The 72,089-nt window shown below is 36.9% G+C and overlaps 3 protein-coding genes across 3 annotated transcripts; 1 reads left to right on the top strand and 2 right to left on the bottom strand.

Annotated features, from left to right (window-relative positions):
- Nucleotides 1-15,056: 15,056 nt before the first annotated feature.
- Nucleotides 15,057-17,263, bottom strand: LOC115710790 (uncharacterized). Its single transcript, XM_061112829.1, has 4 exons — nt 16,882-17,263; nt 16,275-16,774; nt 15,928-16,145; nt 15,057-15,207 (listed from the first exon to the last, which is right to left on the bottom strand). The coding sequence occupies exons 1-4, from the start codon at nt 17,261-17,263 to the stop codon at nt 15,057-15,059; spliced, it is 1,251 nt and encodes a 416-aa protein (XP_060968812.1).
- Nucleotides 17,264-27,370: 10,107 nt separating this feature from the next.
- On the bottom strand, nt 27,371-28,589 carry LOC133036284 (uncharacterized). The gene is made up of 2 exons (XM_061112828.1): nt 27,960-28,589; nt 27,371-27,376 (listed from the first exon to the last, which is right to left on the bottom strand). The coding sequence occupies exons 1-2, from the start codon at nt 28,587-28,589 to the stop codon at nt 27,371-27,373; spliced, it is 636 nt and encodes a 211-aa protein (XP_060968811.1).
- A 27,948-nt stretch (nt 28,590-56,537) lies between these two features.
- Nucleotides 56,538-67,047, top strand: LOC115709347 (G patch domain-containing protein TGH). The gene is made up of 16 exons (XM_030637433.2): nt 56,538-56,895; nt 57,377-57,467; nt 57,554-57,648; nt 58,741-58,844; nt 60,108-60,169; nt 60,259-60,333; nt 61,457-61,608; nt 62,298-62,373; nt 62,452-62,538; nt 62,686-62,763; nt 63,060-63,207; nt 63,500-63,995; nt 64,178-64,462; nt 64,568-64,690; nt 65,208-65,426; nt 66,042-67,047. The coding sequence occupies exons 1-16, from the start codon at nt 56,761-56,763 to the stop codon at nt 66,723-66,725; spliced, it is 2,910 nt and encodes a 969-aa protein (XP_030493293.2). The 5' UTR covers nt 56,538-56,760; the 3' UTR covers nt 66,726-67,047.
- The last annotated feature ends 5,042 nt before the right edge of the window (nt 67,048-72,089 follow it).

Raw genomic sequence — 72,089 nt, 5'->3', positions numbered from 1 at the left:
TCACTTAACTTCTATACACCATTAGAAGCTATAGATTCCATATTTATGTTCAGCACTCCCACTCAATCATACTATCATGTTCCCAAAATATACGTATCACCCCGACCCAAAAGTAGGCTTAACTAATAAATCAAAGAACATGAATAGCACGCCTGAGTTGAGCCCAAGCATATCAGGATTTAGATTCTTTTCAATCTTAAGATCAACTACTGATATTGACTTGGAAAGATATGTATAACGGTAAGTTTGTAATATCTTAACTTAGTTGCAATATCGGTCCGGTCCAATGTATACTCCATACATTCGAAACTAGTATACTTTGCTAATGTCTGGAAAGAACATAACACTTACTCCAAGTGTAAGTACACATCATCGCCGATTATCACATTAGTGTAAATCCAATAACAACGATGAAACAGGGACCAAAACTTTTGATTCATATGATCACAATCACATTCCACCGTGTTGACGATACTGTAATTGTGAATAAACATATGATCTGGATTTAACTGATTTTGTGTGTATGAATGTAATAAACATATTAAACATATTAAACCATTAGCATGTAAAATTCATGCAAACATCAATCACTTCAAATTTCTTATATTGATAACTAATCGGATTGTAAAGAGTTTTATTTAGGGCATAAAACCTAACAAACTCCCTTGCACTAATATAAAACAAACTGCGCAAATAGGTCAATTCGATGTCTTGATCTTCGGATCAAGTGTAGTATATTTGAATCCACCCAAACTTACGGAAACTAGTTCATAAATACTCTTATGAAACATCCTTTACTATATGCTTTACTCATCAAGGGATACCGAAATCTTTCTTGTTTTAAAAGTACATCCGAATTAACGAGAGGACATATCTCTCATATTTTAAAATATGTAATTGAGACAATACAGTGTAGACTTTTCTTCGGTGATATAACTTTACGGTATTTTCGAATAGACCAAGTTATAGTTCTTCTCGGGTAGAGCTTGAATTATTATACAATAATTCCTCCACCCCCAAAGTAAGCACCATCTTAAGAATTTCGAAATTAGATGGTGTGATACAAAGACAATCGATACAGTTTCCTTAATATCCGACATATAGATCACTTTCATAAATCCTTCTTGAATATCTTCTAATGTTCCCTATTTGATTACATCTCGGATAGCTCCCACTCAATAGCGAGATGTCCGGTTAAATAATACTTTTAACCTACGATTGTTTAGAGAGTTACATAGTTGTGACTTTTGTATTAGTCTGAAACTTTAAGTTAAGACTAAGTCATCAACATAGCAGACTAGTATTTGAAGTGAAAAATACATGCCAGAGATAAAGTAATCAAAATTAAGATACCATCAAATTTTATGAGGATTAAGAATTCTATGTTCAAGTCATTTGAATGGACTGAACTAGAGTTCTTTATCTTATTCTCATAATTCTGATAAGCTATACCTATCCATGTGAATGGTTAGATTTGCTTTTCAGTAGTGTTCTTAAGTACCTATCACAATTATCAACCTAATGAAGATGGGTATAGAACTTTAAAATTCTCCCACTCAATTAAGGTAGTGTGAAACTTTAACAAAGAACTTTCAAAGGTATCAAACTCTTACTTACAACAGTAAAATTGAAATGGAACATACAATCAAGATCAAGAATTTATATTGACAATAGCTGACTCATTATATTACTTCTATGTTTAAACAAGATATGTGTTTCATAGGGAATTGTGGAATAGACTCCACCCCTAAGTATATAGAGATTATGATCCACCCCTAAAGGTTGTAAAGATCATGATTCTCTAAGTGTGATAGAGTTTATGTGGAGTTGAATACTATCCAGAGTTCATTAGATATAAAAGATCGTTGAACTGCATAGTTTTCTTAACTTTTCTCCACCCCTATCAGATCATAAGATCCTTTTATTAAACAAATTCTTAATAATTGTATGAGAATGAACAATTATTGATAAACATAGAAATAATTTCTAGTGTTTATATAATATAACTCTATGAAGAGTTGTAAATATTATAGAATTTGCATCAATAATAAAAACACTTACACATACAAACATATAAATATAATGTGGTAATAATTGATGAAGATAGAATTAAATGAAGCTCAATCTCATAAATTGCAATAGGGAATTTCGAAAAAAATAAAACTTTATTAATAATAAAAAAATATTGCAACAATATGAGAGAAACAGGGATAAATATCCCTAACTAAAATTTGAAATCCAAATTGTCTTTAAACTAAAACAATTAATTCAAAAAATAAATTGAAGAGCTTCATCTTCATCTGGACGATTTCACCCTTGGTCCAGCTTGCGATCCAACTCAATTGAGTTCAAGTAGCTTGGCCTATAAGAAGAAGAAAACAAATAAACAAAGTTAGTCCGAATTATAAATCCAATTGGATAATAATTCACTAAAACTCTTAAAGTTTATGAAAGGAAATACCTTGTTTCTTTGCAAGAAGTTTAGGACATTGGGGTTTCCAATGGCCTTTTTCATTGCAGTGGAAACACTTTCCTTTAAGTGTAGCATCACCAGAAGGAGCAGTCTTTTTCATGACTTTTGTTCGCTTCTTGGTGTTCTTCCACTTCTTCTTCGATTTGGGCTTTGAAGCAGAGGCGACATTTGCTTCAGGTTTCATCGTCCCATTACCATTACCAGGATTGTGAGGTTTACTCCCTTTCTTCTTGGGTCCTCCAATCAAATTTTCATAAGTTTGAAGGTCATTGACTAATTCATGAAAGTCAATTTCCTTCTTATTCATGACATAATTTGATGTGTATGGTAGAAATGCTGGAGTCAGGCTATTCAAGATAAGACTAACTTGAGTAGCACTGTCCATTTCAGCACCATGATCCTGGGCTTCTTGGAAATAACTGGACATGAGGAGAACATGATCACGCACGTTTTGATGAGGTTCCATCCGTGCGTTTATGTACTTCTTAGTCGCGTCAAAGCGTGACTGAAGTGATGCCTTACCGAATAGCTCATTTAACTTCGTCATTACTTCAGCAGCCTTCTCAGTTTTAGAAAACCGAGTTTTGAGGGTGTCAACCATGCTAGAAAGCATAAAGTATAGAGCTTTGTCATTTGCCTTCTGCCAACGCTCATACTTTTCTTTCACAGCTTTGGTTGCATTTTCCCCAGGCACTTCAGGTGACGGCTCAGTTAAAACAAACAAGGCACTTTCTCCTATGAGAGCAATATTAATGTTCTCATTCCATTTATTAAAGTTAGATCCATTCAGCTTGTTTTCAGTCAACAGTGATAACATGGGATTCATTTTGACAAACAGGATACTACAAAATAATAGAAATCAACAAATAGAAATTAATGATGGTTTAACACACAAAATCAATTCAGAAATTATAAGCACATAGCAAGTAGGAATGATATGAGAAAATACTTAAAAATTCAATCCTAAATAATTTCCAAGGTTTTCAACAAACTGATATCAGTGTCCCGTTTAGGCGAGAGTCAAAGCTACCATCCATTGAATAGAGTTGTCAGCTCATCTAAAATGTTAAACATTCTAGCAACCTTTTATTCGATCAAGATCAGAATCCAGCGTTGTCCCGTTTAGGCGAGAGTCAAGGCTATTCTATCTCATGAGCTTCTACCATTGTTTCGCAATTTGCAAGTCAAATATGGTCGCCACCATTAGGGTGATCTATACCATATAAAACACTTACAAACCACTTATCATGCGAGATAAAACGGTGCGAAATTGCTAATGAACGTTCCTCCATTAGGGAGGATTACTCACTAAAACAAACGCGGTGTAAAACCCACAATGGAGATCGAATATCTTAATAATAATAAAGCTCATTGTTTAAAATGTATTTTCTTATTATTCTAATAAATAAATCTCATTAAATTCTATTTAAGAATTAAAATTAAAAAATAAGAATTTAATATAATATTTATAAAATTACACTAGATGGTGATTGAAATAAAATTAATTATTTCCATCTTAGTAATAATCTTAAATATAAATATTAAGGAAATTAATTTAAGTTGAATTAAATAAATAATTAGCAACTTAAAAATTTCCTTTGAGAATATATTTATTGGGTTCGAAAATTAAGTATAAAAAACTATACAATTTTCGAAAATAATAAAAATAGAAAAGCAATACTTCAAGCAAAAATATCACCTATCTAGATATTCTTTTGACTAGTTAATTCAATTTCTAATAATATATATATATATTTTAAATTCACTTATTTTAAATTAATCTATTAAATGAAAAAATCATTGACTTGAGTTGGTCCAAGAATTAATTAAAATAAATAATTAATTTACAACTCAATCTATTTTTCAAAAAAAATTCGAAAATATTGCATAATTAAAATGCAATTTCGAAATTGATTAATAAAATAAAGAAAAATATATATATTTTGAAAATTATTTAAATTTAAGTTGAAAAATTAAATTTCAACCTAAAAATAATTTTCGATTTAATTAAGTGTCATGAAAAATCAATAAATATTTAAGTATCATGATGAAAATCAACTTAGATATTTAGATTTTTCAAGTTAATTAAATATATTAAATTCAAGAAATAATAATTAAGTGTAGAGAAGCCTTAATTATTAATTTCTATTTAATACTAGGAAAAATATACTTAATAAAATTGTACCAAAATTAATTATTTAAATAATTAATTTCACAAAAGTATAATATTTTCCTATTTAAATATTAGAAATAATAAGTAGTCTAGAAATTACTATCTAGAAAATATCTTATTTGACTAAGTATCTTTTCAAAAATTTGAAAAATATCTAATTTAAGTTATATAGAAAAAATCTAAAACTTAAATAATTTCAAATCTAGATTTAATTAAATATCACAAATTAAGTTGTAACCACTTAATTTGAAGATATCTTTTGAAGTTAATATTTAAAAAAAATATCAACCAAAAAATATCTAAAATATTCCATTTTAAGTTAATATTTGAAAAGATATTAACTTAAAAAAAATATCTTAAGAATCTTTAATAACTAATGCCTAAGATTCCTCAACTTGATTTAAAATTTAAATCAAATATTCAAATTTAAGTTAGTTAAGAAAAATCAGTTGATACAACTAATTTATAACTTAAATAGGAATATTTAATTAAATAAGCTCCAGAAAGAATCTTAGTTAGTTAAAATTCTATATTTAATTAAATACAAGAAAAATACAAATAGTTTATCTAGAAATAATATCTAAACTAAAAGTGTTTTTCTTAAAATTAACTTTAAAATATTAAAATGAAAATAAATTTTCATATATTTTAAAAGTTAATTATGTTGCTAATTCAATTTTATTAGGTCAAACTATTATAATTAACCTAGTACAGTTATTCAAATCAGGCATATGGGCCTTCACAATTGGGGTAGTTCATGTGAGGGGGTGCTGGGTTCAGTATGTCGTACCCACTTCTATGGCACCCAACTCTCACACAAGGCCCAAAAGAGAGGAATTTAACCTTAAAATGAATAACTGTTATTAATTGAATAGGTCCAATAACTAAATGGACCTAAATAAAATCTATCATGGTGTGACATTTTATTTAGCAACAACCTATATGCATCTATATAATAAAATAAACATATAGGCTCACACAGGCACACTTTGGATGGATCCTATCATGTTGCTAGGTCATACACAGATGAAAGAAGATTGTAAAATTTACCTGTTACAAATTATTTACTTGACCAAGGGAGCCATCAGATCATTAGATCTGGCAAAAGGTAACCATGGCTATTTGCAATCAAGTAATAATAGGTTTTTAAAACTTACATACAAGCTAAAAACACATACTCCTGCAACAAGGTTAATTTGGATAGTTGGAAGTAGGATTTATTTAATTTTAAATAAATAATTTCGAAAAATAAATAATTAAATAAAATATTTTAATTAATTTCGAAAAAATAAAAAAAATTTAATTAATTTCGAAAAATAAAAAAAAATAAAAAATATTTAAAATTTCGAAATTATTTTTAAAAAAAAATTTAAAATTAAACCTACTATTTGAAAAATTAGGTTTCAACCAACCTAAATATCATTTCAAAATTTGCTAACTACTTTTTAAAATTAAATGTTATTTTAAAAATAAAAATTAAATAAAAATTAGAAAAGATAAATAAAATATCTTTTCAGATTTTTAAATTTAATTTAAATAAATAAAATAACAAAATTTAAAAGTTAGCAAAATATCTTATATCTATTTAAAATTACATGATTATAAATATCTTATTTTAAATTTAAATAAGGTCAAAATATCTAAAAAGATTTAAAAAATCTTAATAGATAAGATATTTTTAAAATATCTTAAAAGATAAGATATTTTTAAATATCTTAAAAGATATTATAAATATCTTTAAAAGATATTTTAAATATCAAAAAAAATATCTGACCTTAAATTTAAAAAAAATATAATCAAATTTAAAAATAAGATAGATTTTTAAGCAAAAAGATAAATACTAGTTCTATTCAAATTCAAATTACACTAATATCTTGAATTAAATTAAAAAAAAATTAAATTAATTCAAAATGATAATTAGAATTGAATTAGGAATAGTAATAGTATATATATAAAACCATACAAAAAATTGGAAGTTAATTCCATGAAAAGGTATGAAAAATTGAAGAAAATTGAAAAAATTCGAAACTGTACGGACAGCTGCGATCGTGAAACTATCAAAGATCCGATTTTGTCAAATCTTCCAAAAATCATAACTAATTCAAATAAAATCCAAATTGAGTTCTGTAAAAGGCTAACTTGCTTAATTTTTTCCATACTATCCAATAAAAATAATTCCAGAACCGAAATAACAATTATTTTTCACGAAAATTTCATAATCATCAATCAATCATCAAATAACACTCAATACAACATAATACCATCCAAAGAACATACAAACAATCGTTTTAAAGTCCAAATTACATGCAAGTAAATCAATTACCATGGCTCTGAGGCCAGTTGTTGGGAATTATTTTACCAGGATCTTAGATCTACTCACAAGTATGTTTATTAACATCCTAAATATGAACTTTCTAAAACGATAAAATAAACACATATAAAGTTAAGAAAACCTTACATTGATGCAGCGGAATAAATGTCTCCTTCCACTCAGATCTCTAACCCTTGATTCCTTTACGTAGCGAGTATAATCAAGATCTGAGCCCGAATCTCCTTCTTCTTCAAGCTTTGATCCTTCACAGTCTTCCAATCTATGATTGAGTTACTGCTTACTGTGTGTGGGCACTTACTCTTTCACTAGGGTCACGAAAAATATGAAGGAAAAGAGGGAGAGAGGTTTCGGCCAAGGTAGAGAGTGAGGGAAGGCTCAGTTTTTCTGAAGAGAGAAATTTCTGTCAGAAAGGCTTATGAAAACTTGTGTTGTGAATGAGCCATCACTTTCTATTTATAGGCAACTTACTAGGTTTAGGTTTAGAATTATTTGGCATTAAAATAATAAAATAATAATTTGAAAAATCATATTAAGTGGCCGGCCATAGGTGTTGTAATGGGCCCCACTTAATTTTGTAATTTTATCAAATTTTATCTCTATTTTCTCAAAAATGCCAATTTTCCAATTCTAACCTTTTAAATGCCAAAACTAATTATTTAATAACTAAAATACATTATTAAATAATATTGTCATTTAATTTAATTATTAATTAGACATATAAAGTCTATTAATAAATAAATAAACCCAGAAAACTCTTTTCCTTACAATTTCACCCCTGAATAGTGAAAATTCATAAAATCAGACATAGTCTAACTTTAGAATTATAATTGATCAATCACGAATCAATTAATGAGTCTTATAAGCAGAATGTTCTCAACTAGAATGGGGACCATGGATCTATATGCTGAGCTTCCAATAAGTGAACCAAATTTACCAAGTAAATTCCTACTTATTAATTCTTCGTTGAATCCACTCTTAGAACTTAGAATTGCACTCTCAGACTTATATAGAGCATATTGTATGTTTCACGATACCAATATACTATCTCATTTAACCATTGTTATAATCTTATTGTGATTTAAAGATCCTCTATATAGATGATTTACATCGAGATGGGATTTCTTTACCGTTCTCACCCCCCAATGTATTTTGCCCCTTAAAACACTTAGCTACCTGTAAATGGTGTTTAATGATCTAATAATTAGTCAGTTAAACAAGAGCTCATCCATTTACTTCTATTTGCTAAGCTCGAAGGGAATCATCACTTAACTTCTATACACCAGTAGAAGCTATAGATTCCATATTTATGTTCAGCACTCCCACTCAATCATACTATCATGTTCCCAAAATATACGTATCACCCTGACCCAAAAGTAGGCTTAACTAATAAATCAAAGAACATGAATAGCACTCCTGAGTTGAGCCCAAGCATATCAGGATTTAGATTCTTTTCAATCTTAAGATCAACTACTGATATTGACTTGGAAAGATATGTATAACGGTAAGTTTGTAATATCTTAACTTAGTTGCAATATCGGTCCAGTCCAATGTATACTCCATACATTCGAAACTAGTATACTTTGCTAATGTCCTGGAAAGAACATAACACTTACTCCAAGTGTAAGTACACATCATCGCTGATTATCACATTAGTGTAAATCCAATAACACTGATGAAACAGGGACCAAAACTTTTGATTCATATGATCACAATCACATTCCACTGTGTTGACGATACTGTAATTGTGAATAAACATATGATCTGGATTTAACTGATTTTGTGTGTATGAATGTAATAAACATATTAAACATATTAAACCATTAGCATGTAAAATTCATGCAAACATCAATCACTTCAAATTTCTTATATTGATAACTAATCAGATTGTAAAGAGTTTTATTTAGGGCATAAAACCTAACACTTACATGGGTCTGGCCGACCATGAGGAGCTTTGTAGGGTTTTCTGTGCATTTCTACACATGGACAACTTTATTTGGGCTGAGAATTGGGCCCTAAAAGCCTAATAGAATAGCTGAATAATATCTAAGTTTAGTGGTATTTTGGTCTTTTGTAATTAACTAATTAAATATACAAATATCTAGGGTTTCAAGTTGTAATCCAAGGTTTAGGCTTCCTATATAAAGGCCTTAACGCTAACCTAGAAAAGTTAAGTTCAGTTAAGCCTGAGACTAGCCTCCAATCTCTAAGCCTAAGTCTGATAACTCTTCTTTTCTTCACTTCCTCTCTCACACACCCATATAAGCATTATCATCACTTGAGATTTTCCAATCCCGATTCATACATTGTATCCTTAAGGGTGCTATATCAGATCCCACCTATAGCAATCTGAATAGTATTAACCCTCGATATTAATACAACTAAAAGGAGAGTAGGTCATTGCCTGCTATCACAGGGGCCGAAGCTCTATAATAAATCTATGTGTTTACTACTTTTTCATTCTATTTGTGTAACACGTGGCAAGCATCAGATCCATACGACCCCACTCTCGATTGATCACTTTTTGAGGTTAACAGTTTGGTGCTTGCATTGAGAGCATGGATATCGTATCTAATCAAACGCCATGGTTAGCATAAGAAGAACTCCAATCGCACCCTCAGCACATTCGAGTTTCCCTCAAGGCCCATAGAGTACAGATCTGAATGCTCAGGCTCCAACCACAATTGGAATCCCCATGAACACTACAAATGTGGTGAATCCTATCATCATGACAGGCGTCACAAGTCTGGCCACTACAGCTGGCCAAACTGATACGAGCATCCTGGTGGTTCCGACTAGCAGGCTCCTACCTCCAAGGGAAAATCCACCATTGGCACCTTCCATTGAAGGAAGGACTCGTGGGCAATAGCCCTCGGGAACAACCGGATCTCGTCTCCAATATTATGCTGGAGAAACAGGATCAGGAGTTGGCGAGCCCCATGTGGACTTAGGAGAGGATCTCGAGTAGTTGGCCAGACTTAAAGAAGCCATAGGCCAAGCAAGCCTAACTGAAGATTCACGCACTGCTAATTGTGATGTATTTTCTAAACAGAGACGCAAATTCCTAAGATCGATAGATGACAAAGAGTACATCCTTCGATCTCACCAAGCAGAATTGGATCGTCGCAACTGAGAGGCCAATGATCTAATAAGACGGTTCAACCAGAGAACTGACGGGAGAGGACAAGATCTCATCAAAGATCCACTTCATGGAAGACTCGTTAATAGATTAGGGAGGGTCTATCGACAAGCTGACTAACCCGATTCCTCAGGAGCTGGGACAAATCTTCCCTTGCCAGAGGGAGGACGGACCTTTCCTCAAAGGTCTAATGGCAAGAATAAACAGATCTCAGCAACCAGCGGCATGGGACGCCAGCCAAGGATCTCTAGCTTAGCAACACCCCCCATTGTACAACCTATGGTTGGCTAGCCACCAGCAAAAGCGCCCTTGACCGGCCAAAGGATAGCACTTCGTCCCCAAAGGGAGCGAGGTGCCCAGAGGTCAATCTTTAACCGACAAGGACCTAAAGCGGGCGGAAACACCCAAAATGGCAATTCGCAAAGTGAAATTGATCACTTCAGACATCTAGATCCACCAAGCTCCAACAATTGGTGTGATCTACTTCCTGTCCACACACTGTTGGAAATTATTTTACCAGGATCTAGATTTACTAACAAGTATGTTGGATTAACAACCTAATATGAATTCTAAAACAATGAAAATAAACACATATAAAGTTAGAAAACCTTACAGTGGGTGCAGCGAAATAATATGACTCATTCCGTTCAGATCTCTAGCCCTTGATTCCTTTCTGTAGCAGAGCATCACCAAGATCTGAACCTGGATCTTCTTTTCTCCTTCTTTGATGCAGAAATTCCATAGTCTTCCATACTATGATTGAGATACCACTTGATGTGTGTGGGCACTACTCATCTCACAAGGATTTCGAAATTTCTCTCTATTTTTCTCTCTCAATTTTGTGGCTTTTCATCCATACAAGAGAAGAGAGCAAGGTTTCTTTATATAGGGAAAAGGGAGAGCACAACTTTCCAAATAAAAAAGTTTCCTTAATTACTGTGTAATTGATTAACTGCCTTATCTAGTGTGATCCACCACTTTCCTATTATTGCTAGGCTTTGATTAGCAATTACATGGCAATTAAAAAATAAAAATGATAATTGGGAAACACAAAGGGAGTGCTCGGCCATAGAGGGAATATGGGCCTCACTTGGATTTTGCAGTTTCCTCAATTTTATTTCAATTTCTCCAAAAATGCCATTTTTCCAATTCTAATCATTTAAATGCCAAAACTAATTATTTAATAACTAAAATAGATTATTAAATAATATTGTCATTTAAAATAATTATTAATTAGACATACAAAGTCTCTTAATTAATAATTAAATCTAGAAACCCTTTTATTTACGATTTCATCCTTAAACTGTGAGAATTCATAAAGTAGACATAGTCTAACTTTTAGAATTATAATTGATTAATTAAAATCAATTAACTGAGTCTTACAAGCAGTATGGCCTCAACTAGTATGGGGACCATGGGTCTATATAACCGAGCTTCCAATAAGTCGAACCGAATTTACCAAGTAAATTCCCTAACTTATTAATTCCTCATTGAATCCACACTTAGAACTTGGAATTGCACTCTCAGTCATATAGAAACGCTCTATATGTTCCACGATATAGACACGTCATTAGTTATCCATTGTTATAACCCTAATGTGATCAATGATCCTCTATATAGATGATTTACACTGTATTACCGTAACACCCTACAATGTATTTTATCCTTAAAACACTAAACCCTGTATAAATGATATTTCACCTAAGTGAAATGAGATCTCCACCATTTATCTTCGTTTGGTTAAGCTCGAAGGAAATCATCCTTTACTTCTATTTGCCAAATAGAAGCTATAGATTCCATATTTATGTTAGCGCTCCCCCACTCAATTGTATTACCGTGTTCCCAAAATGTACGTATTACCCTGATACAAAACTGGGCTTAACTAACAAATCAAAGAACACGAGTAACACTCTTGAAATTGAGCCTAACCATATCAGGATTTCGATCATGTGATCTAGGATCAACAGTTGATATTGAATTGAATAGATATTACGGTAAGTTTTAACATATCTAATCAAAGTTCAATATCGGTCCCTTCCGATGTATACTCCATACATCCGATACTGGTAAACTTTGCCAATGTCCTGGAAAGGACATAACACTTTTCCAAGGTGTAAGAATACCTATCGCTGATTATACCATGTCAGTCTAAATCCAGTGTTCTGACAAATCAGGGAATCAACTTTTGAACATATAATAAAGATTATATTCCACTGTGCTGACAACACTATAATCTTTAACCAACTCATATGTTCTGGACTTAAAAAGAATTCATACATTATATACATATAATCATGAAATAAATCATGTGAACCATGCAACATAAAATGTTATTTCTGATCTTTATTAATAAGTAAATCTGATTATATGAAATGAGTTTTATTTAGGGCATAAAACCCAACACAGACAACCTACATCAGTCAACCGAGGAATCTTGGTTAGCCAAACCCTGCCTTCTACAGGTCTGACTAGCCATGGAAGAATCACAGGCGGCCATACCCTACCCTTTACAGGTCTGGTCAGCCATGGAGGAGCTATGGGCGGCTAGGCCCTGCCGAATGCAGGTCTGCCTGGCCAAGGACAAAAGCCAAGTGTGGGCCTGGCTGGCTAAAGCCAACACCCAAATCTGGCTAACCTTCACCGTGCATTCTCCCAGGGTATGGCCAGCCAGCCCTTTTCTCTTCAAAACCTGCAACCTCTCCTAGGAGGGCCAGTCAGAACAGATCCTTCTGTGCAAGCACAGTTTGACCAACTTAGGGACATGATTCAAGGCATAGCTGGCCCAAAACCTTCGCACCTAGAACTTGATCAGTTGAGGGGATTACCATTCTCGGCATACATAAATGCCTTGCCCTTGCCTAAGTTCAAGATGTCGGTATGGAAGATGTATATTGGGTGAGAAGACTCGTTGGCTCACATCAAATACTTCGAGATGCAACTTGATCTCCATAAGGTTGATGGTGATGTGTGGTGCCGCATATTCCCAGCCACTTTGTCAGAGATAGCTCAACAATGGTACTTCAAACTCATCACAGGAAGATTCAACTCTTGGGCTGAGTTCTCTCGAGAATTCTACACACAATTCTCGTCTTTGAGACTTGTCCCATCCCAGCTTGAAGACCCTGTCAAATAAAACAACGACAATGAGAACCTTTGAAGGATTACATCCAGATGTTCATGGTCGAGGCAACCAAAGTCAAAGGCCTTACAGAAGAGGGCCGATTTACGGCCATACTGGGGGGCGTACTCCCGTTGAGCAACTTCTGGAAAGATATATGGAGGATCTCTACCAACAACATGAAGGAATTCCTTAATAGAGTTGATGGCTTTATCAAGCTTGAGAAGGCCATACGACAAGCTCAATCAAGGCATGTCAACAACAGGCAGCCACGGGACATCTGACAGTCTCATGAACTACTAGGCGCACAGGTAGAAACCAAGAACTCTGTCCAGACATCTAGTGGCAAATACACTAGAAACAAGTGCAACACCAACAACTCTTGGAGGAACAATGGTAAAAAAAGGAAGTTTAACACTTTTCCCATGCCACATAAGAACAAGGTGGAGAAGTACACCTACTTCACCCCTCCTGATAGAGAAACTTGAGGCCATCTTCATGGCTACTCAGGGAACAATCCCATACCGAAAGCCCTTTCCTATTAAAAGAGAGATGGGCAAGAGGTACATGTCAAAGTTCTACCGGTATCACAATGACTTCGGCCATGACACCAATGAGTGTCAAAATTTGAAGATGGAGATTTAATACCTCATAAGGCATAATAATCCCCACTTGCATTGTTATGTGTAAGACGACCAAACTCGGGCACACGGTGCCTAGAATGGAGATGCAATACCACCGCCAGTGGCAGGACATCTAGGGGTCATCATTGGTGAACCCCACATTGTAGGTGAGACCAACAAGGCTAGGGAGAATTATGCTTGGACACTCTGTCACAAGCCTAAAAGCAATATCCTAGCTGTCGAAGATAGAAGCTCTAAAAAACAAAAACCCATAGAGCCGATGATCTCTTTCATGGAAGAAGACACTGCTCAGGTCAGTTTCCCACACAATGACCCCTAGTCATTATTGTACAAATTAGGAACATGATTGTAGTAAGATGCATGGTGGACGACAAAGCCTCTTCCAACATTCTTTTCAAATCAACTTATGAAAAGATGGGGCTCTAGCTCATTGACCTAGAACCATGCAATCAAGTGATGTATGGCTTCTTTGGCCATGGCATCGCCCCTGTCGGGTATATCAGATTACCCCTCACAGTTGGAGAAACTCCAACCACCAGAACCCTGATGGCGTAGTTTGTCATGATCAACGTTCCCTTGGCCTTCAATGGCATGATAGGCCGACCAACCCTCAATGACCTAAAGGTGGTAACTTCCATCTACCACCTATGCCTTGATTTTCCAACAAGGCATGGGGTGGCGTGTGTGAGGGGAGACCAAGAGTTTGCCCATCACTATTACCTTGGCTCTGTCCAAAGCTAAGAAAGAGAAGATGCCCACCAAGGGCCCATAAGACAAGCCCAACAAAAGGCAATGAATTCTAGCCTAAAGCGAGGACACATACATAGATCCTCGCTTTGGGGATCCTACAGGAAGCTTCATGCCTATAGAAGAGTTGGAAGAAGTGGAGGTCCATCCCACTTTTCCAACAAGAAGATTGAAGATTGGGAAAGGTTTAGGGCTAGAAATTAAATCAATACTGTTAAATTTATTAGGGAAAACCTTCACCTTTTTTGCATGGTCACACGAAGATATCGTCAGAATTGACCCCTCAATGATGACCCACACAATCAACATTGATCCCAGTATCTGGCCTATTCAATAAAAAAGTTGGTTGTTGGACAAAGAATGCGCCCAAGCGCTCAAAGATGAAATTGAGGGGTTATAAGCCCATGACTTCATAAAAGAGGCATTCTATCCACTATGGGTGTCCAATCCGGTACTGGTGCCCAACCCCAACAAGAAGTGGAGAGTGTGCATCAACTTCACCAACTTGAACAAAGCATGTCCAAAGGACTGCTTCAAACTTCCCATAATTGATAAGCTTGTAGACGCCACAACCAGGGCCGACCCTAAAAAAAAGGGCCCAAGACGGTTTTAGTAAATTAAAAAAAATGGGCCCTTTTGTATATGTATTTTTTAAAATTAAACTAATATTTAGTAATATAAATACATTCCAAACCAATAAATCATCACATAAAATTTTCAATGTATTACTTAAATATTATACGTCTTGCATTTTTAGATGCAAAAGTATTAATTAAATTTGCATAATCAAGTTTTGCAACTAAATCATGTTCAATGGATAACATAGCTAAATCGCTTAATCTTTCTTGAGACATGGTTCAACGGAGATAAGATTTGATCAAGGTCAATTTGGAAAAACTCCATTCTACATGGGCAACGGTGACCGGAATAGTTAGAAAAATCCTATAAGCAATCCAAGCATTTGGATAACTACCATCCACTTCTTTTATATAGCTCAACACATCGATAGCTCTTTTGGTTTCTTTTGGTAGACTTTGACGCAACATATATAACTCTTGGTATAGGTCATCATTGTCAAGGTCTGAAATCTCACCATGCTTCATTAAGTTTGTAAGATTGATACAAAAATTCCTCAAAGTGTCATCATCTGCAGACTTTAATTTCTCAAAATCAAACAATAGTCCAAAATTCTCCTCAAAATTCTGAAATTGTTCGAACCTAGTTGAACAATAATTATTTTTATTAGTTATTATGGTAGGAAGTGAAATATAATTTTAAATAAAGCACTATAAAACTATGCATACATGGTTTTAAATGATGAAATAGCTTGATCGATTATGCAAAGAAAATAGTCAATTTTAAATGACTCTGCTGCTGATTGTGTCACCCCCTCATTGACACTTTCATCAAATTGCTTTTTCTTGTAAACTTTTCGTTTTTCAATAAACACAGGTTCAACTTCCATCATACTTGCAATCTCAGTAGCTTTAGTCAAAGCATTCTCAAAAATAGTTTCTCTATACTTTTGAAGAAATGAAAGTAGAATCTTTAACTCTTTGATAGCCACATCAATTTACATATCTTCATTTTGTAGGATCTTGCTAGCAATATTAACAGCAAATAACAAATCATACCAAATAACCATGCTCACCAAGAACTCAAAATTATGAATATTATATGTTGCTAAAGTCTCAGCATCACTTCTTGTTTTGGCATCTTCATTACTTTCTGCCAAGTAATTTAAAGCTTCTTTTATTTGTGGAGCTTGGAATCTTATTGCTTTAACACTGTCAACATGACTTTCCCAACACGTTTCTGATAATGGCTTAACAGTGAGACCAGGTACATGATCTCTAAATACTTTCCATCTTTTTGTAGAAGCTGAAAATAATGAGGATATTCGTTGTACCACACCAAAAAAAGATACAGCCTTGGGACAACAATGAGCCATATCAGAAAGTAAAAGATTTAGAGAATGACATGCACAAGAAGTGTAAAATGCTCTAGGATTCATTTCAAGTAGCCTAGTTTGTACACCTTTATTCTTTCCTCTCATATTAGATCCATTGCCATATCCTTGTCCTCTTATATTATCAACATCAAGTCCAAGAATATTCAACGCATCTAAAAGTTCATTAAGCAAACCAAGCCCTGATGTGTCATGAACTTTTATGAATCCTAGAAATACTCATCAACAAATATTGGACTTTCTAAAACATTCACACATCTTAAAACAAGAGACATCTGTTCATCATTACTTGCATCTGGAGTACAATCTAGTATGACTGAAACATATTTTGCTTCTTTAATTCTACTAATTATCGAGCTTTTCACCTCAGTTGCCAATAGTTGTATCATTTCATTTTGAATCTTGTGACTCAAATAATGATAATGAGTCTCAGCTCTTAAAATAAGACAAACATGTTCTTGCATAGTTGAATCAAATTCAGCAAGTAATTCTATAATTTGTAAGAAATTCACATTGTTTTTCTCATATAGTTTTTCACGATCTCCTCGAAATGCCAAATTATTTTGCCCAAATCTTTTTACAATAGCAGGAATTCTCTCTAACACTTGTTTCCAATGTTTTTTCTCTTGATTAATTTGTTCTTCTAAACTTGCATCAATTGTTAACTTCATTTTCAGTCGTTTTTCTAATTCCACCCAACTAGCAATTGACTCAATATGTTGTATACTTCGTTCATGACTTTTTAATCGATCAGAAATATTATGCCAGTCATTAAAACCTCCCTTAGCTAAAAAAACCCACAACATGCTTCTTTGTTGCAAACAATTTACAACAAAAACAAAATACTTTATCTAAAGAAACTGAATAAATCAACCGCTTCCTATCTTGTTTCTCTCCATTTGGTAATTCTCTAATATAATGCCACGAAGAAAAATTCCTACCGAAAGCATCCCTAGTAAACTCATCCTTAATGACTCTTTTTTGACCTCTTTCAACTATAAAATTTGTCATATTAATATGACCAATCCTATCCCAATTTCCTGGATCATCAATATTAAAAGGAAAGTTGAATACACCACTTGAAGTTTTCTCATTCTCATTCACTGTTTGAAGAGTTTTGTAGTATCTTATTTTTGTCTTATTCCATAGGGCCAAAAAGCCTCATATACATACAGTACTAATTAAGCCTTACATATATATATCTACAGTACTAATTCTATGAAATGTGTACAACAAGGAAAATACATAAATAACTAGCTAAACTAGGAAACAAATAAGCTAAGTTAGGAAACTATATCAATGATACAACTCATCTTGAGAAGTCAATGCCTAGAGAATATTATGGAGTGATTACAGAGATATGCCACTAATACTCCCCCTCAAGTTGGAGCATGAAGATTGCAAATGCCCAACTTGCGAAGAAGGTGATAAAATTGTGTGGTACCAAGTGCTTTTGTCAAAATATCAGCTGGTTATGCACCAGTCCATATATGAGATGTAGAAATTGCTCCATTGCAATGCATCACGAACAAAGTGACAATCCATCTCTATATGTTTTGTTCTTTCATGAAATACTGGATTAGTCGCTATGTAAAGAGCAGCTTGACTATCACAAAACAATCGCATGGGATTCGTATGGTGGATCCCAAAATAAGCCAAAAGAGATTTCAACCATTTTAACTCACATGTAGTAGTGGCCATAGATTGATACTCGGCTTCCGCTGAAGATCGAGAAACAGTTGGCTATTTTTTCGTTTTCCAAGAGATAGGAGAAGAACTTAATAAAATAAAGTAACCAGTCAATGATTTACGAGTCAGAGGGCAACTTGCCCAATCGCTATCACAAAAGGCATAGAGTTGGAAATCACTATCCCCACACAGCAGAATTCCTTGTCCAGGACAACCTTTTAAATACCGCAAAAATCTCAAAGCTACATCCCAATGTTCCACACGAGGATTTCTCATAAATTGAGCTAAAATATGCACAGAATAACACAGTTCAGGTCGTGTAATTGTTGAGTAGATTAGACGCCCAACAAGTCATCGATACTTCTCTGGATCCTCAAAGACAACACCATTGATGGTGGCAAGATGGTGGTTCTGTTCCATGGGTGTAGAAACAGGTCGAGCTCCAAGTAAACCGACTTCACTTATAATGTCAAGAATGTATTTGCATTGTGAAAGAAACAAACCATCCTCCCCACGTACCACTTCGATACCGAGAAAATACTTGAGGATGCCCAAGTCTTTCATACGAAATCTCTCACTCAGTTGTTGCTTGAATTTTGTGATTGCCAAAGAAGAAGAACCGGTGATTATAATGTCATCCACATACACAAGAACATGTAAAGCACCGTCACCCTTGGAATAGCTAAACAATGAGTAATCAGCATAAGATTGTTGAAAACCAATATTCTTCAAAGCAATTGAAAGCTTAGCAAACCAATTCCGAGGTGCTTGTCGTAGTCCATACAATGACTTACGTAATCGCCACACCTTTCCTGAAGCATTAGAATCGAAACCAGTAGGTAGTTGCATGAATACTTCTTCATCAAGGTCTCCGTGTAGAAAGGCATTATGCACATCCATTTGATGTAGGTCCCACTTTCGTGCTACTGCTATAGCTAAAACTGTGCGAATAGTGACCATTTTAGCTACAGGGGCAAATGTTTCATTGAAGTCAATACCGACAACTTGTCGATTCCCATACACTACTAGGCGTGCCTTAAATCGTTCAACCGTACCATTAGATTGATACTTGATTTTATAGACCCACTTACACCCAATAGCTCTCTTCCCCGGGGGTAGGTACTCTAAAATCCAGGTTTTGTTACGCTCAAGTGCATCTATTTCTTCCTTCATTGCTTTTCGCCAACGGGGGTCCTTAACAACTTCTTTAAAAGAGGTGGATTCGTTGCCTACAGTAATTGCTGGCAAAAATTGGGTGTGTCTTGCAGAAAACTTATCACAATTTACATAATAAGCAATAATAAAAGGAGTACCTGAGGACTGTGACGGAGCATTGGTAGGTGATGTGACAGGCTTTATTACTCGAACAGTGTTGGTGATGAAGTCCTTGAGTTTACTAGATGGTTTCTTGATTCGATGTCCACGACTAATTCCTGTGGAACAATATCTTCATTAATCACAACCTCCCCAATAGCTGAAGTGGTACCAATCACATCCTCACTACCTACACTTGTAAGAGGTGGGATTAGTTGTTCATTGCCAGCGTCAATATTGTGACCCCAAGTGAATGTTCCTCACTCCCCCTTGGAAGGGAAGTCTCTTCATACGGAGTGACATGGTCATAATACTCCTTACTTTGAAATACATCATTATGGGTATTATGTAAAGAGATGTCACTAGCAAAAGGAAACTGTTGTTCGCAAAAAACAACATCACGAGAGATATAAAACACCTTCTGTTCTAAGTCATACAAACGCCACTGTTGTCGAGTGAATTTCACAACACCAGATTGTGTAATGTTATTAGTAACAAAAAAGAAATTTACGTGAAGAACAAGTGCGAGTATTCAACCTAGAATGGCGAGTACTCAAACTGGGAATGAGAAAATAATGAACAAAAATTTGGAAATAACAATGAGACAAAGAATTATAGTGGTTCAGTCAGATCACGGTCTGCTTAGTCCACTGTAGCAAGAGTTTTGTAGGTGCCATTTCATGGTGGATCACCCCTTTATATACAAAGCAGGTGTCCAATTAGTTATACAAGGATTGCATTCATTGTCAATCCGTTTTCAAACATTGAATTACAATAATTAACTAAACAACGTTAACATTAATAAATGAACGACAGTTACTAAGTTCATCAACGTATGCATTTTCCAAATTTGCGAGTTGGCTGTTCGTATTCTAATGATAAACTCGCGGGTTTATCGATTATGTTCGGGATGTCTGCGTCCTTAGGTAGTCGCCTCTTATGGACATCGCATGACGGGATGATAGGACCTAGAAATGCAAGTCTATATTACATTATAAAGGTTGCAGGGTTCTTAGGACCAACTCGCATTTATAGAGAATCGTTCTCCTAGTTTTTACACGGACACGGGGAGGATGCTCGCATATAGTTCGATATACGCGAGCTGCTCTCTTGTCTCGGATGCGATTAGACTTCGGTCATACTCGCCACCTTTCGTTGATTCTATCTTAAGCGAGGTTTAAGACCTCGAGGAGTCCCTCAGGGACATCTCAGTTTTCTGAGTATACATGTCCTCTAAGTAGGGGTCTGGCCTCGAGTTTCTAGGTGAGAGAAATCTCACTATAACACATGCCCTAGTTTCGCGATGTGACAGGTACGGTCACAAGGGAAACTATACTCGAGAGACAGGTGAAAGGTTGTCACGAGGAGGTGACCTTTGGTTGTCCCTTCGAGGGTTTCGAAAAATGACGGCTATAATCATTACTTTTATTGCATTTATGGTGCCACGTCACAAAACTCTTCGGTTTCTGTGTAGGTGTGGCTATCTTTGGCCGTTGGATTAGGCGACTCTAGGCATTCCACCTACCACGTGTCGTGATCCCAATTAATGAGGGATTTGGGTATTTAAACCCCCTGATTCGAACAAAAAATCCCCATTTTCCCTCATTTTTCTTTAACTTCCTTAACTCCTTTGTTTCTTCACCCTCAGAGAAACCACCAAAAAACACTTCCATAAATTGCCCAGATTTTCGCCTTTCTTTGTGGGTTTTTCTTGACTCTACAGTGCTGTCAAGGGCGATTCGTGGGAACAGATTTAGCGGAAGTAAAAGGTTAGTTTTCGAATCTTCACCGTGTTTCGTTTTCTGTTTGAGTGGGGACTGTATTTTCTGGGTTTTTAATATGCATGAGGGTGGTTTAAGAATGAATGTTTATAGATGGTATGTATGAGGCTATGTTTTTTAGGTAAAAACCTGGGTAATTTCATAGAGAATGACCTATAAATTGGCATATCCGCATACGGTGCAAGAAATATTTGAATAGGCACTGTTTTATGTTTTGAATACTCGCGGGTATTCAGATGAACACTTCGAATACTCGCATATTTGCAAGACTTATTTACTTCTGATTGTTGCCTAGATCTTTTAGGGTTCTGTATACTGTGAACTTAGTCGCGAGAACATTAACTGAGTTTCCAAATGGTGGATGTGTCACAGTATTCTAATGGTCATATATGTGTCACAGTATTCTAATGAGCGTACTCTTTGGCTGGTAGATATTCTCGAAACGGTGGGAGTACCTCAGTAACTTTAGGGTTATGCTTGAGAACGCATGCCCCTTGAGTCACTGAGTTTCTCCCAGCCGTTTCTAGAGGTATATCGCTTGGCCCAGGATGCGTGACTTGTTCGCAAGCTGCGACTTTAGTTAGACTCCTTGAAATGGTGGGTGCCTCCTCGTTTCCTCAGGGTCATGCCAGGAGACGCATGTCGCTGAGGTCACTAGGGCGCTCCTGACCATTCATGGGGATGCTTTTCTATTCGCACTTTTAGTATTCTTTTTACTTGCATATTGACGGGGTGGTCAGTATTCACAAGAACGTTGACCATTCTATCAAGTGCGACTTTATAGTTTCTGCGGGTGAGATCACTTACTTTGTTTTCACACATTCACCACGCTGAAAAGATCTTCTATCTTTCAGATGAGCGACCTGTCGGATAGTCAGCTGCTCGGCCCGGGAGGCCACGCATTCAATGGTGATGAGGACCAGGAGGAGGATAGCTTTATCCCAACTTCGATCTCAGAAGAGGAAATCGCACCTACTGTAGGTATAGAGCTAGGTCCGATGTCTTCTTCGGACATTGAGAAAATGGTGCAGGAGCTCGCTGAACCTGGGGCCATTGATATTCGGGACAGTGAGTCTACGGTGTCAGCCCGCGACTATCTTATTCACTCGAGGCATGCTCCTGACGTTGAGGTCGAAGAAACGGATGACGACTGGACGGCCCCAGCTTGCGAATCAGGCGAGGAGGAGGAAGAGGCAGAAGGGAGCGATACTGACTCGGTAGACGACACCTAGCTAAACGAGCCTTTCTCGTGCGAGGATTTGGTTTCGAGAGTTACCAAATCGGACCTCACCACCTTCACAAGGCTAAACCTGTTGCGACTCGCTTCCTTACGACCTAAACCGACTCAGAGGGCGCACCTTCCTTTTACTAATCCAGCGATTATTCCCACAGAGGATGTGGTAATCTCAATACCCATTCTCTGATGTGGGGTATCTGTCCCTTTCCATCCCTTTATCGCGGCTATCCTCAAACGTTATGATGTATCCCCTTTCCACCTAACCCCCAACAGTTATCGCACAACCCTGGCTTTTTATGGGATGTATATGGAGTATGTACATAGGGCTCCCTCGGTAGAAGAGTTTAGCTACTTCTACGATGTAAAAAGCGTAGGGCTTCACAATGGTTTCTACTGCTTCAGCAAATGGGCGACTTCTGAAATTAACGGGGTAGAAGGGATGATATCTAATATGGGAGATTGGAAATCGAAGTGGTTCTACATATTCAAAGTCCCAGGGATTAGAACTGACTTTAACCGTCGACCTAGTACGTCGCATGTTTCCTGACTTAGACATTTTTTTGAGTTACTTTGGGGTTTAATCTGACTCGCTCTTTTCTTTTGGTCTTCGCAGACAGACCGTCTCGTCCCACACTCGACGCGACTCGCAGAGAAACAGCTAAAGTTCTTGGGAGCCTTTCGATACAAGATCGCGACTGGCGATTGTTGTGTACAACTGCTAAACTGCGCGAACACAAACTGATTCCTGAGAACGCGAGTCTTTGGAGAGAGCCGGTGTATAAGGAACCTTCTGAAAAGCAGCAAGAGCGAATTGATAAACTCCTTTCCAAGCAAACTCCTCGACCATCATCAGGTATTTTATTGCATACGCAAACTTAGGGTGTTAGAATTTTATCCTTATTAATATTAACCCTTGTCGTTTCTTTTGTAATCGCAGAAATGACTTTCCTAAAGTCCGCTCTTATGCTCAATCGCAAACTGAAACCCGGGGCAGCTGCGACCTCTCCTATTACCTCTCAAAAGAGGAAAAGCGATGTGGTTGTTACTCCTGTCGCAGACTCCTCCAAGAGGCCTGCTAAGGGTGTTCGAGAGAAAGGGAAGAAGGTTGTGATCGACCCAGCGGCTCGAGCTCGTCATGTGCTGTACCTTCAGGAGAGGTTTGTCAGCGATGAGTTCTTGTCGAAGATTGACAAGGCATCTTCAGAGGAGCTGCTTCCTCGCGCTGCGGAGTTAGCTTCACAGTTTATGGCCACGTTTGCGAAGGCTCTTGCTGTAGGGCCCAAAGAGGTTGAACTCGCGAAGAAACATATTGCTCAGCTTCAAGAAGACATTAAGAAGCTGAAGCAAGATGCGTCTTCTAAGGCCAAAGAACTAGAGGAACTTCGTAAGGCCAAGGAGCAGGTCGAGCTTGAAGCCAAGGCGAAGATCGAAGAGATGTCTCGCGACTTGGAAACTGAGAAGGAGAACGGAAAAAAACAGTATGACCAGGCGGTCTCGGACTACATCTATACTACTCTTTCCAAAGTTCCAGACTTCGACTTCTCGATCCTTAGAGCGGAAGCCGCAGAAATGTCTGAGGCTTTTCGCGCTATGTCACCCACACCAACTCAAGGTGGTGGAGGGAACCTTCTTGAGGAAACCGAAGTCGCGGAGGTGGAGGAGACTGAGAATGAGGTAGCCAGCAAAGTCGCGGATGAATCTGTTCCTACTGCTCCCAACGCTTGACTTTTTCCTTTTATGTTTGCTTATGTTGGACTATATTTTCTTTTGAATTTGCTAGTTTTTATTTTATGCGGTACAGGGGTACTCGCACTTTGTACTTGGACAAATTTGCAATTTATTTTGGACAACTTCATATCCTCGCGGGGATATTTAATGTTTAACATTTTTGCAGTACACGGGTACTCGCGTTTTAGTATATATTCGACTTTAATTACAGCCTGGTGTAATAAGTAGAAAATCTCACAAGACTTGAAAAAATTTTAAACTTGAAGAATTAACAAGTATAAGGCATTTCCTTTATATAATCAATAGTACATTATGATATATATACCCCCCTATACTTAGGATTTTTATAAAAAATGACTAAGTATAAGTACAAAACGAACACAATTTAAATAATGCGAGTACTATTGATAATAGAATTTTAGGCTTTCGCCATTCCAAGCTCGTGAAATCGCAGTACCATCGAGTGCTGCGAGTCGGTATGTAGCGTCACCGATCTTTTCCGCGATGAGATACAGTCCTTCCCAATTATCCCCAAAGACCCCATGCGCTGGGTTCTTGGTATTTGGCATTACTCTTCTAAGGACCAAGTCTCCTGTTCGCAGGAATTTTGCCTTGACCTTAGAATTGAAGTATCTTGCAGTTCGCCGTTGGTAAGCCGCATTTTTTAAGTGTGCTTGATCGTGTTTTTCTTCCAGAAGATCGAGGTAGACTGACTGTTTTTCTTCGTTCTGCGAGATGTTAAAAACATCTCTGCGTAGGGAACCTGCCCCAATCTCGACTGGTACCATGGCCTCGCATCCGTAGGAAAGCGAGAAGGGTGTTTCGCCAGTCGTGGATCGAGGAGTTGTATTGTAAGACCGAAGAACTTGCGAGAGCTCGTCTGGCCAAGTCCCCTTGCGTTCTTCTAGTTTCCCTTTAATGGTGTGTTTTATTATTTGTTAACAGCTTCAGTCTGTCCGTTGCTTTGTGGGTATGCAACTGCGGAGAATGCCTTCTTAATTCCCAAATCGTCACATAATTGTCGCATCTCTTTACAATCGAACTGTTTTCCATTGTCTGAGATGAGTTTGTATGGAATACCAAATCGACAAATTATGGAGTTATAGACAAACTCGCGCAATTTCGTTGATGTGATGGTTGCGAGTGCTTTGGCTTCGGCCCATTTCGTGAAATAGTCTGCTGCGACTGCTGCATATTTGACTCCACCTTTCCCTTTAGGTAGCTCGCCTATTAAGTCGATCCCCCATACTGCGAAGGGCCATGGACTTGTGATAGAATGTAGGTTACTCGGAGGTTGGTGGGTATATGTGGCTATTCGCTGACACCTGTCGCATTTCTTCGCAAAAGCGAGAGCATCCTGTCGCAAGGTTGGCCAGTAATACCCTTGTCGCATGATTTTTAATGCAAGGGAGTTACCCCCTGTATGATTGCCGCAAATTCCCGCATGTACCTCACGAAGTATGTAACCGCAATCTTCCCCGTTGATGCATTTGAGTAGCGGTTGACTAAAACTTCTGCGATACAACTTTTGATCGTACATTACATATCACGCGGCTCGTTGTCGCAGCTTTCTTGCTTCTACCTTGTCATCGGGTAAAACGCCCTTTTCCAGGTATGCGACTATTGGAGTCATCCAGGTGACTTCCTAAACGGTATCTATTTCCATTGTCACTTCTCGATTTATAGTTGGGTGAGTCAATACATCTACCAGAATTACATCGAGCAATTCGGCTTCTCTAGTTGAGGCCAAACGGGCCAGTGCGTCTGCGTGTGAATTTTGAGCACGCGGTACTCGAGACACAACTACTTTTTTGAATTTCTGCATTAGTTCGCATACAATGGCTAAATATTTAACAATCTCCCGCCTCTTGCCAGATATTCTCCATTCACCTGGCACACCACGATTTGGGAGTCGCTAAAAGCCTGAAGATACTCGACTTTCATCTCGAGAGCGAGTTTCAATCCTGCGATTAATGCCTCATACTCGGCTTCATTGTTAGATGCAGAAAATTCAAAACGTAAAGCAGCATGTACCTTAAAATTGTTGGGACTGATTAATAAGATCCCGCTATCAGAACCCTCGTTATTTGAGGCTCCTTCGACGTACAATGTCCACATCTCTCTATTCGCTATAGCAATGTCGCTTTTGTCTTCTATGAGTGCTACCTCTGTGCTGGGGAATTCAAGGATAAAATCTGCCAAGGCTTGCCCCTTGATCGCAGTTCTTGGTTTATACTTGATGTCGAATTGACTTAATTCCATCGCCCATTTCAATAACCTCCCTGATGCTTTTGGTTTTGCCAAAACTTGCCTTAAGGGGTAGTTTGTCAAAACCTCAATACTATGAGCCTGGAAATAAGGTCGCAATTTCCTTGACGATGCTATCAAGGCAAACGCCAACTTTTCCATTTGGGGGTAGCGCGTCTCGGCATCCAGTAATCGCTTACTAACATAATACACCGGGTATTGTCGTCCTTGATCCTCGCGTATTAGCACTGAACTAATCGCATATTCCGACACTGCTAAATAGATGGACAAGACTTCACCGGTCATAGGCTTTGATAAGATCGGAGGTTCCCCGAAATGCGTTTTTAAGGCTTGAAAAGCCTGCTCGCATTTTTCGGTCCAGTGGAACTTTTTGTTGCCTTTTAGAATCTGAAAAAACTCCTTGCACTTATAAGAAGATCGCGATATAAAGCGGTTTAAAGCAGCAACTTTACCTGTGAGGCTTTGAACCTCTTTTGGCTTAGTTGGTGATGGCATTTCCACCAATGCCCTGATTTTCGCAAGATTGGCCTCTATTCCTCGCTAGTTAACCATGAACCCGAGGAATTTCCCGGAGCCAACTCCAAAGACGCATTTCAGAGGGTTTAGCCGCATCTTATATCGTTGCAATATATCGAACATGGCCTGTAAATGGGCAATATGATCCTTCGCATGTTGAGATTTTACGAGCATATCGTCAACATATACTTCCATGGTGTTTCCAATGAGATCTGCGAACATCATGTTTACTAGCCTCTGATAAGTCACACCTGCGTTTATCAAACCAAAAGGCATTACTTTGTAACAGTATAGTCCTCGATCAGTAATGAACGAGGTGTGTTCCTGGTCGGGCTCATACATCGGGATTTGATTATATCCCGAGTATGCGTCCATAAAGCTCAGAAGTTCATGACCTGCAGTGGCATCAACAAGTTGGTCAATGCTAGGAAGTGGAAAGTTGTCTTTGGGACAGGCTTTGTTTAGATCTGTAAAGTCAACACATGTGCGCCATGAGCCATTAGGCTTAGGCACGAGTACGGGGTTCGCTAACCAGTTGGGGTAAAACGACTCCCGTATAAAGCTGCAGGCTAGGAGGCGGTTGACTTCTTCTTTTAGCGCTTGGTACCTCACAGGGTCCATTTTGCGGCGCTTTTTTCGGACACCTCGCACCTCGGGGTCAATGTTCAAGCGATGACACATGACCTGCAGAGATATCCCGACCATATCTGAGTGTTTCCAAGCAAAAACATCAAGATTTTGTTTCAAAAAGGTCGTTAATTGTTCTCGCTGCTGAAAATTTAATTTAGAACCAATTTTTAAAACTTTGCTATTATCTATAGGATCTATAGGTACCTCAATGGTGTCTTCCACGGCTTGGGCTGCGGCAGCATGATTGAGGATTCTTGGATCCAAATCGGGTTCGTCTATGTGCGGCACTTCCTCGATTCTGAGGACCTCCTGGCGAGGAGGTGGTGCCTCCAACAGGTAGAAGACATTTACTGCCCTTTTTTCCGCGAGCTTGACTGCTGTGTTGTAGCATTCTCGTGAATCTGCTTGGACTCCTCGTACAGAACCTACTTCAGCGGAAGTAGGAAACTTCATTGTGAGATGATAGATCGAGGTTATGATCTTCATCTCTTTCAGGATCGGTCGACCAATCATGGCATTGTATGCAGAATACTGGTCGATTACTGCGAAGTCAGCCATTGACTTGGCTGTTACCGGGGCAGTTCTCAAGGTGATTGGGAGTTTGATCATTCCTTTTAACGCTATAACGTCGCCAGTAAAGCCATAGATGCTTGACGTCACAGGACGCAGGTCCTTCTCCTGCAATCCCATTTGTTTGAAGGCTTGGAAGTTCAACAGATTTACTGAACTTCCATTGTCGACGAGTATGCGGTGGACATTATCCCCGCCAATATTGGCGACAATAACCAGTGCATCGGAATGCGGGTGATGGATCCATCTCGCATCACTCTCCATAAAGGTGATGTAGTTGCATTCCTTCTTAAACAGCTTCTCGGGCCACTCACTAAGATTGCACATTGGTGAGCGGCTTTTCCTTGGCTTCTCTGGCATATCGCTCTTGCGACTTGCGGGAGTCTCCTGCGATATGGGGTCCTCCAATGATAGTTAAGATGTTGCGAGGTGTTCTCGAACCGCTCGCATTTTGGTTTTCTTCTTTGTCATCGGCTCGGGGATGACTTTCCTCGCCCTTCTTATACTTGTCGAACTTTCTTCTCCGAATCAGCTCCTCGATTTTGTCCTGCAAGACCCAACATTCTAAGGTGGTATGACCAATGTCTTTGTGGTACTTACAGAATTTTTTGGGGTCTCTTCTGTCGCAATTTCCCCTGATGGGGGGCAGCTTCTTGAAGACTCCATTTCTCTCTTCGATTGCATAGATATGGTCTCGGGGCACTGCGAGTTCAGTATAATTGACGAAATGGGATCCACCCTTCCTCTTCGGTGAGGATTCCTTCTTGGGAGGAGACTTGGCCAACTTTGGACTTCGCTGTCTCCGTGGGCTGCGTCTTCTTGGGCTTCGGCCCCTGGAGTTCTTCCCTCGGGGACTGCGAGATCTTGATCGCGGTATTGGTGATTTGTGCTTATCCTTGCCCTTCTCCAACTCTGCCAGAGAATTCTCGATTCTCTTATGAGGTTCAGCCATGGCGAAGAATTCGACTAACGATTCTGGTCTCTGAGCTTGTAATTCCTTCCAGAAGTCGGTCCTTGGCAAAATACCTGTTATCAACATACAAACAAGCGAAGACTCGGGAGCCTTCTCGACTTTCGTTACCTCTGCATTAAACCGTTTAAAATAGTCTTGTAAAGACTCACCGGGTTCTTGCTTGATGTTGGCCAAAGTCGTATAAGGTGGCCTGTAGGTCATCGTGGCCTGGAAATGCGTGAGGAATAAGTCGACGAAGGTTTCCCATGTCGATATTGATGCCTCTGGCAATTGGGTAAACCAATCGTGGGCGTTTTCCTCGAGTGTTGCCGCAAGAATGCGGCATTTTGCGAGCTGTGGTACCTGATCTTCCTCCATTATAGTATTAAATTTTTCAAGATAATCTATAGGATTAGAGGTACCTTTATACTTTAGGGATTCGGATAGACGAAATCCCTTGGGAAGTTGGGCTTGTCGCACTTCCGTAGTGAAGGGTGAGGTCTCATGCAACTTGTATATGGGCTTTCGTTGCTGCTCGAGCATTTTCAAAGCTTGCAGAAGCATGCTTTGATCAATCCCTCCAGTCGCAGGAGTCGAGACTGCTGCGACTGCGGGAGTCGCAACTACTGGGGCGAGGTTCGCTGGGACGGTGATCCCAGTAGTCGCAATCAGTGCGGTAGGTGGGTTATTGTGAGCGTTGACACCCTGATCGTCCACATGGGGATCACGGAGTGTTTCCTCGTTATGAGGGGCGCGAGAACGCGCTCTAAAAACTGCATTGAGGTGATCACACAGATCACCTCGATGTACCTGATAGCGTCCCCCCTGCTACATTTCTAGAGAACCGGACCTTGTATATCTACTTGGTGTACGACCATGCGATGACGAAGAGGCTGATTCTACGTCATTGTCTCTTGATGGTCGACTGCGAGGATTGCATCGTTCAGGATCTTCATCAGTCTGCGTCCCCTGGTTAGGATACCTCACGGATTGATCTCTCAATATCGGATGGTTCAGGTCCAAACCTTCAGGGTTGGTTCTTCGTTCCTTGCGTACACGGTTAGTACAACGTCTAGAATTTGTTACCTGAGGGTTGTCTGTGCGAGTAGTAGGGACTCGAGGGGGGCGTCGGGCCCAGTTCTGTCCATCCACTTCGACCTGTAGTGCACGTAGTTGGTCCTGAATTGCAGTATATTGATCAGTGGTGAGCTGGATGATTCCCTCGGATACTACTGCCGGAGTGACAGGGGGAAAATGCATGGTTGCTGGCGGTGTGGACGTATCCCCGACTTGAGGGTTAATTGTTTCTGGGAACAGGTTGAGAGGTCTGATGTTGCTCCTCCCTACTCCGCCATTAACGACGTCAACAGGCGGCGTTCCAGCCCCGGATAACGGTACGTTCATCATCCTAATATTGATGGACCCGTTGTTAGCTCCTCCGTTTGTTTGATTTCCAGCCATGATGGTATTTTTCTTGAAGTGAATAAGATTTGAATTCTCGTTCCCACAGACGGCGCCAAATGTTGTCGAGCGAATTTCACAACACTAGATTGTGTAATGTTATTAGTAACAAAAAAGAAATTTACGTGAAGAACAAGTGCGAGTATTCAACCTAGAATGGCGAGTACTCAAACTGGGAATGAGAAAATAATGAACAAAAAATTGGAAATAACAATGAGACAAAGAATTATAGTGGTTCAGTCAGATCACGGTCTGCTTAGTCCACTGTAGCAAGAGTTTCGTAGTTTCCATTTCATGGTTGATCACCCCTTTATATACAAAGCAGGTGTCCAATTAGTTATACAAGGATTGCATTCATTGTCAATCCGTTTTCAAACATTGAATTACAATAATTAACTAAACAACGTTAACATTAATAAATGAACGGCAGTTACTAAGTTCATCAACGTATGCGTTTTCCAAATCTGCGAGTTGGCTGTTTGTATTCTGGTGATAAACTCGCGGGTTTATCGATTATGTTCGGCATGTCTGCGTCCTTAGGTAGTCGCCTCTTGTGGACATCGCATGATGGGCTGATAGGACCTAGAAATGCAAGTCTATATTACATTATAAAGGTTGCAGGGTTCTTAGGACCAACTCGCATTTATAGAGAATCGTTCTCCTGGTTTTTACACGGACACGGGGAGGATGCTCGCATATAGTTCGATATACGCGAGCTGCTCTCTTGTCTCGGATGCGATTAGACTTCGGTCATACTCGCCACCTTTTGCTGATTCTATCTTAAGCGAGGTTTAAGACCTCGAGGAGTCCCTCAGGGACATCTCAGTTTTCTGAGTATACGTGTCCTCTAAGTAGGGGTCTGGCCTCGAGTTTCTAGGTGAGAGAAATCTCACTATAACAGCCACCCCTTTTTACCGAATGGATACCCCACAAATATACATTGACGAGAGCGAGTGCCAAATTTGTCCTTGATACGAGGTTGATTTTTAACAAAACAAAGACAACCAAAGACTCGAAGGGCATCATATTTAGGAGGTGAACTAAAGAGAATTTCATGTGGTGTTTTATTATTAAGCAATGGAGTAGGAGTTCGATTGATGACATAGGCAGCCGTCATGACACTCTCCCCCCAAAAGGAAATAGGAAGGCTAGCTTGAAAAAGCAATGCCCGAGCCACATTAAGAATATGCCTATGTTTACGTTCTACTCGTCCATTTTGTTGTGGAGTGTCGACACAAGAAGTGTGATGTAAAATACCATTATCAGCATAAAACCGATGAAGACATGTAAATTCTTTGCCATTGTCACTTCGTAGAATTTTAATACGTTTTTGAAATGGAGTTTGAACCATTTTGCAAAAATCTTAATAAGTTGAGGCACCTCAGATTTTGAAGACATCAAATAATTCCATACCGCATGAGAACAGTCATCAACAATAGTTAAAAAATAATGAGCACCACAACTAGCAGGCAAAGTATATGCACCCCATATATCACAATGAATTAAATCAAAAACCTCTTTTGCTCGACTTTGACTCAAAGGAAACATGTTTCTAGTTTGTTTGGATCTTAAACAAATATCACAAGGTTCATGAATAATAGGAACATCTTTATTGCCATTATTAAAAGTAATATGAGGTAAAAGAAAATCTACTTTGCGAGAAGGGTGTCCCAGCCTTTGATGCCACAAGTTACGTTCATCGCCTGTAGTTGCTTGATAAGCCTGAAGTTGTCGTATAGGACGAAACCAATAAACCTCATCACATTGTTCACCCGCTCCAATCAGAGTCCTTAAAGTATGGTCATGTATGATGCAAAGCTTATCAGTAAAAGTGATAGTATAAGAGAGATTGGCAAGCAAGTGTGACACTGATAACAAATTACAAGTAAGATCTGGGACATATAATACATTAGTGAGCACCATATTTGGGCTCAAAGTTATCGTGCCTTCTTTAGTAGCAATGGTGTGCTTTCCATTAGGCAGCCTAACGGAAGTAGGAGAAACATCAATCAATTGGCTAAATAATTTAGCATTACCAGTCATGTGATTCGAGCATCCAGTATCGATGATCCATTGAGCGAAAGAATCAAACTTACCACTCAACTTTTCAGTTGAAGAAGACTGCCCTCTTGAAGTATTGAGCATATTCACAAGTGTAGTCCACTGTGCATCGGAGAGACCAGGAAGACCACGACGATCATGCTCATCTACGGATGTTGAAGCATCAGATTTCAAGGTGGTTGCGGCATGTGCGACTTGCCCACGACCACCTCTCCCCACTTGCTTTCCTCCACCTCGCCCAGATCTGCCGCAACCACGACCTTGTCCACCATGAACGCAGTTCTCAGAATACCACCAATCCAGGAACCCAATCAGTTGAAAATAATTTTCTTTTGTGTGTCCAGGCTTGGTGCAATGAGAGCAAACACCATTGGGTTGAGAATTATCACTTCGGCCCCTAACAGCCCCTTGCACCACAAAGCTAACAACATCAGCAGGAGTATCGTGAGTCCGAGATACAGTTTTATGACGTTCTTCGGTCACGACTTTAGCAAAAGTAGTGTTTAAGTTCGGCAAAGGCTCCATCATCAAAATATGCGAAACTGCAGGGCCATAAAGAGCGGAATCCAAACCAGCAAGAAAGTCATGGACCTTTTCATTCTCCTTCTCTTGAGCAAATGCAGGAGCAGCAGCACAAGTGCACTTCGGAACAGTAGAATATCCCGCAAGTTCATCCCATATTTTCCGCAAATCATTGTAGTAAGTCACAACCGAGTGCCCACGCTATTTGCAAGCACCCAAAAGAATCTTTAACTCATGGATTCTAGTACCGTTTCCTATCGAGAAACATTGTCGAAGATCATCCCACATGTCCTTCACAAGGTCAGGTTGGGGAACGCAAGAGCGTAGGCTTGGATCCAAAGTATTATGAATCCATCCAACAAGTGTGGAATTTACCATCACCCATAATGACTCTTCCGGAGTGCCGGCCGTTGGTTTCGTCACAGTTCCATCGAGGAAACTGAGCTTATTCTTTGCACAAAAATTATTGCGCATCAAACGAACCCATTCATTATAGTTATCACCATGTAACACAATAGGACAAATTGTGAGTTGTGGTCCGTCGGAGGGATGAAGGTAGTATGGTGATGTGAAATCGAGAGGTTTGGTGGTATTGTCGTCACTCATGGTGAGATGTAGATAATCAGAATACGGTGGAAAAGATTGAAGGTTTCAATCGTAAAAAAAAATGGGACGTTGAGTTGCTTCTGATACCATGAAGAGTTTTGTAGTATCTTATTTTTGTCTTATTCCATAGGGCCAAAAAGCCTTATATATATACAGTACTAATTAAGCCTTACATATATATATCTACAGTACTAATTCTATGAATCGTGTACAGCAAGGAAAATACATAAATAGCTAGCTAAACTAGGAAACAAATAAGCTAAGTTAGGAAACTATATCAATGATACAACTCATCTTGAGAAGTCAATGCCTAGAGAATATTATGGAGTGATTACAGAGATATGCCACTAATACTGTTTGATTCAGTTCTTCATTTTCATTCACATCACTTGAACTTTTCTCATTCTCATTACTTTCAATATCAAATTGATTGTCAATGTCATTCACGACAAAATTGTCTACATTATTTGTATTAAAATACTTATTAAGAGAACCAACCTCACTTTTTTGCAAGACTTCTTTCCTTAATTTTTTCCTTTCTTTTTCGAGCTCCTGATTTGTATTTGTAATTTCTAATAGGACCCTATAAAAATTGCAAACAAAATTAATGATATGAGTACAATAATATGATATAGACAAGACAATATTTATCTTATTATTACAAAATATATGATATAACAAAATATATGGTATATCAAAATCATAAAAAAAAAAAAATACAAGACATAAGTCACATAACTTTAGAAATAAAAGGGAACCACTAAAAATGAGTTTTTTTTTCTTTTGCAAATAAAATAAAATATGTATATCAATATATGAGCAATGCAATGAAAATCAAATGGTGATTATTTTTTATGTGAATTAATTTGTGACTATGAGTGAATCAATAGTGAAAAAAAAATATGTTATGTATGAATGAATATAAACATACAACAAACAAATAATATATTATTATATATGATTAATTATACATTCTAACTATTTTTTTTCTTTTCCAATGGTCTATTTCAAGCACTTTATCAACTCTCAACATAAGGGGCAATTCAACATTTAATACAATAATCAAGTCAAAATGAGTTAGGAAAATAAAATTCAATATTTATTTTAGTTTATCTCTAATATATATACAACATCAACAGCAACAATAACAACATATAAATACTAAACTAAAATACACAAAACGCTATACTACTACGAAAATTTCAAAGTAAACAAAATAATAATTAAAAAGAAAGAAATTAAATAAATATAGCAATTGATCATAAAAATTAATAAAATATTAACTTTAAAAAATAAAAAACTTACCATGATAATACAAAGAGATAGAAATTGAAAAGATTGTTTTTTTTTTCTTATAATAGGAGATAGTTGATGAGTGATGAGGATTGAGGATGAGGAGGATAGTTGGTAAATTGTAAATTGTAAAGGTCATTTTTTTTTTTTTGAGAGATTAGAAATTTAGAAGAGAAAGAATGTTAGAGAAAGAGCTTGGGGGGAAAGAATGGAATATTGAGAATTTGAGATTGAGACTTAAGAGAGAGAGAGAGAGATGAGAGTGACTTTTCAGTTTTTTTTTCACGTGAAGGTTGATATTGGACGGTTGGTGGGTGGAGTTGTATTGGGCTGGAATGGGCCGGCTGGAGGAAAAAGTGTTAGGCTGGGCCTAATTTTTTTTCTTAAGGCATTATATGGTTGGCTGGTTTTGGGTCCTAGGTTTGAGTGGGCCTATAAAGATCGCTTAGCTTTTATTTAGAAATTAACAGATAATTAGGGCTTTATTATGAAAATTAATTAATAATATTGAATTAATTATTTATGATGATTTATTTGAATTCAGAATGCATTTTTATGTCACATATAGAAATTTCATAATTTTTGCATGTTTTGTGCCCTGCAACACTGGAACGCGGTGTATGGCTATTAGAATCACATCTTAGTATTTTTAGTATATTGGGACAATATTTTAGACTTTGGAAAAGTCAGGAATAGTCAAGATTTTAGAGTTTCCCAAATTACCCCTAAGTGCCCTTTTATGTTGTTTTTGTGGGAAATAGGTAAAATGGTCATTTTGGCCACTAGTCTTTTTATCTTTAGTGAATTAATTTGTTGTTAATGATCTGATTTTATTAGTTGATTTAGCTGAAATTATTTTTAGAAAAACTAAGTTTTATTTCATTTTTCCAAAATAAGAAAAAAAATCAAAGGAAAAGCTTTTTCACTCAAACTCTCTCCCTCTCTTTTGTTCCACCCTTGGAGCAGCTAGGGTTCATTTTGTTCTTCAATTATTCAAGGAGATTCAGCTGGTTTTTTAAGTGATCTTGATCAAGGTAAAGGTTTTAGCTCTTCTCTTCTTGTTTACTTAGAGATTTAAGTTTGAGATTTTTTTGCATGATTGTTGGTTTTTCTGCTGTAGTTGTTGTAGTTGTTGGATGTTGTTTTCAGAGGTTTAGTTATGGTTTATTATGTTGATTTAAGCATGAATTAGTAGTTGTTTAAAGGTTTTAGCAAGCTTTGAGTTTTAGAGCTCAAGCTTGAAGCTTTAATGGTGAAAATTGATTCTGAGCTTATATGGTTGTTTTGTTGCTTGGAATATGTTTATTGGGGTATAATATGCAGGTCTAGAAAGTTTAGTTGAGTTTGGAAACGATATGGTTAGGGGTTTGATTTTTGTTGGTTTTCTGGGTAACCGGATACCCGAATTTTGCAGCAGGAGGAAAACTGGTTTTTCAGCTTGTCGTTTCGTGTCAGTTTTAGGCTTCTAATTAGTTGATTTCCCTGCTGTTTTGTTGCTTGGAATTGAGGTAAGATTAGTATAATATCATGCATATGTTATTACATGTTTAGCGTACATGTGTTATTGCCTGTTAGATTACATTGATAGCAATAATAGTATACATAGAGTTGTACTGATTGTTGATAAATGTATGCTGGCTAGAATACTGATCGATGTTGTCACATCAATATGGCTAGAGTATGACTAGCATATTGAGTATAGGCTGACATTATGGTCGATAATATTGTCTTATGAACGTTCTAGACTCAGTACCGTGTAGAACACGAGGATTAGGGTTATGATCGGGTGTATGGGCGCCAGGTTATAACCCGGGTTAGTTGTATGTTTATGTTATGCTTTTCTTACTGAGTCTATCGACTCACAGTGCTATTTCCATGTGTAGGTAAAGGCAAGGCTAAATCTGAGGAATCATGAGGACGAGCAGATGAAGATTGTACATGTCGGGGCAGTTAGGCCTAGAGCATACGATCCTCGGGACATCAGGGCTTTTGTTGTTTAGTCGCTGGGCGACAAACTTTTGATTATATGTATAGCAAACTTTTGTAAATTATTTTGTAAACAGGATCCCGAAATATTATATAGTAATATTTTAAGTTTTTAATTAAATAATCAAATTTTAATTAATCACGATTTTCAATAACCTCGTTGATTAGCAACGAGCTGGACATTGTGTTTAAAATCACGTTAACATGCCTATGCTAGTTAGGGTGTTACAACTTGGTATCAGAGCCGCCAGGTTGTCTTTTGAAGATCATCACGACATGTACAATCATCATCAGCAGTCAGCTCGTTTCACGGTTCAGTAAGCTTTTATGACTGTAGTAGTTTATTTTCTATAGTATGATCTAAGAAAAGCCTGTTAGGAAGCATGTTAGTAGCCTAATAGTAGAATAGGTGCATGTTTTTAATTTCCAAATAAGCGGCATTAGTAAGTTTCTCTTTGATCACAATCTGACCAGACTAGCTCTTGGTTACGCAGGCTGTTCAGACTAGTATGGACGTTAGGTGAAATACTAGGAGCTAGGGCAATTCGATTGGATCTAATGCTGGTCAGGGAGCTCAGATTCCCCTAAATGTCTGTGGCTGAGGTAGAGGTCTCAGGGGCAGGGAACGTGGCCGGGGTGATGTTAACCCGCCACAGGTTGCCCAAGCGCCCAAGCCGCTCAAGATGCCCAAAATTGGGAAAATAGGCTTGCAGCAATGCAAGCCAGAATCGAGGAACAAGATAATGAGATTCAACGATTACGACAGTAGGGTGCTCCTGCAATGCCTGCTCCAAAAATTCCAGTGGCACCTGCCCCTGCTGTCCAGGCCGAACCAGTGGCGGCTGTGAATCGGATGGAACCCCTGTATGAAAGGTTCCACAAGCAAGCACCTCCAGTTTTTCTGGGAGGTCCGGATGTCATGAAAGTCGAGCAATGGCTAACGGTGATTACTAGAATCTTGAACTTTATGGGCGTCACCGGTAACGATAGGGTGGCCTGTGCCACCTTTCAATTTCAAGAAGACGCACTGGTCTGGTGGGACATGGTGTCCATGATTCACGATGTCACGACAATGACCTGGGAAAAGTTCCAGGAACTTTTCAATGCTAAGTATTACAATGAAGCAGTTAGAAGTACTAAGAGAAAAGAATTCACTCATTTGACTCAGGAAGAAAATATGAGTGTTACTGAGTACACAACGCAATTCGACCGTTTGGCGAGGTTGGCCTCGAGAATTGTGCCAACTGACTTCAGTAAGAAATAAAAATATTTGGATGGGTTAAATGCGAAGATTAGACATGACTTGATGATCACTACTAACGACATAACGACCTATGCTGAAATGGTGGACAAGGCACTACGAGCTGAGGGCGCAGTAGGATGCATGACAGAGTCTGGTGGGACCCCAATTGTTGGCGGGGCTCCTACCCTTCCTGCATCAGGTTTTAGCAGGGGAGGTAGTGGTTCGGCCATGGACCAGAAAAGAAAGGCATCCACTACAACCAGTGGCTCGTGTTAGAACAAGAGGTTCCGGGGGAACCAGGGTCGGGGCAATCACCAGAGTGGCACCGAAACCCGATACACTTACCCAGAGTGCCCCAGTTGTAAAAACCATCTGGGGGAGTGTAAAGGGCAAGGGTGCTTTCAGTGCGGCATGCCAGGGCATTACAAAAGGGATTGCCCCCAACTTAGAATTGAGGCACCGAAGACTGCAGCGAAACCCACTCTAGCTAGGGTGTTCGCGGTAACTCAGGCTCATGCAGAAACCAGCCCTTTAGTGGGAACATGTCAGCTCTCGGTTAACAACTCTTATTTCTCTGTGTCGTTTGACTCTGGGGCCACTCATTCTTATGTGGCGGCCAAAATTTTTAGTAAATTGGATAGACCGCATGACAGTTATGAAACAGGGTTTGGAACCCTACTGCCTGGCGGAGAGTTAGTTATCTCCAAAATGTGGGTTAGGTCTATGCCGACCAGAATAGAAGATAGAGAGTTGAGTGATGATTTGATAGAATTGAATTTAGTGGATTTTGATATTATACTGGGAATGGATTTGTTGTCCAAGTACTCAGCCAGTATTGACTGTAAGAGGAAGATGGTAATCTTCCAACCCGAAGGTGAAGAACCATTTGTCTTTGTCGGTTCGGTTTAGGGATCTCGGATCCCAGTAATTTCAGTGTTAACAGCTAGGGAATTATTACCAGAGAGATGTCTAGGGTTTTTGGCCGTGGTATTGGATAACACTCGGCCTGACTCTGCTCGGCCAGAAGACATCAAGGTGGTTCGGGAATTCTTGATGTTTTTCCCAATGAACTTCTAGGTTTACCACCTCAGAGCGAAATTGATTTCGTTATTCACTTGGCACCTGGAGCAGAACTGGTTTCTAAGGCTCCCTATAGAATGGCTCCAGGTGAACTTAGAGAATTAAAAATTCAACTCCAGGGGTTGCTTGACATAGGGTTTTCTCGGCCCAGTGTGTCACCCTGGGGAGCTTTAGTATTGTTTGTTAAGAAGAAAGATGGGTCTTTGCGGATGTGCATTGACTACAGGGAACTGAATAAGCTAACAATCAAGAATAAATATCCTTTACCTAGGATCGACAATCTTTTTGATCAACTTCAAGGGAAAACTGTCTTTTCAAAGATTGATCTCCGATCGGGCTATCATCAGTTGAGAATTCGAGAGGAGGATATCCCAAAGACAGCCTTCCGCACTAGGTATGGACATTATGAATTTCTGGTTATGTCTTTTGGACTGACCAATGCTCTTGGAGCTTTTATGGATTTGATGAATAGAGTATTAAAGGATTTCGTCGATATTTGTGTTATTGTATTTATCGATGACATCCTTGTGTACTCTCAGGTTACAATCAAATAAATATGCATCCACCAGACCAAGAGCACACTAGCTTCATGAAAAATATAGGTCGATTTCCGACAAGTCTTTATTGCATTTTTAGAGCAAGAAGGGGAACTACAAGAAAAAATAAATTCTATCATGGATAGATTTCTTTCTGAGCACATCGCAACACTTGGAGTCGGACTCATTCTTTCGATAGCTATTTTTGGTGCTTTTAAAGTTGGCCAAGTTTTTGAATGAAGTACTATTTCGGAATGTATACATGAGTATGATCTAGAGAAACCAAAACTAAAACCGAAGAAAAACTGCAGGCTTTCCCTTCATTTGTTTGTGCCCTTTGATTGAGTCCTTTTAAAAGACCCAACGGATCCCCCAATGGGTGTGTCTAACTACCTCATAGATAGCATCCACAAGACACTGAATTCGCCTAGAAATGGTTGCATCTTTTTGCTATCTCATGCCCTTCGGGCTGAAAAATACAGGGGCCACATATCAAAGGCTGGTAAACATGATGTTCAAAGATCTCATCGGCCGCAACATGGAGGTGTATGTGGATGACATGCTTGCCAAGTCCAAAAAGGCTAGGGGCACGTGGAGGACCTAAGTGAATGCTTCAAAATCCTTCCCAGCTACAACATGAAGCTCAACCCCCTCAAATGCTCTTTTAGTGTAGGCTCAAGAAAATTCATTGGCTTCATAGTCAACGCTAGGGGAATAGAAGCAAACCCAGACAAAATCCAAGCCCTTTTGGACATGAAGTCACCCTTAACAGTCAAGGAAATACAGAGCCTACCAAGACGCATTGCTGGATTAAGCAAATTTGTGTCCAAGTCTATAGATAAATGTGTATCCTTCTTCAACATCCTCAGAGGAAACAAAAAATTTGAGTAGACAGAGGAATGTGAAAATGCATTCCATGAGCTGAGGAAACAATTGGCCCAACCACCTATGTTGTCTAAACCCCTAGACAATGAAGAGCTAGGCGTGTACCTAGCAGTCATAAAGTATGTTGTGAGTGCTGTCCTCACAAAAGAAGAAGATGGTGTATAGTACCATGTATATTACATCAACAAAAGGCTTATCGATGCCAAAAATCGATATCCACTCATGGAGAAGCTAACTTACAGTCTGCTCTTAGCTTCTAGAAAGCTAATGCCCTACTTCCAAGCACACCCCATAAAGGTGTGCACTGATTGTAATGAACGCATTTTAGAATATGGATTAGGAAAGGCAATTAGTGTTATTTATTGATATTTTTATAATTAAACATGAATTTATTTAATTATGGGTCTAATTATTAGAGATGGGCATTAGAGTTATAATTTCTCAATTCCAAATATCTTATTAAACTCTAGAGGTATTATTTGTGTTATATGTGAATTATGTAAATTTTATGATTTTTGCTCGGAGACGACGTAAATGCGATGGATGGTCGCTAGAGTCACATGGGTAAGTCTAGAACTTTTTTCTTAGTGGGATAAATATTTGATATGAATAGAATACTGAGTTTAGGCCGGGTTATGGTTTTTGACCATTTTACCCCAAGGATTGTTTTAGCTTAAGTTTAAGCATCAAGGGTATTTTGGTCATTTTTGTTAGTGAGATGTGGTGGCTTATCCCTTGAATGGTAGATGGCCATTATTACTTAGGGTTTGAATTATCCCTTTTTATTAACTAAGAAAAATAAAGAGAATAAAACAAAAATTAAATTAGAAAAAAAAAAAAAGAAACACTTCACCTCTTTCTCTCTCCGATCAAAGAACCCTAGATCCAAACGGGTCTTCACTTTCATGCGGCTACAGGGAATAAGGCCCCTTATTCATGCTACGCATGCAACGTAGGTAGTCGGACCAAAAGGTCTTGGTTCGAAGTCGACCACAGTGAGGTGGTGTGGTGGTGAAACCATCATAAGAGGACCGAGAGGTCTTGGGCAGCGAATGCCCATTCAAACTAGGGACTTCTGTCCCTTCCTTGCATGTTGAGTGTTATTAACCCAATGGTGATATAAAATTTAAATATTTATACTCGCAAGTGCACGAATCAGATATGAAATATAGTGTTCATGTAAGTATGAGTTCGAACCCAAAGGAGTTAATTTACATTTAAGAGAGACTTTTTTAAACTCACAATCTATTACACTCTAACCTAGCTCCACATAATTAATGAGATTTGTTTCATAAAATAAAAGAAAATAAATAAGATTTAAAATAAACAAGGTAAAAGAGATTTGATGAATAAATGGTAGAGAAAAGATTATTAAGACTTTAAAATCCACAATATATATTAATAATATTTTATAGTGTATTGACTCCCAAGTTTTCTTGATAGTTGAACTCAATCAAACTATCATTTTCAAAATATATTTTTCATTTAAGCACAAAGTATTTTCATAAGATAGGAATTTTCTTCACTTATAAATGTATAATTTCAAAGCATTAGTTGTAAAATGAGTTAATGAAACTACAACAAATCAAAGATATTATTTTTAGGCAAAAATATAATTTTATATTCTAAGAATTAGATGTGAACAATCTAATGAACTACACTTAATCAAAGTACATTATAATTTTTATACAATGAAGAACGAAGTGAAAGTATGTACTAACAATCCAAAATACATGATATTAAAGATGAAAGACATATTTGAAGAAGAAAATTCCATAAACTTTAAAGCATATAATGGGAAATCAATACACCATAAGTATTATTTAGTTACATATTACTTCATCTTCCAACTTAACAACCTTAAGATGTTTAGAAGCTCATAACTATCTTAGAATAAAAATTACAAAGAAAATACATTCTAAGAAAGAGAGAAAATAAAAGAAGAGTAATGGAGTAGAATGTAGGATGTGGTGTGTGGCGTAGATGGTGTTGATGTGTTGGTGTGTTCAAAAGGCCTCCAAAATCCTCTATTTATAGCCAAAGTGAGTGAATTAAAATAATTAATAAATTAATTATTTTAATATTTTCTAGAAATTTTTAGCATAAATGAGGTAGGTGGGATATAAGAAGGGTAAAAAGGTAAAATAGATAATGTGCAATTTATTGGCTGAAAAAATAGTGAGATAGAAAAATGAGCCAAATAAATGCAAGATAATAGAAAATTGTAGTGTATTTTCGAAATTGACATTTTGAGCTCATTTTCTATGCATTAGGGACACTTGGCAGCTTCAAAATTCCTGGAAAAGGCAGCTGGAATGAGGAGCTGACAAGTGGCGTACATGGAGAGCTCCTAGAGATGGCTGGTAGGAGAGATGACGACATGTGGCGCGCTGATGGAGGCTGGTGTGGGGAAAAACTGCGTCAGAGGAGGGGCCCACGCAGCTGGAACTGGCAGGAAGAAATGAAGCGCCACGCGTGCACCTGGGCCACACAATCAGCACACGGACGGCTCGGATGGGGAGCTTGGCTGATCCGCGACTGGGCTTCGATGCTCTGAGTTTTGATTTTCTTTTTAAAAATAGCTCTTTGACTCTAATTCTTCATATTTTCTCCAATTTTGTCCAAACTTTGGCCAATAAATACACCTAAAAGTACCAAAAATTAACATAAAATTAAAACTAAATAAAATAAAATACTAAATAATAAAATTATTCTAAAACACACAAAAAGCTATAAAAATAATATTTAGACTAAAAAATTCAAAAATACTTAAAAACTTAATAAAATAATTAAAAAGTCAAGAACTAAACCGATTTTTACTTATAAAATATGGTAAAATAACTCTAATTTGTAGAGTTATCATTGAGCCATGTATACGTCAACCCTAGGTCGACTCCTTCCAGTAGAGCATGGGCACGGTACTTGAGGTCTTGCATGGCCGCAGTTCCTCCATGAACCCAAACTCACATGCATGTGATATTTTGGCATGCATGGCTGGGTTTCAAGTTTGGAAACCAAGCTCACATGCAATGAACATTACAATGTATAATTTTTACGTAAAATAATTTCGTAAAATAAAATTATATAAAAATTTCTATGCCACAAATTGGCTTACATTATTTTCTAATAAAAAATAATAACAAAACCTATATCTAATTATACTATATAATTAACGATTCATCACCTCTCATACATTCACAATAATAACCATCCATTCACATACATATCATATATATAAATGCATAAAATTTACACAATATTTAATGTATACACATTCATGGAACTGCTCTTAATACCAATTATCGATTTTTATGGTACTAAATCAGATACACAGCGGAAGAGTTTCGTATTACTGATTATCATTGTATCATAGCCCAAAGAATCCCCAGATGTGTGTACATTAAATCAAAACATTAAATATAAGCTTAGAATATATACCTCTTGAAAACTATCAGGATTGTTATCCCATTTTTTACACTATGACATGGCAGCACGTGCGAGTGGCGCGTGTCCAGCATTCCTTACATTTGGGTAGAGATGAATATCCTGAAAAGACTTCAAGTAGCACATCTGCACGTATAACGTCTATTTTCCCGAGTAGGTTAAATGGCAAACTACCTGAGAAGAGGCAAGTGTGGCTTTCTGAACTACTTTCCAGGACTTAACTACTACAAAATGATATCGTGAAGTCCAAGCACGAAGACAATCCCTACAATCATGGGATTGAATTAGAGGGATACGGCAGATTGTCTCAATTCCCTATTTTGTGTATTCTATTTATGTAATGAATGTTCCTTCTTATTATAGACATTGTAAGCAAAAGGGAAACCTTCCCTCATGCGTTAAGCCCCTATAAATAGTGATCCAACTTCACTGTAAAATGGATCGAAATAATTGCTTTAGAGAGAGATCTAAGAGAATTGCTCATAGATTTCATTGTAAGAGCTTTGAGAGAGAAAATATTGTGTTCTTTATTCTCGAGTTAATACAATCTAAGGGGAGTAGGCTATTACCGTACTAAAGGGGCCGAACCTCCTCAAAATCTCATGTTCTTTATCACTTATTGGTTTCTGATCTATTTATATTACATTTCTAATTGCTTCATAATTGACTCACTATCGTTGACTAAAAGCGAGGTCAACATTTTGGTGCTTTCATTGAGAGAAAAAACCCAAGTTTGTTCTTTGCCTTAAGTCTTAACAGGCATACAGAATGGTAGTGCAAACTCGCAGAGGCTTGGTCGATCAGAACGACCCAATGGTGACGGATCATGCCATACAAACCCCTAGAAATACAAGGGTACCACCAGGGACCAATCCCGAGCAAGCCAACACACAACCACCTACTGTGGGCCATGGCGTGACTTCCCCTCTGGTTGGGATCACACTAGGTGTGCAAGAGACTGGAAATACTAGTTCAGCAGCCGATCAAACCACTCTCAACACTGGAATCCTGTCCACCACCAATGCTCAGAGGACGATGGGGGATGACACTGAGATCCAAAACCTCCGTGCTGCCCATGGACTCATGCAAGGCCATAATAACGCCTTGCATCATGATCAAGAGGATCTCTGTGCTGCTATAAACCTTGCGTTCGATGAGCAGTAACGCTAGTTCATTGAGTGGAGGGACAGGGAGATGGAAACATTGAAGGCTCAGCAAACAACCATCGAAGACCACACAAGGCAGGCTACCGTATTGATATGAAGGGCCTATCAAGTTGCTAATCAACAACCAGCTACTGCGTCCAGTATTCCATTGGGCGGTACAGAAGAGTTTGCTACTGGGCGTACTGCCCAAACTCATAATGGTCAGTCGTCCAATCCCCGACCACAGGTCCAACCTGTGGGTCAAGCGGTAGACGGGCAGATCCTACCCGACCGCTCTTCAAGTAGAGTTATACCTAATAACTTCATTCACACTGATAGTTCTGGCCAACCCACCAGCCAAACCAGTCAGACACTGAGACCACCTAGTACCTCGGTATTTAATAGATTAGGTGTGGTCCATGACCTCAGGGCTGACCTAAACAGAAGAAGAGGTAAGGATGAACAATACGTTTAACCAGCTACTCAACCAGGTATGACACAGGTCGCTCAAGAGGCTGAACTGGTTCATCCTTTTGTGCAAGCACAGTTGGATTAATTGAAAAATATGGTACAAGGCCTGACCAGCCCAAAACTCACTAATCTCGAGCTGGACCGAGCACGTGAATCACCCTTCACCCCAGAGATCGACGTCCTTGAATTACCCTTAAAATTCAAGATGCTGACCTGAAAGATGTATACAGGGAAAGAAGATCCCTTATCACATCTTAAATATTTTGAGATGCAAATGGACTTACAAGGAGTGTGAGGTGATGTGCGGTGTAGGATATTCCCAGCTACACTTGTAGAAGCCGCCCTACAGTGGTACTTCAAGTTATCATCAGGGAGGCTTAATTCATGGAAAGCCTTCTCCTCAAAATTCCACGCACAGTTCTCCTCCTCTAGTTAACTCCCCTCACATCTAGAAGACCTGGTTGAGGTAAAACAAATACCAAGAGAACCCTTCAGAGCCTACATAAGTAGGTTCATGACAGAGGCTACAAAGGTTGCAAGGTTAACCGAGGAGGGAAGGCTGGCCGCCATATTGGGGGGCATTGAGCCACTCGAAGAACTGTGGAAAAACATTAAAAGATGTGGCCCCGTAGGGTCTATGGCAGAATTTCTAGACTGAGCAGATGGGTTTATTAAGCTCGAGGAGGCTATTCGGCGAGTGGACATCGTCAAACCTAAGCAAGGCTAGCCACATATCTCCTCGATTGGAGCACTTACTCAAAGTCCACAATATCCCAGCAACTCAACTCTGAGCAGGAAAAGGTCCAACAATAGTGGTAGACAAGGCAACAGAAAAAAAGGGAAGTTCACAGGCAATACGGAACACACCCCTAGAGAAAATGCCTCCAAGTTCATTGCCTTCTCTGTTCTAACTGACGACCGAGAGAATCTACGCAACAACACAGTCTATGGTCCGATACAAAAAACCCGCTCCCATGAAGAAGGATGTAAGTAAAAGAGACACGTCCAAATTTTGCTGTTTTCATGCACACTGTGGCCACAATACGAATGAGTACAACAACCTGAAGCGGGAAATTGAATTCTTAATCAGAAAGAATAACCTGCACTTGTAAAAGTATGTAAAGGCTGACCAGAATCAAAGGGCCACCCAAACAGACAATAACCAAGATTTACTAATGCCCCCACCAGTGGATGGGCATTTACAAGTCATTATTGGGGGCCCACATCCAACTGGAGACTCGAGCAAAGCTCGGGAAAAGTATGCCCGAGCCTTACATCACGAGCAGAAGGAAATAGTTTTAGCCGTAGAGGAGAGAAAGCCAAAAATACCATGGGTAGGGGAACCCACTATAACCTTCACATAAGCAAATGTTATCCACGTTCACTTCTTGCACAATGATCCCTTGGTTGTTGAAGTACAGAGAGCAAACAAAACAGTGGCCCGGACCATGATAGATAATGGAGCCTCTTCAAACATCTTGTTGAAGACAACAAACGAGAAGATGGGGCTCAAACTTAAAGATTTAATCCCATGTACCCAACTGATGTATGGTTTCTCCGGCCAAAGTGTTGCACCTTTGGGGCAAATCCATCTACCCCTCACTGTTGGGCAAGCTCCGAGGAGCATAACTATGATGGCACAATTTTTGATAATTGATGTTCCATCAGCGTTCAACGGCATGTTAGGCCAACCACCCCTATATGACTTGAAAGTTGTCACATCAGTTTTTCATTTATGCATCAAGTTTTCAACAAAGAATGGGATAGGATGCCTCAAAGGAAATCAAAAAATTGCACAGGAATGATATAACCTTGCCCTAGCGAAGGTAAAAAAGGAAAATACCTCCGGCTAGAGTTCGGGCAAGGGGAAAAGTATTGCCCAAGAAGAAGTCGCCCAAGGCAGAGATAAGGATGCGAATCCCCGACTTGGGGAGCCGAATACAAATGTAGGGCCAGTGGAAGAACCAGAAGAGATAGAAATTGACCCAAATATCCCGATAAGGAAACTCAAAATTGGCAAAGGTTTGTTTCTCGAAGTAAAATTAGTCTTAATAAAATTTCTAAGAGCAAACCTAGACAGTTTTGCCTGGTCACATGAGGATATGGTCGGTATCGATCCTTCTGTAATATCTCACGCCCTAAACATTGATCCAAACTTCTGTCCCGTTCAACAAAAAAAGAAGACTATTGGATAAAGAACGAGCACATGCATTAAAAGAGGAGGTAGAAAATCTATGTGATAATAAGTTCATCATTGAAGCTTTCTAACTGCTTTGGGTAGCTAACCCCGTACTGGTACCTAAGCCCACAAAAAAAAAGGCGAGTATGCATTGATTTCACCGATCTCAACAAGGCGTGCCCCAAAGACTATTTTCCACTTCCAAGAATAGATCAGCTCGTGGATGCAACAACTGGGCACGAGATCCTAAGCTTTATGGACGCTTATTCGGGGTATAATCAAATCAAAATGAATCCACCAGACCAAGAACATACAAGTTTTTGAACATATATGGGTCTGTATTGTTATAAGATCATGCCGTTTGGTCTAAAAAAAACTGGAGCTACCTACCAGAGGTTGGTGAATAAAATGTTTAAAGACCAGATTGGATGAAATATAAAAGTATACGTGGATGACATGCTCGTCAAATCCAGGAAGGCTGGGGGCATGTAGAGGACCTGGACGAATGCTTCAAAATCCTTAGAAAATACAACATGAAACTCAATCCCTTAAAGTGCTCCTTTGGAGTCAGCTCGGGTAAGTTTCTTAGTTTTATTGTTAATGCTCAAGGTATCGAAGCCAATCCAAAGAAAATACAAACCCTCCTGGATATTCATTAAATATCGAATTTAGAATTAAAATTCTAAATTAGAATTTAATTTAATATTTATAAAATTATACTTAGATGGTGATTGAAATAAATTGAATTATTTCCATCTTAGTAGTAATTTTAATATATAAATATTAAGAAAATTATTTAAGTTGTATTAATTTAAATTAATTTGCAACTTAAAATAAATTTTCATGAGAATATATTTATTGTATTTTGAAAAAGAAAGTATAAAAACTTATTTTCGAAATACTTAAATAATAAATACTTAGATAAAAAGACTTCAAGCAAAAATATCACCTATCTAGATTTTCCTTTGACTAATTAATTCAATTTCTAATAATATACTTTAATTTATTTATTTTAGAATAATCAATAAATGAAAAAATTATTGATTTAAGTTGGTCCAAGAATTAATTCAAATAAATAATTAATTTACAACTTAATCTATTTTTCAAGATAAATTCAAAAATATCTAGCATAATTAAATGCAATTCGAAATTGATTAATAAAATAAACAAAAAAAATATTTTGAAAATTATTTAAATTTAAGTTGAAAAAAAAATAATTCAACTAAAAAATAATTTTCTATTTAATTAAGTGTCATGAAAAAGAAATATTTAAGTATCATGATGAAAATCAACTTAGATATTTAATTTTCAATTTAATTAATTATTTAAAATAATTAATTTCACAATGTATAATATTTTCCTATTTAATATTAGAAATAATAAGTAGTCTAGAAATAACTATCTAGAAAATATCTTATTTGACTAAGTATCTTTTCCACAAAAAAATTTGAAAAAATATCTAATTTAAGTTGTTATAGAAAAAATCTAGAACTTAAATATTTTCAAATTTAAATTTAATTAAATATCAAAAATTAAGTTGTAACCACTTAATTTGAAAAATATTCCATTTTAAGTTTAAAATTAACTTAAAAAATATCTTAAGAATCTTTAATAACTAATGCCTAGAATTCCTCAACTTAATTTTAAATTTAAATAAAATATTCAAATTTAAGTTAGATAAGAAAAATCAGTTAATATAACTAATTTATAACTTAAATAGGAATATTTAATTAAATAAGCTTCAGAAAGAATCTAGTTAGTTAAAATTCTTTATTTAATTAAATACAAGAAAAATACAAATAGTTTGTCTAGAAAAAATATCTAAAACTAAGAGTGTTTTTCTTAAAATTAACTTTAAAATATTAAAATAAAAATAAATTTCATATATTTTAAAAGTTAATTATGTTGATCAATTTTATTAGGTTAAACTAATTTAATTAACCTAGCACAGTTATTCAAATCAAGCAAATGGGTCTTCACAATTGGGGTAGTTCATGTGAGGGGGAGCTGGGTTCAGTATGTCGTACCCACTTCTAATGGCCCCCAACTCTCACACAAGGCCCAAAAGAGAGGAATTTAACCTTAAAATAAATAACTGTTATTAATTGAATAGGTCCAAAAACTAGATGGACCTAAATAAAATCTATCATGGTGTGACATTTTATTTAGCAACAACCTATATGCATCTATATAATAAAATAAACATATAGGCTCACACAGGCACACATTTGGATGGATCCTATCATGTTGCTAGGTCATACACAGATGAAAGAAGATTGTAAAATTTACCTGTTACAAATTATTTACTTGACCAATTAAACCATGGGTTAAAATCAGATCATTGGATCTGTCAACAAGTTAACCATGACTATTTACAATCAAGCAATAATAGGTTTTATAAAACTTACACATAAGCTAAAACACATATTCCTGCAACAAGGTTAGCTGGATAGTTGGATTTAGGATTTATTTAATTTTAAATAATTAAATTTCGAAAAAAAAAATTAAATAATAAAAAAAAATTATTTATTTTCGAATTAAAAAAAATAATTAAAAATATATTTTCGAAATTAATAAATAATAAATAAAATAATATTTAAAATTAAACCTACAATTTTGAAAAATTAGGTTTCAACTAACCTAAATAATATTTCAAAATTTGCTAACTACTTTTTTAAAAAAAATTAATGTTATTTTATAAATTAAATATTCAATAAAAATTAAAAAAGATAAATAAATATCTTTTTCAGATTTTATGATTTAATTTAAATAAATAAAATAACAAAATTTAAAAGTTAGCAAAATATCTTATTTCTATTCAAAATATCGTGATAATAGTTATCTTATTTTAAATTTAAATAAGGTCAAATTAAAAAAATATTTAATTTTAAAAAAATTAATATCTCACCATAAATTTAAAAATAAGATAAGATATAATCAAATTTAAAAATAAGATAAAAAATCAAGCAAAAAGATAGATTTTCACTTGTTTTTCAAATTCAAATTACACTAATATCTAAGATTAATTTTAAAAAATTCAAATTAATTTATTTATGATGTTAGAATTGAAAATTGAAAAATAAAAATCTAAATACAAAACTACACAAAAAATTGGAAGTTAAATCCATGAAATAGCATGAAAAATCGAAGAAAAAACGAAAAAAATGCGAGCTGTACGGACAGTATGCTGAGCATACTGCCCGCGCGCGCATAGGCGAGTGCATGGCCGAGGTCCCTCGGCGTAGGAGGCTGCACGCAGCCTGTTCCGCGCGCGCAGGGACGAAGTTCAGACAAACCCTCCGTCGAGCATCTGTCTGAACGCGTGCTATCCGAGGGTGTCACCCTCATCCGCGCGCGTGGCCTGTTGCACGACCCTGATATTTTTCGAAACTTTAAAAAATCATAACTAATTCAAATTAAATCGAAATTGAGTTCTGTAAAAAAGTAAATTGCTTAATTTTTTCCATACTATCTAACAAAAATAATTCCAGAAACAAAATTTCAATTATTTTTCACGAAAATTCACAAACATCAGTCAATCATCATATAACACACAACACAACATGAAACCATCCAAATCACAAACAATCGTTTTAAAGTCCAAATTTCTTGCAAGCAAATCAATTACCATGGCTCTGAGGTCAGTTGTTGGAATTTATTTTACCAGGATCTTAGATCTACTCACAAGTATGTTGTTTAACACCCTAAATATGAACTTTCTAAAACGATAAATAAACACATATAAAGTTAAGAAACCTTACATTGGTTGCAGCGGAATAATGTCTCCTTCCACTCAGATCTCTAACCCTTGTATCCTTTCTGTCGCAGAGTATTATCAAGATCTGAGCCCGAATGTCCTTCTCTTTGTGTGTGATCCTTCACAGTCTTCCAATCTATGATTGAGGTACTACTTGCTGTGTGTGGGCACTACTCTATCATTGAGGGTCGAAATTTAGAAGAGGAACAGAGAGAGAGGTTGGTTCGACTATAGAGAGAGGGAAGGCTCAGTTTTCTGAAAAAGTAATTTTCTGACAGAAAAGGTTATGAAAACTTATTATTTGACTGAGTCATCACTTTCTATTTATAGGCAACTACTAGGTTTGGGTTAGTAATTATTTGGCATTAAAATAATGAAAATATTAATTGGAAAATCTTGCTTAAGTGGCCGGCCAAGGTGTGTAATGGGCCCCACTTGGTTTTTGCAGTTTTCACAATTTTTATTTCTATTTTCTCAAAAATGCCAATTTTCCAATTCTAACCATTTAAATGCCAAAACTAATTATTTAATAACTAAAATAGATTATTAAATAATATTGTCATTTAATTTAATTATTAATTAGACACATAAAGTCTATTAATTAATAAACCTAGAATCTCTTTTCTTTACAATTTCACCCCTACTTAGTGAAAATTCACAAATTAGACATAGTTTAACTTTAGAATTATAATTGATTAATCACGAATCAATTATTGAGTCTTACAAGCAGTATAGTCTCAACTAGAATGGGGACCATGGATCTATATGCTGAGCTTCCAATAAGTGAACCAAATTTACTAAGTAAATCCCTACTTATTATTTCTTCGTTGAATCCACTCTTAGAACTTAGAATTGCATTCTCAGATTTATATAGAGCATATTATATGTTCCACGATATAGATATGCTATCTCATTTAACCATTGTTATAATCTTATTGTGATCAAAGATCCTCTATATCGATGATTTACATCGAGATGGGATAATTTTACCGTTCTCACCCCTCAACGTATAATCTTAAAACACTTAGCAACCTGTAAATGATGTTTAGTGATCTAAGAATTAGTCACTTAAACAAGAGTTCATTCATTTACTTCTATTTAGCTAAGCTCGAAGGGAATCATCACTTGACTTCTATACACCAGTAGAAGCTATAGATTCCATATTTATGTTCAGCACTCCCACTCAATTATACTATCATGTTCCCAAAATATACGTATCACCCTGACCCAAAAGTAGGCTTAACTAATAAATCAAAGAACATGAATAACACTCCTGAGTTGAGCCTAAGCATATCAGGATTTAGATTCTTTTAATCTTAAGATCAACTACTGATATTGACTTGGAAAGATATAACGGTAAGTTTATAATATCTTAGCTAAGTTGCAATATCGGTCCAGTCCAATGTATACTCCATACATTCGAAACTAGTATACTTTACTAATGTCCTGGAAAGAACATAACACTTACTCCAAGTGTAAGTACACATCATCGCTGATTATCACATTAGTGTAAATCCAAAACACTGATGAAACAAGGACTTAGTCTTTTGATTCATATCACAATCACATTCCACTGTGTTGACGATACTGTAATTGTGAATAAACATATGATCTGGACTTAACTGATTTTGTGTGTAAATGTAATAAACATATTAAACTATTAGCATGTAAAATTCATGCAAACATAAATCACTTCAAATTTCTTATATTGATAACTAATCAGATTGTAAAGGGTTTTATTTAGGGCACAAAACCCAACAAATAGTCCCTACAATCATGGGATTGAATTAGAGAGATACGCCGGGCTGTCTCAATCCCCTATTTTGTGTATTCTATTTATGTAATTAATATTCCTTCCTATTATAGACATTGTAAGCAAAAGGGAAACCTTCCCTCATGCGTTAAGCCCCTATAAATAGTGATCCAACTTCACTATAAAATGGATCGAAAGAATTGCTTTAGAGAGAGATCTAAGAGAATTACTCAGAGATTTTATTGTAAGAGCTTTGAGAGAGAAAACACTGTGTTCTTTGTTTTCGAGTTAATACAATCTAAGGGGAGTAGGCTATTACCGTACTAAAGGGGCCAAACATCTTCAAAATCTGGTGTTCTTTATCACTTATTGGTTTTTGCTCTATTTTTATTACATTTCTAATCGCTTCATAATTGACTCACTGTCGTTGACTAAAAGCGAGGTCAACAAGGGTATCCTCAAAACTTCTTGTATGTTGTATCCCTTAATCTAGTTTATGAGGTTGATGAAATTGGACTAATACCAATATCTTTCAAATCAATTCACCACACACAAGGAATAGTGTGGGCTATTAGGATAAAGTGTATAAAATTGTTCTTGCCGAGTTCTCAACACATGAGCAAGAATAATTGAGAGAAAAAACAATTTCTTTCTCCTTTCTATATTTTGAAAATAATAGTGTAAAAGAGAGTGCCTAATTTCTCAAATAGGCTTTTATTTATAGTAGTTAAATCTCATTAATTAACTCATATATAATTATAAGAATAAATAAATATTTATAACTGGTTACTGATATTTTTGAGAGAATCTCTCAACTACTTGAGAGAATATCTTAACAACTTTGAAATATTCATAACCACTTTTCAAATTCAAATATTTATCTGATTGAATTAATTAATTAATTAACCCAAAAACACAAACTCCATAGAGGCGCCTACCCTTGTCTTGTTTAGGACAAGGATGGTGTCTTTTGTCGTGATAATTTTGTCTCAACAAATATTGTATTGACAAATTTTGTCTCAATAAATATTGTCTTGACAAATTTTGTCTTAACAAAATTTGTCTAATTTCTTATTTATTTAATTTAAAAATTATTTATTTATTACAAAAATAAATAATTACTATTTTGCCAATTCAAAATAAATTTTTTCGAACAACATTATACTACTATTTATTCCTACCCTTGATAGTGTTTCAAGGTGGCGATTCAGGGATCATGAACCTATAATTCTAAGTTTGAATAAATTAGATTATTTATTGAGTCTCATCAACTAAATAATATTTTTTTCATTAATTCCATGATTACTCCACTAAAAATATGGAATTGAACTCTTAGTAATTATAGAATTATATTTATTGAGTTTTACTATAGCGTCCATTGATATAATCAATTCTAGTGATTAGCCCTTCATGTGTTGGTTCGTAATTAGTTTTGGTCAAATTACTGTTTTACCTTTCTAATTACTTCTTTATCCCATAGTACCATTAATTCACTAGTGGAAGTATAATTTAGATCTCATCAAAAGTTGTGCACAACTTTCCAGTTCTAGATTTAACACTTAAAGAGAACCCGCATTCGATCCGTTAGGAAAATCAAGATTCCATAATTGTAAATCATGTTCCCATTCATCCACATTATTAGCTTCCCAAAACAAAAGTTGTAAGAATCATCTTCTCTGAGAAACTTTAATGAGTGAATGAAAGAAACTAATAATATAAACAAGAGTTCATGATAACTCAAGATTTAGGCTGATGATCATTGTTATGATATGAATTAGGTTTTTATAGTAAACGATATGTTAAATAAATGCATCTTTATTTATATCGGTCATTGTCATATATAATCTCTATTATATATAACACTTTCACTTTGATATCATCTTACATCCGTAATCCAAACCGAGATTACTTATACCAAAGAACAGGCATCAGCGAACCGTACTAGCAACCATTGATTAAATATTCTATTACTTAATATGTTTTTTACTGTTTTATTCATGGCTAAGTGATTTTAGTTCTCTATACAGCTACAAGCCACAACCTCATATATGAATAAGAAATTTTTTAGATATTTACATATAAATTATTCAATAGTAAATATTAATAATTTAATATTCAAGCATATATTAAAATGTTCAACTATTTATTAATAATTAGAAATGTCTTTATAGATTTTTAAGGCATAAACCCCATTACACTCAATGAACAAGTATCAACACAAGTAGTTTTCTATGAAGATACTTAGCTAAAAAGAGAGTAAATTAAAAGAGATAGAATTAAAACTCATTTCACCAAATTCTTCTTAATACATTTCAAGAGAATTCTAACATATTTAATTAAATTATGCATACTTATTCACAAAGTGATTGCCGACATCAAAATTTAAAAAGACGACATATAAGATTGAAATTCATTGATTAAAAGATCTCTACGAATGCTTAAGGGTGCGTTTGGAAAGCCATAATGTAATTGGATTTGTGTGTAATTGGAGGTAATTACACAATTTGGCATGTTTGTCTGATCATGTAATTACACTGTAACGGTGTAATTGGAAGTAATTGAGGGGTTCCCATTACACTCTCCAATTCTCATGGCCTCCCATGAGAATTGAATGTAATTACACTGTGTAATTACTAAAAATTTTCCATATTAAACATGAGCTACTAAAAAAATATTATTTTCCTATGTAATTACTAACTATTTTGCCAAACAATATATTAGAAATTTATATATAATTACCACCTCATATCCAAATATACATTGCATTTTAAAATATAGTGTAACAGTTACTTCCACACACACCTTAAAATAAAAATGAGTTATTTCCAAACACACCCCTTCTTTACTTTGAAAAAAAAAAAAAGAAAAGAAAAACGCCCTTCTTTTCTTGTCTCTAGACTCCGACTCTACCCTACAGGTCGAGGACTCGTTTGCAAGAAATGCTTCACTCATTTGCTGCTCTGAAGCCCTAATTTCATCATATTCATCTTCGATTTCAACTTTTCTCTTTCAGTCAATTTCATTCATTAATTGTTTAAATCAATTAATTTTGTTCTAAAAAATGAATTCGGATGAAGAAGACTACGTTTTCTTCGGAACCCCGATTGAGCGTGAAGAAGATATCACCACTCGTAAGAAAAAAGCCGTAGCTGAGGCCTCTGGTCAGCTACGAACCCTCCCTTCATGGAAGCAAGAGGTATCTTTTAATTTTCTTTTTAGCTTGCTTCCCGATTAGAGAGGAAGCGATATGGAATGGTTGGTTTCTGTGCTGCGATCATTTCAGTTTTAGTATGGATTGGCTTCGAAATCATTCTCAACAAATATTGCGTTATATGCTTTACTGGAGTTTCATGTTTGTTTGGGCAAATTATAGAATGAAATGCTCATACTAGAACAATGAATGTGAAATGAAAATATATTGGAGAGGCTAGATGAGTAGGATTTAACTATTGATAACAATGGGGTTTATGTGTAACAATTTTTTTCTATGGAACATAGCAGCGTATGACAAGTATAGGGGACGCTCAGTTTGTGTAGGAAGAATGTGATTGATCCTTAGCGTCAGATGTTGCAAAATATCCCATTATTTTCATGAGAGAAAGCTGATATTGTGTCAATACTGCTCTGTTTAAAAGAGTACTGATAGTTTACTTATTCTTACATTTTATTGTGGTCAGGTCAGAGATGAAGAAGGAAGAAGAAGATTTCATGGAGCATTTACAGGGGGGTATTCTGCAGGTTATTACAACACAGTGGGATCAAAAGAGGGTACATCTTGACCGTACTTTGAATTTGAATAAGAATGTGCTGTTTTTGTCCTGAGAAATGTGTTGCTAATTAATGAGTTCATGTAGGATGGACACCCCAGACATTTGTATCTTCACGGAAGAGCAGGGCTGAAGTCAAACAACAGAGCATTTTTAATTTTTTAGATGAAGACGAGAGATCTGTATGTTTGTTCATGTATTTAGATTATTACACTTTGATCAATACTGTTTCAATTTATATATTTAAATTTAGTAAACATGGCACTTGGTTTTGAACTGTTTACAAATATATTTATGCATTCAATGCAAGTGCAGTGTAATTATTTTAGAGAATGGACAATCCGCTTTCTTGTTTTTCTAACTTTTATGAATAAGGCCAAAATTTGGGTACCTTTTGGTTTATTAATGACATTTATTCTTAATGGTTTTTTTTTTTTTTTTCGCTGTTTTTTTTTTTTTGTTTGAATAAGAAAAAGGAAAGAGAGAAAAACCACACAGAATAATGTGTTGCCAACACTTAAGAACTCATGCGGTAATTATGTGTGAATGGAGACACACTGAGTAAAGGTGTCATTTGAGTTAGTAATTTTAATGTGTGGAATCCCACTAAATTTTGATTTGATCTAGAGATGTGGAGACTGATAATAGTAGAAGGTAACGTATATACTTATCTGTTTAAATGCTTCATTGAATAGAAGAATTAAAAAGGATTAGTCCACTATGACGATAATCAACAATCAAATACTTCCATGCTGTGCTTGTGAGTACTACTTAATTTCCTTGCCCAAAAGAAGAAAGAAAGAAATTGAAATCAGTGACTTTTCTGTCTCTACAGTTATGGTCTTGTTTAATAATTCACTATTGTGAAAATGCTTGCCACTTGATGCTAGCTCAAGTGGTATGTGAGTGATATTGTTTAATTTCACTGTTGTGCATGCCACTTGATGCTAGCTGAAGTGGTATGTGGGCGAGTGTGTAAGTGATCAGGTTTGAATCCTGTAAATGACTTTCTAATAAGTTATTGTGAAATGCATTGATAGGATAAGACTTAGTTGTACCTCTTGCCTTCACATGTCTTTTGCACTTTATTATTATTGTTGTCTATTCAACATAAATTTAGCCAAAACAATCTGAAGGTGTTATTTCTTTCTTAAAGGAGAATGAAATTTTATAAAAGCATATTATAGTGGAAATGTAGATTTCTACGTTTGCTTTTAATATTTGATATTTGAAATCAAGTATGCCTGATAATTGTCCATCATATTTCAATCTAGGAATTGGAAGGTCAATCATTGGGAACATCCTCACAGTTCGATACATTTGGATTTACAGCTGCAGAACTTGCTCGCCAACAAGCTGAGAAAGAGCAACAACAAAGGTTAGTCGTTATTTATATATGGGGTCATCTGATAGCTGATTATCATGTTAGTAGCTTAATCACTTTACAACTTTTTTTTAATTATAATGCTAACTTAGAAACTGTCAAAGATTAAGGGTCTTGCTTTTAAACTCACTTGGTGGGTGGTAAGAACCCAGCAAGGAAAACCACACAAACATATCTGAATTACATTGAGAAAATGTTGATCTTGAGACCAACAAAATTCAAGGGTAAGTTGATATGATAGGTTGACCTCTTTGAAGAAAACAACTAAGTTTCCTTCCTTTTTTCTGCTAAAAACCTCTACTTCTCTGCCCCTCAACTACTTGTACAATCAACCAGTTGTAACTAAAGCCAACAACTGAAACAACAACTAACCGAAACAGCCTAACTACTACTTATGGACAGGCTGCTTATCAGTGGTAATTTTGTATTTATAATTCTATAACACATCTTTATTCACTTGGTGAAAAGTACTCTATTTACTGCACTTGGGTCCATGCTACTTAGTTGGTCAGTATTTCATGCTATTTTAATTTGATATCATTTTTTTTTTTTTGTTTTGAATTGTCATATTCTGAAATGCATTGTTAATGAAAGGGGACCATGTACATATTTCTCCCCTCCACATTTTCGCTAGATAACAACTTTTTTCGAACTCTAGTTACTAGTTAGGCTGGTTGAGAATCATTTGGGTATTGTCTTTGTATTATTATTATTTACCTTTTGGTGAACATGGTACATTTGAGTAGTGCCATTTAAGTGTTGCTATATGACACCTTAAGGTGACCGACACTACATGATACAAAAAAAAAGGCGATTGGTGCAATTGAATATCAGGTTCCACATATTCAAATTTAAATTAGAGCATGTGGCATTCTCTCAAATTCCATCAATTATCATGCCTCATAGAAATATTCATATCTTTTAGGTGTATGTATTATGTAAGTAACTTTGTAAGTAATTTTTTTACCAAAAAAAAAAAAAACCAAAAACTTTGTAAGTAATTTTATTGTAGTTTTTTTTTCTTTTTCACTTGATCTTGTTGTGTTTGTTCATGTCTATGTACAATGGGGTTTGATATTATTGTAATTTGATATCAAACCCAAACCCCAAGTCTATAAATGGATGCTTGCTTTTTTACTTGATTTTTCATTTACCTGTTTAAAAATGTTCATATGTAACTTTACTCTTTTCTTGATATTATTGTCCTGTATAGATTTACCATCATGATAAATTTTCTGGTTTGCTTATCTTTTGCAGGCCGTCAGCTATTCCTGGACCTGTGCCAGATGAACTTGTTCTTCCAGCCACAGAGTCCATAGGTTTAGTTCATGTACTTATTGTTAATAATGGTTATGCATAATAATGAGTACAAATTGTGATTTGTTTTGCTCCTTTCTCTTTCAATCAGGTGTAAAGTTGCTGCTGAAGATGGGGTGGAGGCGTGGACGTTCAATCAAGGATTCCCATGCTAATTCTGTTTACGGTATGTTGCACAATCAATTCAACTCCAATATGTCTTACCAAGAGAATAATTGCTGCTTCTTATTTTCTCTCTCTGCGAGTTAGTATACATTTAGTTGCAGATTTTAAATGGTCAAGTGTGCTGTAATTGTTTCGCCAAAAAATAATTGGCATTTCTTTCATTGTATGTTTATTCTTGTCAAGAGTGCTTGGATTGCTTTTCTTCATATTCCGATTCCAACACATACAATAAATATGATGTATATATTTGTCTCTCTGCAATACTAGGGAACCCTGCATGTGGAAGGATATCTCGCTCGCAGCTGCATGGCTTTTACGTTATGTAAGATGCCCAAAGCAAGAATGATCTTTGGGCTTAGTCTGGACTAGTGTTTCCTTGGGAGTGACTCTAGGTGCTTGTAGGGATATGATTAGAATTGATATTCATAGGATAAACTTTCTCTAATCTTTTATTGCAGTGACATGGTGAATCAATATTGATGTTATAACTAGTAAGTAGTGCGTCCGCATAAGCAAAATAATGTGTCTAAACAGAACTTTTGTTTACACACCTTATTTTGTTTCTGGTGATATAACTTAAAATTGAATAAGAATCAGAGGAGTTCATTGTGTAATCAAAAGAACTTGGGTCTTTAGAACCAAACATTTTGAGGATCTATCCTTTTTAGATTTATGTAGAGAATGGAAAACAATTGTATAGGGGCAGCAGGTGGTTTTGTTTAGTTTTTTTACTCTTCTGAGGCAAATCAGGGGAGTACGCTTGCCTTAGAATTTCTGTTTTGTTATTAATTGTAACCATGGTTTTCCTCCACCACAAGCGAGGCTTTTAATATATAACGAGGAGGATCCTGTCTAAGACAAGAGGATCTATTCTCTTTTTCAAAAAAAAAATTGTGTAATCTAAAGAACTTGTGCTATGCTTTTGTAAATGAAGGATAAACTTCAACAAATAAGAGAGAGTTCGAAAAGTGTGTGCTTTGTAAATGCACGTACTTTGATTAGTTTCCAAATAATGCATGGAATTAAGGTCCTACCATATAAATTAAATGTTTTCCTTGTATTACGTTTACTGTAAAATTAAACCAAATTGGTCTCACTCTCTTTTCTTTATAATTTACATGCAGATGCCCGCAGGGAAGCAAGGAAAGCTTTTTTAGCATTTTCTTCAGATGAAGCAAAAGCACAGGTTGCTCACTCCGAATCTATTCAGGATGACCTTGAAAAATATATTGAGCAGCCTGCTGGTGATAATGTTCTCTCTTCTCAGGGCACTCTTGTAAGAATTTTCTTTGTATGTAGAAATGGTAGCTTTCTTCTTGATATAATATTGGAGCCCTGAGAATAATTTTATAATAATAAAAAACAAAAAAAATCCCATACTTGTATTTTTTATAATAATCAAGTTCCACTAAAAATAATTTTAACTTTTGTTTAAAATAGACATTGTTTTTATAATAATTAAGCCCCATAGACCAAATTTTTTGGGTCCGTCACTAATTGTTTCTTATGCGCACCACTCTTAAACCTTATGACGCCTTAAGATTTGGATTGGTTGTGTGAGGAGAGGATTTTTATGTTCGCCCTACTTTTTCTCAAATAAATTATCACTCATAGCACTATATGCTAGTAGTTTAGTTTGGTGGTTTGTATGATTTCCACATTAGTTTAAAATATCCTTGGGGCCATTTGTTACAAGAGTTAAGGTTCTGATTAATGAGAATGTAAAAAGGGAAAGTATTCTTATGTGGAAACTTGTATAATTTTGTTTGGTTTTGTCATGAGAAGTTTATGGATGATTCCTGTGAATATAATATTTTTAGAAATAGTCCCACATTGCAACGATACTAGAAAGAAACATGTAGTCTTCTATAGGATTAGTTTATTGATACTCCACCTAGTGCTAATTGGTTTTAAGTTGGAGCCCCAATCATTCTCTAAAAGGCCATTTCTTCTCCGTTATTGCAGGTCCATGGACTGACCCCAAAGCAGGACTTGCATGGCTTAGGTTTTGACCCTTATAAGAATGCTCCTGAATTTAGAGGTGTGTTTCTTCAAGAAATTAGGTTTGGGCATTCAGTTATATATTAGTGAATTGATTTATTTTCTTTACCATCTCCAGAAAGGAAAAGATTGCGCATTTCTGGAAGCAGGGATCCTGAGTACAGGAAAGCTCTTTCAGTTAAAAACAGTCTCTTTGGTCTCAAATGTAAGATTTGTCATTCAATCAATTGGCATGTCTTCGTTTGATGGCCATTTATAGATTTATATATTGATAATAGGTGCACATATCAAATTTTGTTTGAAGGCTTCAATTTTAAATGCAATGGTATAAACAAAGTTTATTGTTCATCAGCAGGAAAGGTTGCCCCTGGTTTTGGTATTGGAGCTCTTGAAGAACTTGATGCTGAAGATGAAGATGTCTTTGCCTCTGGTTTGTATCAACCTTTATATCATCTTAAATAATCTTCATTTTCTAGTCCTATTTTTATTTTACTAATCAAGAGGCATGGGTTATAAGTGAAGGGAGGTACACATGTTGATAGTGGACATGACTTTATTTAAAATGTTTTCGTGTGAAAAAAACAAAATTGTCTGAAATAGTACTAAATATTGGACTGCTCTTGTATAGTCCAATCCTTAGTCCTTTGTGCCATCCTTTTTCATGCATGTTCTTATTATTTTGGATACCTAGTGTTTATTTTATATCCAACTACGTTTAATCTGCAGATTATGACTTTGAAGAGACTTATGTTCAAGAAATAGATGAACCATCAACAAGATTGATGGTGGACACTAAACGAAAGTTGATTACAAATGAGAGAGGTGTTCTGCCTGGATTTAGAATTGCATCAAATGCTGACTACCTGCCAGAAAGGTGAATATTGTTGTAAATTCAAGATGTATATTATATGTCTCCAGACATTGTTTTCATAAAATTAATTAAGTTGAAATTTTTATGAGCTTTATTGTTCCTTGTTCATGGTATGCAGCAAATCGTTCAGCCATTTTACAATACTAATGGTCATTAGGGTAGTTATATTAGGAGAAGATTTTTAAATTAATGAGTTTTGAGTAAATGATTATGATGATATGCCTAAGTTTAGCTCTTTATTGTGTTTGTCTCTAGGGCTGTTTTGTTAACTAGTACTATGTATACTGTTTCTCAGATTTGATCCTCCTCTTGTTCCTAAGGATTTTGTACCCCACCATAAATTTGCTGGGACTCTTGAGACTGATAACAAGGTTCCTGATACTGGTCCGCCTGAAGTTTCACCTCCCGAGGATAGCAATTTGAAACTCTTGATTGATGGAGTTGCAACTTTAGTTGCTAGGTGTGGTAAACTTTTTGAGGATCTATCCAGAGAGAAAAATAAATCAAATCCATTGTTCAGTTTTCTTCTTGGAGGAAATGGCCATGATTATTACAAAAGGAAGCTGTGGGAAGTAAGGCAGAAGCAAGGCGATCAGAAAAAACATCAATTGGATGGAAGAGTATCTTCAAGCACACAGAAGCTGACAGCAGAGAGTCGTGGAAAAATCTTAGGAGAGAGACCTTTGGAGCGAAGCTCCAATGATGCAGGTCCATCTGTTGCTGTTACTTCGTCAAATTCAGTTAATCTGCAGTACAATCTTTCTGATACATTTACCACTCCTGCATCATTTGTGAGTTGCATATATCTGTCTTTTTTTTAAACAACATATACCTATCCTCTTTCTTCCTAGACTGATATTCTCCAGACTTTATTATCTTCTCTGCTCATTTCTTTGTAATGCTTGCATAGTTTGTTCCTGTGTCTTCTTCAAAAGATTCATGTGTCCATATTTTATTATTGTATTGAGAGCAGAGCAAACTTCCAGAAGCTGTGAAACCCTTCAAAGATGATCCAGCAAAGCAAGAAAGATTTGAGCGATTTCTCAAGGAAAAGTACCAAGGTGGGCTAAGAGCTACCCAGTTTGCTGGAGATATAAATATGTCTGAAGCAACACGAGCGCGTGAGAGGTTGGACTTTGAGGCTGCAGCTGACGCAATAGAGAAAGGCACTTTGGGTAAAGAAACTAATATCTCTACACAACGTATTACAGATTATTTGGCTACTGGAGGGATGCGGTTTACTCCTGGTGGGTTGGAGGTATGTTTCAGGTGTTTTCGTTCCTTATTCTTTTTTGAGTCGAGTTATTTAGTTTGTAATTTGCAGCTTTGATCTCAGTTGTTTACTTGAAATTGTTGGAAGCAGAAAGCTGAAGACACTCATGCTGAAATAACAAAGGAAATTTACCCCAAAAGGGTAGAATATCAATGGCGTCCTTCACCTATTTTATGCAAGCGATTTGATCTTATTGATCCCCACATTGGGAAGGTACTTTATTGTTTTTTTTTTTATTTCTCAATCCTGTCTCCTGATCTTTAATAAAAACCAATATGCATAAGCCTCTCTTACTGTAGTAGCAACTTGAATAAAAGTAATAGTCGTTCTCTTTCTCTGTTCTTCATCTTTTCTTGGATTGGGTCCTCCTGCAAAACCCTAGGAATATTTGTAATTATGTTATATCTTTCTTGTTTGCTCCTGATCTTAATATATTTATAAAAGGACGAAGCTGAAATTATTTGGAGTTCAATCCCCGATTGTTACAGTGTTTATGGAATGATCTTCATATAATTCAAACTTTTATTTCTCCTACCCTTTCCAGAAAAAATAGAAGGGGGAAGATAAGCATTTTTAGCTCTCAGACTCAGTGATGTTTTGTTCTTGTTTTTTTTTTCTTTATTGATTAGCAAAAGGATAACAAAACAAAAGAACGGGTAAAAGCTCCATTTTATAATTTTCTTTCTAATTATAATAATAACTTAGAAGTTTTTTTTTTTTTTTTTCGCAGCCACCTCCAGCTCCACGTATGCGTAGCAAGATGGATACTCTTATATTCACTGCTGATTCTGTCAAATCCAAAAACATCGAAGAAACTACAGCAGAAAACAGACATTCGAATGGTGTACCCCAATCTGATGTTCAAGAAATAAGCAAAGGCGTAGCTGACAAGGAAATAGAATATGAGGTGGTGGTTGAAAATGTTGAGAGGCCAGTTGACCTGTATAAGGTAATATTAGAAATTGTGTGATGCATGTTGTTTATTGCATTTGTTGTGACCTTTTGTGTCTCTGAAATATGGCAATTCTAAAGGCATTCACAGTGTGTGCATACCAATTCTAAAGCTGTGGTAACATGTATGCGTGTATGTACATACACACATTTATATTATGAAGAGTACCAAAAAAAAAAAAAAATTGGTGGGAGCTTTCTCCTGGTCTTGTTCTCTCTCTCTCTCTCTCTCTCTCTCTCTCTCTCTCATGTTACCACAGCTTTTCAGTTACTTCCAGCCTCATTTACTTTGGATGCATTGTTATAGTATGTTTCTTGATTATTCACCTTGACTAGCTGAAGCTTTTCCGCATTACTTTCAACTTTCATCTCACTCATCCTTTGCATTATACGCTGCATCTCACTTTAATTTGAAGAAAAAAGCCTTCCATATATGGTAAACAAGAGTGCATCTGCATGTTAGGTTAACAAAAGAAAAAGTTTATTCTGCGATGTCCAAAGATTTTGCACCCTAATTCTCTTCAGAAGTACCATGACTGGTGTTTCATTCTTAGGTTCTTGCTCTGTATGTATGTTATAGACCCATTCTCAGACAGTCTTCACTTTTATGTAGGCTATCTTCTCTGATGATTCAGATGAGGAAGAGGACACTACCCCTATTCTAAATAAAGTAGAGCATCCAGAAAAGAAGGTCGAAGCAGCCAATACAGCATTAAGCCGTTTGATGGCAGGAGACTTTTTGGAATCCTTGGGTAAAGAACTAGGTCTAGAGGTTCCGCCTGATCCGCTCTACTCGACTGACAAAGCTGGGGCATCTATTTCCCAGAAAGTAGATGAGAATTCAGGGGATGACAAGGTCCTGCACTTTCAAGCTAATAAGCTTCTTATGAACACTAACGCTACAGGTGATCATATGGTTTCACATGATGACAAGAAAGTTGAAATATTTGACTCAACCAAGAGTAGTAGGCTGCTTGAGATTGGCTCTTCTAAGAGTAAAAATGATAAAGTGAATCCAAAAAAGACTTCATCTTCAGAAGGTGAAAAGAGTAGAAGACACTCTAGGCGACACCGGAACATCAGTGATTCAGATAGTGATTCAGCAAGTGATCATCGAAGCCGTCACCATTCTAGATCAAAAAGAAGGAAAGAATCTTCTCGAGAAAAGAGCCGCAGCAGCAAAAAGCATTCTAAACACCATGGTCACAGAAGCAAGGCCTCTCCAAGTAGATCTCATTATGGCAGTGAGAAGGAACGCTCAGAATCCAAGAAGGAGAAACATAAAAGGAAGAGTTGAACATGAAGTTTGGTTTCATTGATGAAGATCTGCCCCCACGAGTAAAAAAGATGGATTCAAGTAATCGGGAAGATTTTATTGAATCAAATTTAGTTGGTTGGACCTTAAGGGATGATTCCCAAGCTTTAAAATTAAACTCCTAAAAGAATGGAGATGCCACATGTACGTGCCCTGAGGAAATACCCCATAAAATCTAATTCTGTACTTACAAAGAAAAGAAAAGAAACAAGTGTAGTTGCACTTTTGATCTAAATATTGCATGCAATTATGCTTCTAATAAAGCAATTATTATTAGGGAAGTTTACGAATCTATATTTATCTATTAGTCGATGTAGAGGTGCCCGTGACACCTCTATGTTAGTATTTTTTTTATGTATGCTACGGATAAAAATAATTAATAAAAAACATTCATAATAACTTGAAAGTCAAATGATTATAATTAATAAACGAATAAATTACGGAAAAATTCTTAGTACTTAATTAGTAATTAATTTTCAAAATTTAAATTTTGGCGCTAAAATTTTCAAAACTCACGTTCTGTTATCATTTAGCAATTTTTATCCATCAATGAGAGTTAAGTGTAAGTTGACTGTCCATGTGTTCATAGAATATTGTCCATATAAATATATTGTACAAGTGACACAATTTAATTGGCCCACGTAGATAAATATTTAAAAATAAAATAAAAAAAATAAAAAATACATAAAATTTGTTAAAAATAAAAAATTTAACTAATAAGTAAAATTAAAGTAAACTTAAAAAAGAAAAACCCTAATTTTAGGAACCCTAATCCCCTTTCCCACTTCTTCCTCTCTCAGTCGCTCTTCATGTTCACTTTTTTATTGTTCCCTTGTTCCCTCTACCTTTACGCACAGTGATGCTCCAAGTTTGATCGGCCATTATTGGCCGTTCCCGTTAAAAGATGATTGAAGAAACGAGAGCTCCATTATAATGATTGCTTAATTAATTATGAGAATTAGTAGATAATTAGAGTTTAATTCAGAATTTAGACTTTTAATTATTATTTATACAAATGTGGAGATATATTTGAATTCTAGGTATGCTAATTATGCTATATATGAATTTTACGATTTTTTTTTATTTTATGCCCAGTAACAATAGAATGCGATGTATGTCCTATAAAGTCACTCTATTTTAGTTTGATATTTTAGGAATAGCGTGGCGATTTAGATAGACATTGAAAATGTTGGGAATATTTAGGGTTATAAGTTTGACCAAAATACCCTTAGGTGGCAAGATTACTTCTTGGTGAAGCAAAGGATAAAATAGTAATTTTACCCTAGTTTGTCTTTAGTGACAAAATGATTTTTTTTTTAATTATTTACTTTAATTAATGTTATGCTGAATAAGGAAGTGATTTTTGAGACTGAATTTAGAACAAATTAGAAACACAAAGTCTCTTTTTCTCTCTCTTGGGGGTCGGTCTAACCTAGAACCATAGGAGCTTGGATTTTCTTGCATTTCCTCAACATTTGAGAAGGTTTTCTATGGGAAAACTCTTAGGGATTGAAGGCAGCAACTCTTGCGGCCTGTAAATGGTCAAGCAGTAGTTCCACTCAGGAATGAGGCAAGACAAGACTAGTATAATAGTATGCTATATGTGATTACATGTTAGCGTGCATGTTTATGAATGCCAGTTAGATAACATATTATAGTAGCGATATTAGTGTACATAGAGATGCACTGAATATCGACAGTATATGTTGGGCTAAGTACTAATTAACGCTATCACATCGGTACGACTAGAGTACCGAGTATAGGCTGATATTATGGTCAATAGTACTGTCGTACGAACGTTCTAGACTTAGTACGCGTGTGACGCGAGATAGGGTTATGATTAGGTGTATGGGCGCCTAGTTATAATTCGATTTAAATTATGTTATGGTTATGTTTTTCTTATTGAGTCTGTTGACTCATAATTATTGTTTACATGTGTAGGTAAGGGTAAAGCTAAGGCTGAGCAACAGTGAGTGCGAGCAGATGAAAATTGTACATGTCGAGGCAGTTAGACCTAGAGCGTACGATCTTTGGGACAACATGCTGTATTTTGATTAGTCGCTAGGCGACAACTTTTGTAACTAATATTTTGTAATATGATTGTAAATATTTTAAATACGAGATCCCAGTTTATGCAAAGATTATTTATTTTCATTTAAAGGTTAATTAAGTAAAGTTTTAATTAATTATATTTTTCCAACAAACCCGTTGATTAGCAATAGATTGCACAGTTACCATAAAATCACAATAACACGCCTAAACTAGTAGGGTGTTACAATTTGGTATCAGAGCTACCGGGTTATCCTTCAAAGATCATCACGATATGTACAATCATCATCAAAGACAAGTTCGACTCATGGTTCAGTAAGCTTTTATTGCTTTAGTAGTTGTTTTATTAGTATGTTATAGGAAAAGCCTTATAAGAAGCATGTTAGTAGCCTAATAGTTGAATAGGCACATGTTTTATTTTCTAAAGTAAGCGATAATTAGCAATTTATTCTTGATCGCAATCTGACCAGGCTAGCTCACTGTTTTGAAGGCTGTTCAATTAGAATGGACACCAGGCGGAACACGAGAAGCTAGGGTAATTTGGTCGAATCAAGTGGTGGTCAGGGAGTTTAGTTTCTCCCAAATGTTTGCGGTCGAGCCAGAGGCCCAAGAGGTAGGGCATGCGGTTGGGGTGATATTAACCCACTGCAAGTTGCCTAGGATTGGGAGAATAGGTTTGTAGCAATGCAAACCAGAATTAATGAAAAAGACGAAGAGATTCGATGTATAAGGTAGCAAGGTGCTCCTACAATACCTTCTCTTGAAGTGAAAGTGGCTCCTGCCCCTATTATGCAAGTGGGGCCGGTTGGTGTTGCTAACCGAATAGAACCACTGTATGAAAGTTTCCGTAAGCAGGCACCTCCTCCAGTCTTTCTGGGAGGTCCAGATGTTATGAAAGTCGAACAGTGGCTAACTATTATCATTCAAATTTTGAATTTTATGGGAGTCACTAGAAACGACAGAGTGACCTGCGATACCTTCCTATTCTACATTAGCTTGAGTAAGAGCAAACGACAAAGTGACCTGCACGAGCATTGGTTAGTCCGAACGACATAATCAGAAATTCATAATGTCCATACCTAGTGCGGAAAGCCGTCTTCGGAATGTCCTCCTCTCGGATTTTCAACTGATGATAACCCGAACGGAAATCAATCTTAGAAAAGACCGTCTTCCCCTGAAGCTGATCGAACAAATCATCGATCCTAGGTAATGGATATTTATTCTTCACTGTCAGCTTGTTCAATTCTCTGTAATTGATGCACATCCTCATAGTTCCATCTTTCTTCTTGACGAATAAAACTGGGGCTCCCCACGGTGACACACTAGGCCGGATAAACCCTATGTCAAGCAACCCTTGGAGCTGAATCTTTAACTCCTTAAGTTCAGCTGGAGCCATTCTATATGGAGCTTTGGAAACCGGTTCCACCCCTGGTGCCAAATCTATCACGAAGTCAATCTCCCGCTGAGGTGGTAACCCTGAAAGTTCTTCGGGAAAAACATCTAAAAATTCCCGAACCACCTTGATGTCCTCTGGCCGAATGGTATCTGGCCGAGTGGTGTCTACCACGGCGGCCAGAAACCCTAAACAACCACCATGCAATAATTCCCTAGCTGACATGGCTGAAATCACCGGGATCCGAGATCCCCGAACCGAACCAACAAACACAAAAGGTTCTTCACTTTCCGGTTGGAAGATCACCATCTTCCTTTTGCAATCAATACTCGCTGAATATTTAGATAGGAAATCCATTCCTAAAATAATATCGAACTCTACTAGGCTCATCTCTATCAAGTCAGCACTTAACTCTCTACCATCTATCCTGATCGGCATAGACCTAATCCACCTGTTGGAGATAATCAACTCTCCGCCAGGTAATAGGGTTCCAAACCCTGATTCATATCTATCATACGGTCTATCCAATTTACTAAAGACTCTGGCTGCCACATAAGAATGTGTAGCCCCAGAATCAAATAGTACTGAGTAATACGACTTATTAACAGAAAGCTGACCTGTTACAACTGAGGGGCTGGCATCTGCATCAGCCTGAGTGATGGCGAACACCCTAGCTGGAGTGGGTATCACCAGGGCCCTCGGTGCCTCTGAGTGGAGCTGGGGACAGTCCCTCTTGAAGTGACCGGGCATGCCACAATGAAAGCATCCCTGACCTTTGCATTCACCCCGATGGTGCCTTTTGCAGCTGGGGCACTCGGGATAGGAGAACCGGGTCTCTGCACCACTAGAACGACTACCTCTATTCTGGTTCCCCCGGAACCTCTTGTTCTGACTCGAGCCTCCGGATGCAGTGGATGCTCTCCTCTTCTTGTCCATGGCCGAACCACTACTCCCCCTGCTAAAGCCTGATGCAGGAGGGGTAGGAGCCCCGCCACTCGCCGGAGTACTAGCCGACTCTGACATACACCCAACTTCGCCCTTAGCTCGCAGTGCATTCTCCACCATCTCAGCATAGGTGGTCTTGTCGTCAGTGGTGATCATCAAGTCATGTTTAATCTTCGCATTTAATCCGTCCAGGTACTTCTCTTTCTTGTTGAAGTCGGTTGGCACTATACCCGAGGCTAACCTCGCCAACCGGTCAAACTGAGTAGTATATTCGGTCACGCTCATATTCTCCCGCTGGGTCAGGTGGGTGAACTCTTTCCTCTTGGCGCTTCTAATCGCCTCGTTATAATACTTGGCGTTGAAGAGTTCCTGGAACCTTTCCCAGGTCATAGTAGTGACGTCATGGATCTGAGACACCATTTCCCACCATACAAGAGCGTCTTCTTGGAACTGGAAGGTGGCACACACCACTCTGTCGTTCCCGGTGACACCCATAAAGTTCAGAATTTTGGTGATCACCGTTAGCCACTGTTCGACCTTCATCACATCTTGACCTCCCAAAAAGATCGGAGGTGCTTGCTTTTGGAACCGTTCATACAAAAGTTCCATTCTGTTGGCCGCCACAACTATTTCGGCCTGAGCAGCAGGGGCGGGTGCCACTGGAACTACTGGCACAGGCACTGCAGGAGCCCCCTGCTGCCTCAATCTCTGTATCTCGAGGTCTTGCTCTTCAATTCTGGCTTGCATTTCAACAAACCTAACCTCCCAATTCGGGGCTCCCTGATCGGCTTGGGGAGCCTGGGCAGCCTGTGGCGGGTTCTCATCACCCCGACCACGAACCCTGCCCCGGGGACCTCTACCTCGGCCCCTAGCTGGCGGGGGAAACTAAGCTCCCTGACCTTGATTCGACCCTACCGAATTGCCCTGGCTCTTGGTAGTCCGCCTGGCGTCCATCTAGT

This window comes from Cannabis sativa, chromosome 3 (assembly GCF_029168945.1).
Source record: "Cannabis sativa cultivar Pink pepper isolate KNU-18-1 chromosome 3, ASM2916894v1, whole genome shotgun sequence".
NCBI classification, from domain to species: domain Eukaryota; kingdom Viridiplantae; phylum Streptophyta; class Magnoliopsida; order Rosales; family Cannabaceae; genus Cannabis; species Cannabis sativa.
Note: the sequence above shows the minus strand (reverse complement) of the source record. Positions and strands in the feature narration are given on the sequence as shown.

Excerpts from the sequence above, each read along its gene's own strand:
- LOC115710790 (XM_061112829.1), bottom strand. The coding sequence starts at position 17,263 with ATGAAGTTAACAATTGATGCAAGTTTAGAAGAACAAATTAATCAAGAG. Across the intron at positions 16,775-16,881 it reads AGATTGTACTCCAGATGCAA|GGCTTGGTTTGCTTAATGAA; the intron begins GTAATGATGAAC and ends ATGACACATCAG. Across the intron at positions 15,208-15,927 it reads ATTTCATCATTTAAAACCAT|GGTCGGCCCTGGTTGTGGCG; the intron begins GTATGCATAGTT and ends CCTTTTTTTTAG.
- LOC133036284 (XM_061112828.1), bottom strand. The coding sequence starts at position 28,589 with ATGGAGAGTGATGCGAGATGGATCCATCACCCGCATTCCGATGCACTG.
- LOC115709347 (XM_030637433.2), top strand. The coding sequence starts at position 56,761 with ATGAATTCGGATGAAGAAGACTACGTTTTCTTCGGAACCCCGATTGAG. Across the intron at positions 62,539-62,685 it reads CAGTCTCTTTGGTCTCAAAT|CAGGAAAGGTTGCCCCTGGT; the intron begins GTAAGATTTGTC and ends ATTGTTCATCAG. Across the intron at positions 64,691-65,207 it reads TTGATCCCCACATTGGGAAG|CCACCTCCAGCTCCACGTAT; the intron begins GTACTTTATTGT and ends TTTTTTTCGCAG.